Source organism: Zingiber officinale, chromosome 8B, assembly GCF_018446385.1.
Source record: "Zingiber officinale cultivar Zhangliang chromosome 8B, Zo_v1.1, whole genome shotgun sequence".
Classification (NCBI taxonomy): Eukaryota; Viridiplantae; Streptophyta; class Magnoliopsida; order Zingiberales; family Zingiberaceae; genus Zingiber; species Zingiber officinale.
The window spans coordinates 110,759,733-110,831,821 of NC_056001.1; the positions used below are offsets into that span (position 1 = coordinate 110,759,733).

At 36.2% G+C, this 72,089-nt stretch overlaps 2 protein-coding genes across 2 annotated transcripts; both read right to left on the minus strand.

Moving 5' to 3' along the window:
* Positions 1-13,701: 13,701 nt before the first annotated feature.
* LOC122016833 (probable zinc metalloprotease EGY2, chloroplastic) lies at positions 13,702-42,792 on the minus strand. The gene is made up of 12 exons (XM_042574250.1): positions 42,434-42,792; positions 42,281-42,353; positions 37,355-37,447; positions 37,234-37,287; positions 37,043-37,150; positions 34,400-34,474; positions 34,205-34,310; positions 33,894-33,987; positions 33,502-33,655; positions 31,860-32,067; positions 31,111-31,271; positions 13,702-14,043 (listed from the first exon to the last, which is right to left on the minus strand). The coding sequence occupies exons 1-12, from the start codon at positions 42,580-42,582 to the stop codon at positions 13,792-13,794; spliced, it is 1,527 nt and encodes a 508-aa protein (XP_042430184.1). The 5' UTR covers positions 42,583-42,792; the 3' UTR covers positions 13,702-13,791.
* A 20,662-nt stretch (positions 42,793-63,454) lies between these two features.
* Positions 63,455-64,180, minus strand: LOC122016835 (40S ribosomal protein S15-like; the record flags this gene model as incomplete). Its single annotated transcript, XM_042574252.1, has 2 exons — positions 63,455-63,837; positions 63,980-64,180. Coding segments are annotated over 2 exons (315 nt in total), but the record flags the coding sequence as incomplete, so codon positions are not given.
* Positions 64,181-72,089: the final 7,909 nt, after the last annotated feature.

The window sequence follows — 72,089 nt, forward strand, 5'->3', positions numbered from 1 at the left end:
CTGTAGGTGGACTTAGTCCGACATGATAATAAAGTTCAGTGGTACTACTCTTGGAGTCAGATGTTAATTAAATGAGTTGTTAGTAACTTATTTAATTGACGGACATACGATATCTTAAACACAGGGAGATTAACGTACTCATGATAAGTAGAAGCCCATATTGTAATATGGGATTGATGCGGTAGTTCAATAATGACCCTTTAGTGGTATGTGTTATTATTGATGAACTTGAGTTGAGTGTTCGGGTCGAACATAGGAAGCTCAAGTCCATCAGAGGGTCAAAACCAATTCCTCCTCTCGGACCCTATTGTAGCCTCTATATATAAAGACTCGTATCCACCCATCCATAACCGGGTTTGGTTTAACTTAACTTGATTTGATTTAACTTAACTTGGTTTGGTCTAACTTAGCTTGGTTTGGTTTAATTTAACTTGGTTTAGTTTAACTTAACTTGGTTTGGTTTAACATAGTTTGTTTAGATTTTTTTTAAACAAAATTTTGTTAACTTTTCTTTCCTTATAACCGATGGCAAGTCTATAAAAAGGAGTAGGATGTGGCCCCTAAAACCTAACTTTCTATTTCTCCACAATCTTCTTCTCTTCTTGTGGTCGGCGCCCCTCTTCCACCTAGGGTCGGCGCCACATCCACCTCTTCTTCTCCTTGTGGCCGGCGCCACCTTCAACCCCACCTAGGGTCGGCGCCACCTCCACCAAAGGCCGCCCCCTTTCCTCTCCTAGCTAGGGCCAGCGGCACTTCTTGTTCTTGGTGGCCGGTGGCTTGAAGAAAAGGAAGAAGAGGAATGCAAGCAAGAAGAGGAAGGAGAGGAAGAAGAAGAAGAAGAAGATTAGAAGGTGCCCCATCCTAGAGACTCCTTTTGTGGCCGACGGTTTTGGAAGAGAAGAGAAGGAGGGTGGTTTTGTTCTTGGTAGATCGTCGCTCACACGACGTCCAAGAAGAGGAGAGGGATACGACAGAAGATTAAGAGGTTTTTAGCTACAAGAAAAGGTACAACTAGTTCTTTAATTCCGCTGCGTATCTAGTTTTGTTTTTCTTTGTATCAATTTTGCGTATCGATTTTGAATACCAATACAAGAGGCCAGCGATTTGTGCTTCGATCAAGGTGTGCTTTGATCAATTAAGAACTTGCTTGATTGATCAAACACATGTCTGATCCAGCATGTGGGTTGCTAGGAAAGGTTCTGTGCTCGTACAAATTATTTTGTATAGGGGATTAACACAGAATGGAATTCCCAGCGCCAACAGTTAGGTACATCTGTGAAAATCCAAGAAGGTCATGGATGATTGGATTATTGGCAAGGGAGGAAGTCTAGGCAAATCAAAGGTAATTGAATGTTTGACAAGTGTTGAAGTCTTGAAAGAGTGAACTCTAAGTAGGTGTGAAGGATCTAAAAGAGTGAACTCTTGGCAGGTATGAAAGTCCTACAAGAGCGAATGATAGATGGTAGAAGTTTTGGTGTAGATAAGAAAGTGAGAGTCCTAGTAGGTAGGGTTGTAAATGAGTCAAGCCAAGCTTTGTGATATCCAAGCTTGTTTGATAAGATAACTGAGTCAAATCAAGCTTAACATGAACTAAGTCGTTGAAATGGTTGTTCAAGTTTAGTTTGATTTTTTTTTATAAGCTTGAGCTTGGTTTAAGATTGTCTTGAGCTTGGTTCAAACTTAGCTTAACCTTGGTTCGTTTAGATGTTATCGAAATTTTAATTCAAGCTTGTTTAATTGCTTGAAACTTTTATATTTTAAGCTTATTTGGTTGGTTATTGAGCTTAATAATACAAACTTATTTTTTTATTTAAAAAGTTCTTTATTTATTTAGCATGTTGATAAGAGTTTTATTGATGAATATAGTTTATGAATATTATTCACAAACGTTATTCATGAATATTAATGAGCCAAATACATATATATTCAAGTTTATTTGTTTAGTTTAATGAGTTCTTTAAGCTTGCTCATTTAATTGAACTTTTGTGTATTGAATGAACATAAATTACTTTTACCAAGTCGAATACCAAGCTTGTTCACGAATGTTTGGTTCATTTACATCCCAACTACTAGGTCAAGATTAATCGGATACTGGGTAATAGATGAAGTTCCAAGGATAAGGAGTCTCCAAGTGTAGGAAATCTTGGTAGGTTAAGGTCAATCCAATACTAGGTATGGTTCATCTTGGTAAAGTTGGCATGTTCTAGGCAAATAGGAAATCTTAGATGTAGAATCGAAAAGAATTTAGATATCTCCACAATTACATGATATTGTCCACTTTGGGCCTAAGCCCTCATGGTTTTGCTCTTGGGCTCTACCCAAAAGGCCTCATGCCAATGGAGATATCTTTTTCTTATAAACCCATGATCTTTTCCATATGTTTTCAATATGGGACTATGTTTGCAACCTTGCAACCCCAACAATCCCCCCCTCAAACAAAGGACCATGGGCTTCCCACGTCCGATCCTCGACCCACCAAGTCTTCCTGCCCACCCGACCTACTAGGACTTCCTGCCCCTCAGTCTACCCGACCTACTAGGACTTTCTGCCCCTCGGTCCACCTGACCTACTAGGACTTCCTGCCCGGTGTCTGGTCCTCTTGATCCGAACATAGGAGCCCCCACTTTCTTTGTTCGAGGTCAATATTGTACTCACATGGTTCAATCAGACCATAGCTCTTGTGCACAGTCGGCGGTTAAACCTTCTGGCAGTCCGGGCTCTGATACCAATTGTAGGATCGAAAAGGATTTAGATATCTCCACAATTGCATGATATTGTCCACTTTGGGCCTAAGCCCTCATGGTTTTGCTCTTGGGCTCTACCCAAAAGGCCTCATGCCAATGGAGATATCTTTTTCTTATAAACCCATGATCTTTTCTATGTATTTTCAATATGGGACTATGTTTGTAACCTTGCAACCCCAACATTAGAGACATGGGATCTCTTGGTACAATATGAGCTCAGTCTTGGTGTGGCTAAAGTTAGAATGATAGTTGACCAATGAACTCAAAATTATAAAAGTATGGTATGGTTAAATTTAATGTAACAATAGTCAATTAATGAAAATAGTCTAGTCAACTGGTAAATCTAAAGTCATGAAGATGTGATTTGAATGGATTTAGGATTTAAGCAATTGATTAATCAAGTAGTTGACTCAACAGTCAACTCAGGCTGAATGATTAAAAATTAGAATGTTTTTATTTGGGGACTAGTCAGCTGGTGTATAGAAGTTGACTAATATAGTCAATATTGGCTAAATACTTCAAGTTGATCTGTTTAAGGTATTGTAGAGAAGAGAAGTCGACTAATGCATAAAAATTAGTTGATTGATGGCTTAGACTATTTGATAAATGGACAGAAGGTTTGCCAGTTGATTGGCCAAATTGATTGTGGTTCATTTGGTCGAGAACAAAAAGAATTCTGATTGATTGGAGTAGTTGACTCAGTACAAATTAGTCAACTGATGATAGGTCTAGTCAACTAATGTTGTAGTTGTTGATTCAAATGCAACCAAAGATGGAAGGTGCATCAACTTGATTAAAATAAGATATATGGAGTGATATTGAAAAATAATCAACGATGGTCGTTGTATCAACAAAATTATAGGATTCATGGAGAAGACTATAGAAAGTGCTCGAGGAACTACAAAATAGAATAACTATCAAGTGAAAACAATGTCATTACTCGGCTACACTAAAGGGCTTCATTGTAGTTATTTTTCTTTCTCTTTTCTAAATTCTACTTACTGATTTGTAAAATGTTTCTCCATCTTCGATGTTGCTAAAAAGGAGAAAAGATAGAAGTTTTTGAGAGTGATCCACTTGATGGGTTATTGGCCATGGACTTGGAACTTGAGGGTTGTCGAACCATGTTAAACCATTTGTGCACTTTGATTTGCTTTCTATTTTATGCTCCTTATTATTTTCATAGCATTTTCTCGTGTAGATCCCTGACATCACAAGAAGTGGTATTCACCTCCTGTACCACTGCATCAGCGTGATTCAATACTATCATTAGTTGAATGGAAATAATAGGAGTCAATTTTTTCTAGGGAAAGGTATATATACATATATATATATATATAGAGAGAGAGAGAGAGAGAGAGAGAGAGAGAGAGAGTGAGATGTCAAAATAACAAACAATCAAACATACAATCAATGAAGATTCACAAATCGGTAAACATGTATCCGTAGTTTGTAGAACATCTTATCAACATTAGGTACATCACTCTCAAAATGACATATATTGTGGCATTCCCACAAAAGGTAAATCATACATGAAACAACAAGGTATCACGCTTTCATGATGAGTTGGTCACTTCTATAGTAGTGATGGAATACCTGCAGCAGTCTCTCCATGATTCTGACCTTATGTTGAATGTTTAGCCATCTTCTTATCTTGTTCCATAGGTGTCTAGTAATGGAACACTCAAAAAAGATGTGTGCATTTGATTCATTATACCTGCGGCACAAAACATAGCCTTTGTCTCGTACATACAGAAGTCTATCTACCATCCTCAATTTTCCATGAGCAAACAACAAAATAATAAAGCAGTGTTTGGGAAAATTCTTGGCATCCATATCATTGATGTCCAAGAGGCCATTGGCCCCTTTGGTCGAAAGAAATAATATGCATTTGTTATCCCATTTTCCTCCACAACAAACCATTCCAGAGCCTCATATTCGCTACTGCTTGCTTGTTCAGCCCCCGAACCACTTGGTATTAGATGTCAATAAGCCACTTAGCCAATGAGAAATTTAAGGGTTTTGAGTGTCATTATCAAAAATTAACTCCTTTGAGGTAGTGGTGATGAACCCATTACACCCATAAAGAATCAGTCTTATATTGGATGTTTCAAAGTGTCCTGCAAAGTAGAGAATTATTTCATGTTTGTAGATCCCGAAGTCCATATCCTCCTTCTTAGTTAGAAAAATAAATCTTAGTCTAGGAGATTGGAGGATGCTTTAAGGACCAAATAAATGTTCGACATATGCCATATATATCATGAATAAGTCAATAAGGTATGAGAAGTATAGCAAGCTAATAACAATCAACTCCTTGTAGGACTGATCTGACCAGCTCCAAGTGCCCAGCATAGAATAATACGTGCTTTAGCTATGCATTTATGTTATTCGTTATCGCATTAAGTAAAGGTTCATAATTCGTAATTTGCAACTTTTTCATAGCAAGAGGAATAGCCAAATACCGGAAGGGAAATGTGACCTCTTGAGAACCAGTGATCTAAAGTAGATTTACCCTTGTTGTGTCATCCACCTATCATATACATGCTGAACTTCAAAGGATTAGCCCTTAGCCATGTTTCATCTCCAAAGTCCTTTAAGCAATCCGCTATTAATATGATTAAGGTATAATTTGCTATAGCAAAAATCAGAAAGTCATCTGCATACTCTAGATGCGTAATTTGGGTATCTCTACACATGGGATGAAAGTGAAAAGAAAATACTGAAAAAAATACTTTCAACCTCCTTAATAGCATCTCAATGCATAATCCAAATAATAGAGGCGATAGTAGATCACCTTGCCTTAAGCCCTGCCACCCTCTGAAGAAACCATGAAGACCTCCATTTAGACTTAAAGACTACAAAATTATTGTAACAAATTCATGTATCCATTATTGAAACTATTGGGAAAAACCAAAATCATCAAGTGTTAATGGTAGAAAACCCCAATCCACTATGTCAAATGTCTTCCGTATGTCTACCTTGATCATACATTTAGGAGAGATTCTTTTACCGGCATATTTCCTAAGCAGTTCCTGTGCTAAGTTGATGTTGTCTCCTATGGATCACCCCTGCACAAACGTCGCTTGCACTAGATCTGGTAAGCTATTCATAATCATAGCTAACTGCCCAACTAAAATATTAGAGATTGCCTTGTAGAAAACATTGCAATAGGAAATTGGTCGATAGTCTGCCACCCCTGGTGCATGATCCACCTTAGGAACCAAAGAATAAAGGTATGATTCCAATGTTTGAGAAGTTTGCTAGTCCGAAAAAATTCTAGAATAGTAATAATAAAATCCGGCTCAATTGTTTCCCATGAAGAAGTGAAAATTTTCACTCCATACCCATCTGGCTCCGGGGCCTTATCTCTCCAATATCAAAAAGAGTAGCTCTAATTTCCTCCACTATGACTGGCCTAACAATATTTGTTTCCTTGGTCCTATTTAGCAGATATCTAGGTAGTTGCAAGCTATCCATATCTTTGCATTGCACCTTTTAACCCAGCAGCCCATGAAAATACCCCACAAATTCTTTAGCCACCTCCCCTAAACTTGTTTCTTGTTCCTTTATTTGTTTAGTAAGCATGGCAATAGCATTCCTTTTGTTATTCCTCTTGACTAGATTATGAAAAAAAATCTGGTGCACCGGTCAGAATTTTTGAGACATGCATTCTTCGCTCTTTGTTGATAGAATAGCTCTTCTCCAAATAATGTGGCTAGCTTCCTCAAGTCCCCATAACCAACCAGTAGATTCTCACCCGAGAGAATTATATATTGGGCTACCTCCAAACTTTCCTTTCCCCTTCAAGCTTTCTCTGAGATGTGCTTGATAAGTGGCATCTTTTTTCATTCTTTTAACTCTTATATTAAATATTTTCTATCTCCTCATGTGATTAATTCTTGAGTTACCTTATATTTTATGAGTTGAGGTTTATTTAGAGTTTTGATGCATTTTCTTTACATTTTATGGAATTTCATCTAATAATTGCACTTTGTCTTATAGGAAGTTGGTTCATGAAACCAAATGAGGAGACTCAACTTGAATCTTACTAGATCTCAATTGATTCACCCAATTCACAAGGGGATGATCACTCATCGAGCCTAACCCAAGTCCAACTCCACACCTAAAACCCTAATTGTAGTGAACTGGACCAAGCCAATTGAACCTGATTCAATAGGGAGAATAAAAATTGGATTTGGCATGATGAACAATGACTTACTCTACTATTCATTGCGTACCAAATCTCTCCGTAGCCCCCATCTCAACTCCGATCATCTCCTCAGCAACACAACTGGCATGGAAGTGTGCTCAGCTACTAGACATGTCACCAGACCAATTAGTGTTGGCACAGCGGGTCGACAATAGGAAGTGAATTGCCTATAAAATAAAATATCTTTCTCATTCTTTCAACTCAGATTAGTAGCGATATTATAATAATAAAAATTAAATGAAACAACTACAAAATGAAAGAAAAGGCATAAGATTTAATTGGTTACAACATAGATGATTATTAATCTAAGACAAATGAAAAGCTCTTAAAAGTCTCCTTCGATGAAAGCCGAGGAGCCTCTTACACTCGTTGAATGCTCAAATAGTTGCTAGGAAATGAATACCAGAGTTGATACTTAATTTCTAGGTTCATGGGTCTTTTTATAACCCCTGAAAAATCTTATTCGGGGCTGAAAGGCGCCTCCAGCAAGACAAGAAAGGATAAAACTTTATCCTTCACCAACGGTAATCTTTTGCCGAGTCAAAGGCGCCTTTAAGTGATTAAAGGCACCTTCTGTTTAAGGTTGAAGGCGCCTTCAATAGCTATTGAAGGCGCCTTCCACCAGAAAGGAGCGAGGGCGCCTTCAATCCACTTGAAGGTGCCTTCAGCAACTACTACCGAGCTCCAAGTCTTCTCCTTTGGCTCTTCCGCTACTCTCTCGCTTGGGTGATTTTGGCCAATCAGAATAGGACTCACTCGAACCCATTTTTTGACATTCTCCTTGAGCGATCTTTCTCCCCGGCTTCTCATCTCTCGGACCGCCACACACGTCCTTCTCATCTGTCAGTGTACTCTTCCACAGTACTTCGTCCCTCGGATGCACCGAGCCGGTCAACTCTCTTCTCGTGCCATCCTTCTCGCTAGTTGCGTCTTCCACTCGGCTTCTTGTGTTCCTAAGCTCTTGTACACTTAGACACAAGGATCAAATACACATGACCTAACTTAACTTGGTTGATCACATCAAAACTGCCATGGGGTACCAACAATTGGAAGCTCTTCGGAGAGGTTTCGACGGCCAGGTTCCCATTTCCGAGCTTCACTGTCGCCTCTACTCGAGATGATGAGGACAGTAGAGGATTCATTAGCTTTCATTGGGAGCATTTGGAGAGGTTTCTATAGAGGTTTCCGTCATCTTCCCGACCATCTTCCGGTTTGCATTCCAGTCCACAAGTTCAGAATTAGGAATTCCAATTTTTTTGTAGTGAAGAGAGTTGCAGTTTGTTCCTTCATTCTTCATCAGAGAGGTCTCTTCGGTGAGGAATTTCAGCTTCAGATTGTTCTCAAAGTTTCATAGCTAGCCTTCTTCTCCTCCGATTGTCGAAGTTGAGATTTCACTTTCGGATCTTGTGTGATGGCATGAGGGTTATTGAGAGGTTTAGTTGTAGATGAGAACGGATGATTTCAAATTATGCATTTCCGTGTTTCTTTTGAACAGGATTTAGATTGCAATCTTTTTGTTGAGTTTAGCTTAATGTTTTTAGCACTTCTTTAGTTTGATAGAATTCGGATAATTGTTAAGTTGTTTTGTTGTTCATTAAGTGATAATTTAGTGTAGTTTCTTTATAATGTGCAGTTTGGTTTAATTGTTAAGAGTAAGTTGTTAGTTGCAGCTAGATTTTACTTGTTGCATTAGGTTAAGTTTTGAGTTATTGCAATTATCTTTTATAATCTAGGACTAAGCAAAATCCAACAAACCATTTTCAAAGGAAAACCCCAAAAATAGCTTTCGATTGATTTAGTCTAAAATAAACATCCTATTATTAGTTCCACAAAAGAATCGACCTTGGGTCCTATACTATATCATCATTGTGTAGTTAAGGGGTTTTTAATTGAGTATGAATTGTTAATTTGATTTCTACATTTGTGAGCGACAAATGCATCAACCAGTGCTTCTTATTCAGCCCCCTAAACTAGCCCTTTAATCGAGTAAGTTTCGCCTTGAGCTTAAACTGAGCATTTCCGAGCACAGGGGTTGCCCAAGAGTTTTAACCATATCTTGAAACTCTCCATGTAGTGCTCACATATTGAAGAATTTGAAGGGCCATTAGGGACACGATCTCGGACTAGAGTATACACTATACCACAAGAGTAATCCGATAAGCACCCAGAGGCTGTGAACTCTATATAACTATCATAATCCTCTAATAACCATTGTGAATTCATTAAGGCTCTCTCCAATTTTTATGAAATTGTATAATTTTTCCATGTTAATCGACGTCTAATTGAGAGAAGATCCATGAGTCCGCAAGCTTGGACAAATAGTTGGAGGTCCTGCAATTCATAATTTGTAACTGGTAGTCCCCCTTTCTTTTCATGGATGAGCAGCAATGAGTTTTAATCTTCCATAATCAACTAAGGTCTTGGGATACTCTCCCCAAGCTGAGTAAGAGCCTTCACAATAGTCTTCAAGTGACAATTGTATGAAAACTATAGATAGTTGTCACTAAGAAACTCGATACTTGATTTGGCAATGTATGAACTGATCAGTTGATATAATAACTTCCATGACAACCCTCTACATATCCCAAAGAACCAATATATGTCCATGGTTAGAAAAGTTGAAATTATTTGCAGGACTCATACCTGCACATTTGTGCTATAATATTGGATCAAGGGCAGTTTCATCGAATTTAGTTTCTAGTAACACCATTACTTATATACTTTTGTTCTTGAGGAGATGGCCCCCAACCTCCAACAATGTTTGAGGGACTTATAAATACCCCTTATGTTCCAAGCATTAATCTTTATCGAGTGGTTGTTCGGACTACTCGCACTTGTACCCGCTGACTGTAATAGATGTTCCCAACACCTTCCATGGCACCGCTGCTTGTGCCTGATGTTGAGGGTTAAGCATTTCCAAATGTAGAGTAGTTGGCCAAACCCTTAGTGGGCTCTCGACTGTTGTTCGCTAGATTATCAGTGCTCGACGCATTCTGTGTAGCAAGGTTCTGTTCTTCAAGTACCGACCAAGAACTTTGTTTCTACGAGCCCACAGTCTCACTATCGTTTCCTAATTCCTTTTCCATCTCATGTTGTTGTGAATTAGCTGATGATGTTGTGACCACTCTTGCTACTCTTGGCCTAGTTGTAATTGCAAATGATCTAGTTATGCCTCATGTTGCCCAGGTTTTGTTCGCAATGGTTAGGGATGATCATCCATTGCCAATGGATACTCCACAACAACTTGGTCCACCACTTCCACTATTGCAAGTTCATTTACAACATCTTCACCATTTGTTGCTTTATCATATGCCACGGGAGGTGCTTGAGGTCACCATCTATACATTGAATGTCATCTTCCTCTCATAGATTGTAGTGAATGTCCGCTACATTTCTAGCTGACCCTGTCTGGTGTGGTGGATCCTTCCAGTAGCTCTCCTTTCGATGGCCAATTTCTCCAACATTTGTCGCAAAAATCCAAAATGACTTCATATATTATCTCCAAATCAAGATGAACTCCCTTGGCAATGTGATTGGAACCCTCTTAACTTTCTTACCAATTACAGAAACCTCTACCAAAAGACAAGAAAAGGTTAGTCTTTCTCGAGTTTGTGTCAGTTTGTCGGTGTATAATGGTTTCCCAATGTTTGAGCTTATCAAGCTAAGCACCTTTAACATCCAACAGTCCAAAGGAAGATCATGGATCTGAACCCATGCTAGAATGAATCTCCCATCCTCATCGAAAACAAAACAATTAGGTATGTGCTTTAGGAATAGAGGAATTCCAAAAGCAAAACTTTCTCTCGGTCTTCAATCGTATCAAACCTATAAATTATTCAGCCACTCTTGTGCATGAAAAACTTATGGGGCAGCCTCTATCTACAAGTCATAGTCTCCACACCATCCTTTCTCAGATGTCGTCCCATGAAGCAACCTACCAAGCAGTAGCTCATTGATTCCTCCACAAATTCAATGTCATCATATTCAACCTATATTCTTTTCCCCATGGCCTTATGCTATTGTAGGTATGTCGTCATTTTTACCTTTTGATTGTCCTTGAAAAGCCCCACCCAAGACCTTCTGTCCCAGAACTTCCCACCACCAAGGGGTCTATCCTCCACCGGAAGTCCAGTAGCTCTGGCCATACCTTCAGCTAGTCAATGTTTTTATTCTGAATAGGTTCTTCTAGATTCTGGCCATCAACCTCATTCTGTCCTTACCAGTCTACCTTAGCAGTAGGTGGCAGTTGTACAGCATCCTCTATGACATTTTGAGCTTGTTCATCAGCTACATTAGCGTTCTTGAAGCCAACCAGGTCCTCCATAAGAGTATTCTCAGCAGCCACCAACTTTGCCTTGTCACCAAGTGGTTCCAACTCAGTAATATTTTTTGGGATCACAATAGCAGCTTTTACACTTCCCTGCACATTTCCATCTCCTTGGACCTTGGGGACCAAGACAGATTGGTAATTGGGTTTGGACCTTGCTTACAGTAGCCCCTTGTCTCCTCCTTGCCATTTTAGTGCAAGAGCTAAATGGGAGGTTCCTACACAAGCCTGATAAGAACCTGCCACCACCCAAAATAATAATAGCAAACTATTTGGTGACTTGCACCCTCCTGCAGCTGCCCTTGCACATTTAGACCAACCAACAATCCCCTTATCCTGTTGTGGACCAACCACCTCCTCCCTAGGCCAAGAAGAGCTCCGACGATCTCTAGAAAAAACTTAAAAATGGAACCACAATAGCTTGTTTGCACCAGGAAACCAGAAACCCAACAGAACCATAGCAACTTGCTCGCATCGAAAACCCAGAAACCTAACAATTTGCTTATACAAATGTACAATGAAATCCCAGAACAAATCCTTCCATGAACAGCAACCCAACCTAGAAAACTAGGAAACAATGCAACACAAAACCTATGTGGGAGAGGAAGAAACACCGAGGAGAGAGAATGTGAGGGAGATGGGAGGGAAACACACCTCACCTTCACATACCGTCCACCAACCAACAACCTCTCATTCTCTTAACACTTAGAAGAATGTATTATTTGTGACCATATTTTTCATCAATCAAGTAATGACTTCCTTCCCAGTAATAATAGGAGTCAATTGATATTATCACTGAGAGATCAAATTGAATTGATCATCTATAGAATCGATTAAGAATGAGTTTTAGTCAACTGTCACAAGTTAAAATGAGATTTCACCTTGTGGAAATGACCATGGGACTTGGTATTCATGTATAAAATACAATGGGAGATTTTAAATAAAAGGAGGGTGAATATTTGGAGATAATTGGTGCATGTTTTTTATGTATAGAAAAGGAAAGAAGATTAAAAAAAAGTTTAAGTAAGAAACTTTATTCTCCTCTTGGGAATTCTCCTATATTGGGATTAGAAGGAACCTAATTTGAAATTAGAGGGAGATGAGAGAAAACAATGATGATTTTTGAAAATTTCTAACCCTAGGGAAAGCTTAGGTGAAGGGGAGCTAGACTAGGATTATGTCTTGGTGCATAGTATTGCATTCAGTGCATGTGTATGAGCAATTCAATGTTGTTTTGGTTTTTCTAATTTAAATAGATGGTTAAACATCATTTAATGTAATTGTCCCTTAAATAGTCTAGTGTGATCTTAGATTTTGATATTGGGTCAAAATGATTTAAATTAGATCTTGCCTATATTTGATATGTGTATTTGAATATGTAAAGATTTACAAAAATATCATAGAGCTTGGGAGCTTAGGGCTTGAGGAGGTTGAGTGATACATGGATGGTGGCTTGGCATGGCTAAGGTGACATGCTTAGTGGCTTGAAGGTCCGGTAAGATTGGAAAAGGAAGGTGGAGCTTGGGAGCTTATGGCTTGAGGATGTTGAGTGACACATGGATGGTGGCTTGGTATAGCTAAGGTGACATGCTTAGTGGCTTGAAGGTCCAGTAAGATTAGAAAATTGGTTTGGGATATTTGAGAGACCATAAAACAAGGAGCACTAAGGCTGTGTTAAAGTAATTTTGGAACTATCAACTAGTATACTTAATTGCATGAGGCAGAATAAGAGATTATAGGATGAGAAGCAACAAGGATGACAATCGATGGAGGTAGATTACGCTTTTTGATTTATCTAGATGATCAGTGAAAAATTTTCGTAATACTAAATCGATCACACTATAGTCAGCATAAATTGAATACCCAATGCCAATTAAATAATAATAATAATAATAATAATAATAATAAAAAGTATAAGTTAATTTTTATGATTATCCACTCACAAAATATATCATCGATATCCCTGCTAAATTTCATTAATTATAAAACAATACAATAACTATTATTACCAAATGCAAAGGAAACTAGCATTTCCCATGAAATGCTTGGGCACCTTTTATCAGATAATATGAATAAACAATGTTTCTTAGTTTAAATACTTTAGATTTTTATTCAATGAGAAAATATAATCAAACGTATAACTAAGACACATTTTTTTAAAAGAATTAATATTTAAAATAATTTTGAAATTCTTATTTATAACTCGTTTCACTAAATATTTTTTTAAAAAAAAATCAATATTCATAAATATAAATAGTTTTCAGTTGCTCATAACATAAACATTCTTTAGGAATTAAAAAGAATTTTGACTTTTGAGAGCCTTATTCCAATTAAATAAATAAGGCTTGCAATATACAACTTCTGAAGATAAAAATAACAAACTACTTGGGGAAGAAAGCAGCAAGAGTTAGGTGAAGAGCTTAACAAACAACAACACAGCTTTTATTGCTTGAAATCAACTAACTACAATTTTTGTTTACTTAAAACATAAAACTCAAGCGCAAACAGCCCTAGAAATCAAAATTAACCCCTTCGTTGTAGAATGGAAAAGGGTAAGGCAGATACACGAGCAATCCCAGCAGCAGCACTGCAACACCAAGGCCAATGTACTTAGTCTCTGGCTCAGTGATTTCGTCGGCGAGAGGGGCAATAGGCCCTCTCTGCAAGAAGAATACTAAGACCGTCCAGTAGAAAGCCACATCGTTAAAGAGCGATGATATTCCAAGCAGAGCAATAGTAACGCCGGATATGCGAGTGGATGTCTGATTCAACAAACAAGTTCACCAATTAGCTATAAAAATTACAGGAAAAAAAAGTTTTGAAGACTATTATTGAGATATATTCTATACTTAAGTTTCCTCTGTATCTTACATGTTTAAGAGTTGTAGTTGAAGACTCCGAAGAATAAGAATAGGCGCGCAGAGGTAGAACTCGATATTAGGACGAAGGACACTCTTTCTTTTTGTTTGATTTGTCACATTTTGTTTTATAAATCTCAACACTATTAAATGGAATTATGTGAATTTCTAATAGAATGGAAGGACCTTAGCTTCTGGTCACTTAGGCGAATCCAATCAGGACCCGACCAATTTGGGACCTTAGGCGAAGTGAACTAGCCCCCAAGCTACTTTTAGAAGAAATTGAATTCCACTTGGGTGAACTCCACTAGCCCCCATAAAAATATGATAATAAATTTACTGTCGTTTATGGTAAATTGGACTAGACAGGGAGTCAAGAAAACATGTCAATGCTTAGTTCGCCCAACACCCAAGAAGAAGAATGTCCAATGGTGAGAGGCAAGAAGACGAGGACCCACCATCCTCCTCCTGTGCAGGAGAAAGTTGTTCAACTCAGGGGCCACAAGCACTTTGGTTATCGACAAGGAAAACATAATTGCCTAGATGAAGTTGATAATTCAAAGGCTCATACTGGAAAAAGAAAAGGAGAAGGATAGTTCATCTAAGTTAGTAGTATAACGAAGAGTTGAAAGGAAGCTATGAGCCAGTAGAAGACAACGAAGACCCAAAACCACTGTGAAGGAGAAAGAGCATGCCACGGGTTGGAATTTCAAAGTGAGAAAGGGAGTCCCCTAAAAGAAAGAGAGTTCTAAAATAGAGGTGCATCCAATGTTTATGGTTCAAATTCTTTTCATATTCAAATTGTAAGATGAACCAATACCAAAGCATTTCAAGTCCTGACTATGGACACCTCTGGCTGAAGCATAGACGGCGAGAAGTATGCACAGGCATTGAATTCCACAATGTTCTTATATTGAATATCTAATGGGATGATGTGCTGAATTTTCTCAACAACATTCTGATGGGTGGTGCACTAGTGGCTCCCAGAGTTGCCTCTTTAGAACATTGCCACTTTAGAAAAGCTTGGTTGTAACTTTGAGGCCTACTTTGTAGGCAAAACATGGTAGCTTGATGATCTTGAGGTAAGAAGCTACCGAGACTCTTTCTAAATTCCTAAAAAATTTCATTAAAGACAATACATAGGTAGACTCAGAATTTGTTGTATTTTTTTACTGATTTTAAGTTTCCTTTAAAGATCTTAAGTTTCTCAAACTCACTATATGAGAACCCTCCAAGGAACTTCACTAAGATGCTAGAGAGAGTAAAACAATGTGTCATAGTCAACCACATAATCCAAGCGAAATAAAGCCTAATAGAGTCAAAGAATTGAAAAGGATGAGCCAAAAGACAAACAATATAGACACTTCGATAGACAATCGCCTATGTTGAGGCAGATGAAGGGTATAACCCTTAATGGGCCACCATTCAAGCCACTTCTAGTGTTTGAGAAAAATAACTTATCTTTGCTAGAGTTGCATTCCTATTCCACAAGAGGGATGATCTAAGTACTGTCAATACCGTCATGACTATAGGTATGACACCAATAAATGCATGCACTTGAAAAGGTGGCATAAAGAACAAATTCAAAACTAGCACCTCAAAGAGTTATAAGTGATGAAGAAATCCCATGTACTAAGGGGGAAATCCATATCTTTACTAGTGGGCTGACATTAAGAGGAAATAGAACTAAGGCAAAATATGGTGGAAGTCCTATGCTGTTTTAAACATAGAGCCAGAATACAATTGGAGCCACGTGTTCTATAAATACGAAGTTAGATGCATAAGCCAAGAGAATCAAGATGACTTGGTCATTTGAGCCTTAATTAAGTGGAAGTCATTTAAGTTTTGTATTTGTGAGAAAAATACACCTACTCTTCACACACCTAATGCATGAGGGATGCATTTTACTCATTAAAAAAAATCTACCAAAGGGCATAGTAATTAATTAGAGATGGAGAGGAATCACTAGTGCAGCTACTGTTATTGCTATGCCTTTGAGAAGTCATATAAAGATACTAAGATCTGTACTTCACGATACTAAGCAAATTCGCCCTTTTCATCTAGAAGGAAAGATTTGAGATGGTTATCCTTTCTCATAAAGATCAACAAGTGTAAATACCCATGCCAAAGGAGAGAATGGAATGTTAAATTTAATATTGGTTATGACTAGCAAAACTCCGCCCATAGCAAATAAAATTCTGCATGGCTAGTCCCAACATTTGATAAAGGAGGGTTGTATTAGATTGTTAGCCAGCATTAAAACATAAGCAAATGTTTATATAGATCCATCAAACTATTGCACTAATATTAAGTTGTTCCTCGAAAGGAATGCATTGTAGGGTCCAACTGCAACATCTTGACAAGGACCGCTACATCTACACGAGAACTTGACTGTAATGTCAAATATGCAAGAGTTCTCATGCCCTATGTTGGATAAAAATAAATATTGATTGTCTTAGATTTGAAACATGGAATGTAGGAACACTCACCGGCAAAGCAATCAAGGTAGTAGATATGATGATTAGGAGAAAGATTAATATGTGTTTACAAGAGAAAAAATAAATAGGGGAAAAGACAAAGATGATAGAAAACTTAGATTTTAAGTTACGGTAAAGAATAAAATGAGAAATGAAGTAGGTATTATTGTATATAGTTCGTTAAAGAACAAAGTGTTAGAAGCCGCTAGAAGGGGTGAATAGCGTCACACCCAAATCATTCGCTTCCTATAATGTTAGTGGACAGCAGAATACAAAACAAACTAACAAATAGAAAGCTAAACTAAAACAAGAAAAATGAAGACAAGCAAACCACAAAGACACACTCATTTACGTGGTTCGAAGATAAAGCTCCTACTCCACGATTGTCCGTAAGGTAGACGATCCTAATCCGTCGGTGGATGATTCCCCGAAGAACTTCCGACTAGCTCGTGTACCTCCTTGTGAGTGAAGAAACCTCACCACAGCTCACACAAGACCACACTAGATCACTTGAGCATTTATAGATTCTAATCAGGGTTAACCACTACTAATTTCGTCGACCATGCCCAAGCACCCCGAGCTCGGGAGAAAAACACCAAGCTATTTTCCCGCCACCAGTCGACTGGTACAATCACCAGTCGACTAGCACAATCACCAGTCGACTGGCACAATCACCAGTCGACTGGTCCTATGTGGAATTCGACCATTACATGTCAACGACTCGATACCAATCGACTAATGAAAACACCAATCGACTGCTACAGTACTGCTACAGTGCAGTTTACTGCTTTCGTAGCCATCGGGCACACTGACCTAGTCAATTGGTCAAACCCTAACCCTAGGATTTGACCCCCGAGTACATTCACTCAGCACTCGTCCTCGCCCGACCAACCTAGACCTAACCTTCTAGCCTCCTCCATCAGCCTCGCGTCCCTCGGATGCCTCCCTATTCTTCACGCCTTGACTTCTGGAGCTTCCTTCGGCCTTGTCCTTGTTGTCGGATCTTCCTTTACCAAAAGGCTCTTCACATCCAGGACTTCAATTATTGTCAAGTCACACTTGGACTTACGTTGCCAAGACTACATACTTGGACTTACACCGCCAAGACTCCTCTTGGACTTTTCTCCTTTGCCAAGATCACACTTGGACTTTCCTTGTTGTACATGTATCCTGCACACTCACAATGTATATCAAATACAATAATAAATCTAACTTAAACCTTTGCCCAAACATCAAAACCTAAGACACCTAGATTACTCCAACACAAAGTGGTGCAGTTAGAAAGAGAGATAAAATCATAACTCTCAAGATAGTGATAGTAATAGAAACTATTAGTGCAATTCACATAAATATACCTCAAGTAAAATGAAGATACCAAATACAGATTTTGGGAAGACCTAAATGAGATAGTACAAAATATTATTACAAACGAGATGATTTTAATATGAGGAGATTTAAATTAGCATGTAGAAGTAAGAAATCAGGAATGATAGGGTGTGTGGGGGCTATAGTTTTAGAACAAGAAATGAAGAAGGAAAAGTTATACTATATTTTGCGATAGCATATGAACTTATAATAGCCAATACATTTTTCAAAAAGGAAGAAGAACACATGGTTACGTTTAAAAGTAGAATAATAAGTCGCAAATTGACTTTCTTATGGTCAGAAAGAGCGGTAAAAAAATTTATAAAGATTACAAAGTCATCCCTAGAAAAAACTTAACCACCCAACATAGGTTAGTGATATTAGATACGTGCCTCAAGCATAGTATCAATAGAAGAAAATTTTACATGGTTCTTAGGATTAAATGGTGGAAGTTAAAAGATGGGAAGCAAAGTGTATTTAAGAGATGGAGCGTGAGTATTAAGAGAAATAAAGAATTTCAGTGATGGAATGAAGAAGTATAAAAGAAATTGATGGGAAAAAGAACAACTTATAGGATACTATAAACTTGTAAGAACGAAGAAAACTTTTAAAAGTATGCAATAGCCAAGAAAGAAACCAAGAAGGCGGTGAGTGAAGCCAAGGATGAAACCTTCGAATGATTGTATCGACAATTTGATACAAAAGAAGGAGAAAGAGACATCTATAGAATACTTATAACGAGAGGAAAAAAAAAGAGAATCTTACTCAACCAAGATGTATTACAGATAAATTCATTAGGGTACTAGTGAAGGATAAGATTATAAATGAGTGATAGAAGATGTATTTTCATCAACTTTTTAATAAAAATTTAAGTGACCGACTTAACTTAGGAAATTTAAATAAGTCATAGGGGTATATATTTTTATTAGAGAAATTTAAATTCCAGAAGTTAAATAGGCGTTAAATGGAATGTAAAATGGAAAAACAATTGGATAGAATGATATTCTAATGGAGATATTGGAAGTGCCTAAGGAAGAAGGATATTAAATGGCTTATGAAGCTATTCAACCTAATATTGAAAACGAAGAAAATTCCTCGGGTAAATATTTTAGTTTTCCTGTATAAACAAAGGAGATGTACAAAATTATATAAATTATAAGAATATTAAGCTAATGAATCATACCATGAAACTTTGAAAAAGAGTGATTGAAAAAAGATTAAAGGAAACCAAGGTAAAAATCAATTTATATCCATGTTTGAAAGGTCAATGATATAAGCTTTATGCAAATCATTACCTCTTCCCCATCTACGATTCCCTGGCTCCTATGTCCTTGCTCCCTCAGACAACCACTTAAAATTGTGTCTTGCCTTTAAACACTTTTTGGGTTATTTTATGGACTTAAGTTTCTTGTTACATTCTGATTTGCCCTGACCTCTCTTCCCTACCCTTCTAACATTGTGCTTTACCTTGACATGCTTTTCCAAACTTTTCTGAGCTTAACTAGGATGGATTTGACCGTGACTCACAACATTGTACTTTGCCTTGCCTGCTCATCCAAATTGTGCACCATTAATATCCTTCTAATTTTAAAATGCCTAAAATATCTTTAGAATCAACTCAATTATCAAATTAGAAGTTCATTTCATACTTCCATACCAAACCAAACTGGAATAGGTTTATGTACATTCTTACTATAAGGATGGGTCATTCGAGCGTATGTAAAATAGATATAATATACCATGGTTTAAAATTTCTATCCATGCCAAAGTTTCAGTCTGAAACTAGAATGATACAATTTTGGTAACATATCGTACCGTGCCAATATGATTTCAATACTTTTTCTATTTTTGTATTAATTGAACTTTTAATTTTATTAATCTCCATATTTATGAATATTTAAAGTTTTATCTTAAGATAAAAATTCTATTATGTTGTTTAATAGTTATTTAAAAAAAATAAATAATATTCTTTTATGAAAATATTTATTTTATTTATTACTTTTATTAAAATTAGATATTCTTCTTGTAATTTTTTTATCAGATAATTTTCTTACATTAATTTTGTTAATACTGTAATTATGAATTATTTCTTTTTGCTACTCAATTTTTTATAATGCATAGCTAATGACACCAAAGCAATAATTTTAAGATCCAACTTAGAGACACGCACATCAATTAGATAATCGATTTCATCGGCAATGTTTGTATTGCAATGTAATTGAATGCGGCGGTAGCGTCACACGTCTAAAACAATATCTTGCCGATGGATATCTGAATGTTTCTAAATGTCTAAAAGTTTTTAAGAAATTCAGCGTGTAATAAAAGAGAAACTTGATGGTAAAAAAAAATTTAAAGTATAAACAACAACAACGTAAAATTTTTTATAAGCAAAGCACTATAGAATCAGTTTATGATGAATTTGAAGATTGTGATAAAGGTCTAAATAAAATGACAAAGAACTTTTAACAACTGTTGGTGTCTCTCGAACTCAATATGAATATGAGCAACATATGCGATATAGTGGTAATATAGTTGACACTAGTGGAAGTGACTCAGCTGGTGCTAGTGGAAGTGACTCAACTACTGCAGCAACATTGGGGAGGAGTGCAAGTGTTGGTGTTACTTTAACACAAGTTGATATTGATCGTTTCTTTCGTTCTATAGGACGAAGGCGTGCAGTTAATATTGTTAATATTGATGCACCTAGACCAAGCTACCAAACAAACTAGGAGTGATGATGCATATAAAAGGGATAAGAAAAAATCAATCAATCAAAATATTGCTAAATTTTTTTATTTCAATCGAATTTCCCCTAATACAACGAACAACACATACTACCATAGCATTATGTCCAATATCTAAAAATCGAGTCTTGGTTTCAACTTCCGACTGCATATGAATTTGTTGGTTCATATTTAGATGAACAAGTTGAGGAGTTCATGTAACAACCCAAATTTCCTCATTACGAGTCATGATAGTGCTTAAAAATATTTAGAAATGCTTTAAAAATATTCTAGAGATTTTTAGGAATTTTTAGAGTATTTTTATGCAATTTTCGGAGTTCGTTTGATATTTTTACCAAAAGAAAGAAGTTTCAAAAAATAAAGAGGTTCTGCCGAGGTTCGAACCCGCGACCTCCGACCCGATCCGAGACTTAAGCGAAGCGTGATGACCAAGAACCCAGCAGGGCCATGCTGATTAAGGAAAGAGTGAAAATATATTTATGTGGTAATAGATAATAGAATACCTAGGTATATAAAAGAGGATAAGTTAAGAGAGGATTAGGTTTTCTCTTCTCCGAAATTTTCCTCTCTTCTCTCTCGCGTGCGACGGCTGCTTGGGGCGGAACCGAAGAGGGAGCTAGGGCATCGTCTCCGGCGGCCGGCCAAGGAACAATCCGAGGGATTCTCTACATTCTCGAGATCCTCTCGTCGAGGAGAGCTCATGGGCACGAGGAAGAGCCGAAATCTCAAGCTTCTCCGAAACCCTAGGAGCCTTCTTGTTCGGTTGTAAGTCCAAGAACGAGGTAAGTGCTTCTCACCTGCGGTAGGAGTAGCTTTTGGAGTTGTTTCTTCTTGTTTTTCAAAGCATGATGTAGGTAGCAATGTTTTGATGTTGTTGCCGTGAATCTCAGAGAAAGGAAATAGATTTGTATAGATTAGGCATGTAGTTTTGATTTTCCAGCCTTATGATTAGGGTTTCAGATTTAGATTTCTACTTGTTGTTACCTTAATGGGCACGATCAGCTTCTATTGAGCCATGAAAGTTTCGGTTTGATGCCAGGTAAATGACATGGAACGGTTTAGATTTCTTTTTCTTTTTTTTTTCCTCTAAGCAAGTAGTTCATGTTGTGGTCACTGCGATAAACAGAAATGCCTATACACATGTAGTATCTCAGTTTTTGGTTGTTTTCTTCCTTGCTGCCATGTGTGGGAACTACTATCTAAATGAGTATGCAGTAAGGTTGTTTTGTGCCTATTAGGCCATTTTGGAGATTAGAACAATCCCATTCCTCTTGTGTTTTCACGGGCAAGAACATCCCCTGTTGTCATTAATCCTTAAACCAGCAGAATTTTGTTAGCATAGCATGCAGAAATTTTGTTTGCATAGTATGCAAAATTTTGTTAGCATAGTATGCAGAGTTTTGATTAGCATAGTATGCAGAATTTTATTAGCATAGTATGCAGAATTTTGATTAGCATAGTATGTAGATTTTTATTAAGTTTGTATGCAGATTTCTGTTAAGCTTGTATGCAGATTTTTGTTAAGCTTGTATGCAGATTTTTGTATGAGGCATTCTTTTATTAGAAGTATTAACAAGTATAAGTATTTTACTTGAGAAGACTAGTACCCGACTTCCGAGGTTGTCGTTAAATAAATCCAGGTGACCGTTTCTGAGATCTCGGCCCTGGTAATACCAAGGTCTTTACCCTCGTAGGACTGGTGGCTCGCTACCTCAGTTTCTATTAGGGAGCGCGCAATGGTACTAAGCTTGGGCCTAAGAGATTATTATTTTAAAGTATAAAAGTATAAGTTTTGAACAAGTGAAATAAGCTTCACATATGTTTAAAAATCAGCAAGTTTAGTTTCCTTTTATGCTAGCATGTTATTTAAAATTTTCTTGCTGTTATTTGCTATTAGATGTGCAGCTTTACATGTTTAGCATTTCAATATGTTCACATGCATATTCGAGTTTTATGAGTTAGATAGCGCTTACTAAGCATTTTGCTTATAGTTGCATTTCCTCTTACTGCAGATAAAGGAATGGAAAAGCTATAGCGAAGGAAGGCGACAAGGAGGTACGGATGGATGTGTGATGTTTGGACTATGGAAGCCTCGGGACTTAGTTTTAAAGCTTATTAAGAATTTTGTATTCAGAATGTTGGAACTATTCTTTCATGTTGTTAGATTTGCTCATTAGATATTTTATGTTTAGAACTCTTTCTTTTAATTGCTATGCACATTGGTTTATTATCTGAGTTGTATCATTGTTGCATGCTTGTGTAGATTTATATATATAGTTTCAAGCATGTTCAGATTGATGTATAGTTTTAGCTGTGAACATATGCTTGAGTAGTATGTTTTCCGCTGTTACATATTGTATGCTTTGAGTTTTGAGAGTTTTAAGCATAGATATTTTCATGTGAACAACTTTAGTTAAGTATAGTTAGTAGTCCAGTAGCGCTCCACCCTCACAGACTAGTAGGGAGGAGGGTGGGGTGTTACAGTTCAAGACTTGGATCCTATCATGCAAGAAGCAATGAGGCTTATACAGAGCTATATTGATGTGTGATAACTAGACATAACCTATACGGATGAGCATTATCAACTTTTTGTTATATTACAATAAGGTGATATTTCATAAATCTATTGATACAACTATAAACATTCATGATGCATCTTACATATATCGTTTGATGGATAGCATAGTTCAAAAGAAAAGTGTAGAACATATAGTGCAGGTGATTACAATAATGACGTCAACTTCAAGAGGGTTGGAGTTATTAAAGCAAAAGTATCAACTATTATTTTTGACACCATGCGCAGCATACTGGATTGATTTGATAATGGCAGATATTGATAAACTCGATATAGTGAAGAAGATAGTGAAAAGAGATCAATCGTTAATAAAATTCCTCCATAATCATCATTGGGTTCATAGATTAATAAGGAAATTTATTGATGGGGAGATTCTACAACCACTAGATTTGCGACGCACTTTCTCTTGTCAAACTCGTTTCAGAAAAAAGTCAGATTTAAGGTCATGCTCACTTCTAAGGATAGGGAAGTCTCTTGATATTCTAGCATGACTAAAATTATTATATCTACTAGATTTTGGGACTATATTGCATATATTCTTATAACAGTAAAGCTCTTATATGTCATTCTATGTAAGTCAATAAGCACAAAAAATCACAAACGGACAACATTTATCACCTAATTCATGAAGCAAAAGAGGAAATTAAAAGACACCTACAATCACCAAGTATCGACATTATATTGATATAATTACTGTAAGATGAGACAACCAAATGGAAAAATATATTCATTTGGCAAGTACACATTTTTTAATGATAAAGAAATTATAATATTGCTATTAATAATTATATATATTTAATTATTTTAGGTTATTATTCTAATTTGGCATATCAATATTGTTATAATCTTATCACAAATGAAGATTTGTTAGTGACCCTCATAAATATAATATCAAGGCTACAAACAAATAGGTAATTAGTTGTTGAGACTTTTAATGAGTCGATTATTTTGAGAGACATAATTTTTTTAGTGATCCCTTTGCAGTGTCATGTTGACATAAAATGGATGCAAGGTAAATATAGCAAAAATTAATACTAATTATTATCAACAAATATAAATACTATTTTAATTTTGTTTTTATTTATCTTATAGCTGAGTGTAGGGGTGTCAATTCGGGTGGGTCGGGTTGAGTTTTTTTTTTTTTTTTTAACTCAACCCGAACCCGACCCGAACCCGAGTTCAACCCAAAACACCTAAACCCGAACCCAACCAACCCGATCAACCTGAACCCGACCCATATAACCCGAAAATTCGATTCAAAACGACTTTTTTGGGCTATTTTCCCTATAATTCTTCACTTTTATCTTAATACTCCATCATTATCATACAAATATACATAAAAACATCTAAATTTTTAAAATAAAATTTGATTTAACCCAAAAAAAACCTACAAAACCCTATATTTAAGTCAACCCGGGTCAACCCGAACCTGACCCGACCCGACCCAAAAATTTTTTACTCTCCAACCCGAACCCGACCTGAACACGAAAATGCCCAACCCGAACCTGAATTTTTTCGGGTCGACTCGGGTTGGGTCGTCGGGTCGGGTTCATTTTTCACACCCCTAGCTGAGTGGTGGTTACAATATGGAGGATCAACCCTAAATATGAAAAATGTTAAGTATGAATTCTCTCACCGACGTCTTTAAGTGGTTGCAAAAAAAATTGATCAACTTTCTCTCTCATTCATACAAAAGTATGAAATTGTCTTTCTTATGATCACTTAGAGAAGATAGTCTACGTTCATTATAATATGCGTCTTTAACTAAGAGCGATAATAGAAGAGAAGGAAGAACAAGAGTATGGTGATGTAGACCCATTTGATATTGGATTTGCCAAACTGAAGATGATCCGATGATAGATTGGTAGAGCGTTGTTTAGACTAAGAATCCATTACTAGGTGAAACAGGAGATCCATCGTGACCATCTTAATTTCTTACTCGGCATATTGAAAAAGTACAAGCTAGAGGAGCTATCGGTGAGGAAAATGATGATGAAGATTTTGACCAAGAATTTTGATTTTTTAGATCTAGGTCAAGACATTCTCAAACATCCCAATCTCAAACTCAACCAAAGTTCGTAGATAAAGGCAAAACTTTTACAATTTTTACTAAAGAGAAAGGAAAAGGTTAAACTCTTGTGGCAAAAGGCAATTCGCTCACCCTAGCGCCCCCCGCCAACCCGTCCCTAGGCCAATACGGAAAAGGTAAATTATGGGTGACTACTAGCCATTAGTGCAGGTGGCCAAGGATGGGGGAAGGGAAAAGGTAAAACTCTTGCTTTTAAGGGAACGGGTTAATTGAGAATTAATGAAAATCCACTTGATGCAATTAATAAGCAAAAACATGATGATAGTGGTGAAACATCATCACCTTCTGACATTGTAGTCCAACTAGAAGTTCGAAATGATGATAGTGATGTTGATAGCAATGCAAGTACTCATGGAAGTGATAGTTGTAAAACTTATATTTCCCCGATTCCAACACTAGAACCTTGGACATGTGAGAAAGGTTACACACATGCAACCAAAGATGATGATCATGGAGATAGAATTATTAAGAGTTAATGTCAATGTCAATATAAGGGTGACAATCAAAAGAAAACTCATAACTATCGAGATATGCAAGAGAGTTTAGTTGAGATTCTGATCGAAGTTCATCATACTCTAATGCATCATATGGTGATCCATCATATTAGAGCAAGAACGTATGTTTATCCTTATCTTATACTCGTACAAATTCTGATTCTAGTGGTGTTAGTTCAAGCCCAACTTTTAGTGGTGAATTGAGACATGTTGGTGGACATGTGGAAAAATCAATATCGATATTCCATATCATGGGATAATTATTTAATTTAGGTATTAGAGAACTATGGGTTGATCTAACTAAGGGGACGTTTGGTTCAAATTTATCAATCGGAATGGTAATGAGTTTGATTATGGAGTCAATAGGAATGGGAATCATGATTACATTATCAGTGTTTGGTTCAAAATTCAGAATGAATATGATTATAATTGATAATGTTTGTTTCGAATCAACAATAATAATGAGAATCAAATAAATTTCTAGTTTTACCTTTATCTCTTAATGCATTAAAAATTATTAAAAAAAAATAATATCCCTATTTTTTAAAAAAACATACATGTTAAAATTATTACAAAAGATATTTTAATTTTTTTCATTTTAATTATTTATGTATTTTAATTTGGTTCATTTTAATTTGAAATAGAAATACTTAATTTTAAAATGTAAACTTTTAAAGATTTTAAATTTTTTTAAGAGAGGAGAACATCAGGTGATGATGATTCCATCAATCGATCCGGATCCTAAAATCATGTATATCCCTTGACAATAAGTATGGTGTTTCTAGCCCAAGGTAGGCCTTAGTTGACCAAGAATGCCAAACAATTATTTTTCCTAGAAATTCACCTTCTGCTGATATACTTGTTCCTTCATCAGCTTAGCAAGCCACTTCTAGTTTGGTCTTCAGATGAAGGGTTAATGCAATCAGAGAAGAAACCACACTAGTGAATCACGTCGGGGACCAGATTGGTCCAGGGGTTGCTGGTAAACATTCTGATGATACATTTTGTAATGAGGAAGGTGGAGGAGTTCGGGTTCGGGGAGGAAGGGGATCTTCGAATCCCAGGCGAGGTGGCGGTGTTAGGCGTCATTCGAGAGCGGCGTCGGCGTCGTTCGAGAGCAGGCTGCAAACAGATCTGGTAGCGAGAAGGGGACGAGATCTGAGAAGGAGAAGGAAAGTGCTTCCTTCGCCTCGAAGCTTTCACTGGAGGACAAAGGGGGAGAAGAGGGAGGGAATGAAGTCAGGTTGACGTGGTGAGGAGGAAGCAAACTGAAATGGAGAGGAGAGATATGCGATGGGAAATATTAGGTTAAGGGTATTTTTTATATTAAGGGGAAATTTTGATTGCTGCAAATATAGGAATAGATGATTGAAGGGGTGGGGCACGGTAATGAGTCATTACCCATTAATAAAGAATCATTCTCATATTTGTATTCCCATTCCTATAAATCAAACACTAACAATGATTGTTATTTTCATTCCCCACTTATATTCCCCTAAACCAAACGCCCCCTAAGATGTTGCAAGAACCAATACATCTAATTCACGCTGCATCTTTTGGTATTAGGAATGTAACATATTATGATATATCAATTTTAATTCAAGATATAGATATATTAATTTTATTTAAAAATATATATATTTATTTGCTTTTATTAACAATATTAATTTGTTCAATAATTGAGAACGTATATAAAATCAATATACAACTTATTTTTAAATTATTCACATAAATATATTTATCTAATAATTACTATATATATATATATATATAAATATAATATACATTTTATTAATAAGCCGAAACCATTGAACTATCTTCTCTTTATTGGATAATATAAAATTCCATATTATCAATATTTGTAAACTAGATTGATAATTTTAAATATTTTTGAAATACAAAAAATATATTAAAAATTACATTAAATTTCAAGAATAATTTGAAGTTGTGAGAACAATAAACAACGCCTAAAATAAAACCCATAGTAAGCATTTATAACAATCAAATATTAATAACAATAATTTTTTAATTAATACATACTAATTTTTAAAAAAAATAAAAAAAGTATCGAACCATATCAGCATGACACGATACGGTATTGAAGCCTTATCAATCCAGTATTAGATCGAAACCTCGGCATAAGTCAAAGTTTTAAACCATGATTTCACCACAGATTTTTATCAATCTATCCTTATGTGATTCCTCTTGAATCATATACTTGATGCGTGGGTAGGGTCAGATGATTTCTTAACGGACTCCTCATTCATTAGATGGAGAAGATCGCCAAGATTTTGTAATCCCCGATCGAACCTTTGCATAAAATAAGATCGATAGCATGACATTTTATGGGCTTAAGGTACAAATGTCAAGATAGGCAATCAGACTTGTTCAAGTTACATATGTAAAAGTCGACCCATTGTAGTGTGAAACAAATTTAGAGGTAGGATAGAAACCCCTTTCTTTAAATGTGATTTAGGGTAAAAGTGTCATAATTTGAAAGAAAAAATGGCAAAAAAAATATAAAAACTTTTGGGAATACATATAATATAATAGGTGTCAAGTACATATAACATAAGAGATTCAAAGATCAGGCCCGTTTAAATTAAGGCAAGTATCAATGTGGTGGAGTAGGTAGATAAGGCAAGTACCAATGTCGGTTAGGTTATGCGTAACAAAAAATAAGTAATGTGGGCAATCAGTTAGTCTATTAGTGCCATCTTTAGTTTTGTCATCCTCAACGCCCTATCCCTAACCCTCCAAGGCACCTAATAGATTTTATAATCAGAGTACATTCAAGGTGGGAGAAAATCCATATTGGGGATTACGCCTTGGGTTTGGTAGTAGGAAATCGTAAAAAAAAATTATGATAGAATTTTAAGAGAAATTATGTGGAAAATTCTAAAAAAGAAAGGTGTTAGTATAGTGCATATTGAAACAATTCAAGATATATATGAGAATATAATGACAAAAATGAAGGCTCCAAGCAAATTAACTGAAACCTATAAAAATTGAATCACATCAAAGATCAATGTAAGCCATCATTTTACATTAGTTACGTATGAAATCACTGGGCACATCTTACATACATTGTCATGGTACATATTGTTTATAGATGATATTGTTTTTAGCGATCAAATATATGGAGTAAATGCTAAATTCAAATCTTAAAAGAAAACATTGGAGAATAAATGTTTTAGTCTTAGAAGAATAAGATAGAATATATGAAACTTAAGTTTAGGAGATAACGAGTTACTTAAAACCAAAACTTTTAAGTATCTAAGATCGTTTTTTTTTGTAAAAGGATGGAGGATGGAGGAGTTGATAGAGATATTTTACATAGGATACAAGTAGGATTGTTGAAGTGGAGGGCATTCTTTGTGATGATAAAGTACCCCCAAAACTTAAAGGAAATTTTACAAAACAATAATTATATATGTTATGTTATATGGAGCTGAATATTGGGTTATAAAGTAAATACACGAGCAGAAGATGAGTCATAGAGAAAAGAATGTTAAGGTGGATATGTGAACATACGAGGATGCACAAGATAAGAAATGAGAGCATTAGAGAAAAAGTTGAAATTGCACTTATTGAGAAAAAACGCTAAGTGGCATATACTTAGGCGGCCAATAAATATCCTAGTTAGGCGATGAGACCATGACAAATATACACACTAATCGAGGAAAAGAGAAACAAAGGAGACTTGGTTAGCAATGATAAAATAGTTAATTTAAATATAGATAAGAATATAGTAGTAAATTAAGCTCAATGGTGTAGGAGGATTCATATAGCTTACCACACTTAGTGTGATAAAGGCTTGGTTGTTGTTATTGTTATGAGTAGCAAGGATAACTTAATGCTCGAAAAGCGACAAGGAGAATAAAATGAACACTAGATTTAGATACGCATATACAATAATATCCACGAGAGATAATCTAGCACACATGATGTAATGGTTCAAGATGGAAAGTCCTACTTGTAAGATAGAGTGTTAGAAGTGAAAGGAGGAGAGTGAGGTAAAGGGGTAGGTGACAAATGTGGGATGAATAAAGAGAAAGGAGGAGCATGGCAAGATGAGTGGTGAGAAATGGCACAAAATAGGTAGGAGGGTACAAGAACAATTAGAGGAGGGGAGGGATAATAGTGGAAAGTGAGGGGAGGCAAGATGGGTAGGGGAGGCACAATGACAGGAGGGGTAAAGGATAGTGGCATGAAGTATCGGGGCAATTTGGGTGGTGGTAAGTGATGAGAGAAGGAAGGGGGGCAGGGCGGCACAATGACATGATCTATTACTGAGAGGGAGGGAACAAGTAGGAGGCACAAATCTTGAATCGAACGAATTTCCAAATCTAGATGCAGAAGTCAACATAGATGCAAGGGAGGGGGAGCAAGATTTATAGAGGGGGCAATTTTGAGAGTAGCAGAAGCACACTGGACTTGCAGAGATGAGATGATGGGATATTAAAGGAGGTTGCAACATGGATAAGGAGAATAAGGACGCACTAATACCAAGTTGAAAAATAAAATAACTAAGCTTATAACAATTTACATATATCGAGGTTTACAACTCATGTCTATAGTCTAGAGGCATAACAAATTTTACCTAAGTATTAGGCTTATGAGTAGGTTATTTGTTCCTATTTCATACAACAATGAGAAAGCAAATGCATAGAAAAACATGGAATTTTTTTAAAAAACCATACGAAGAATATATAGAAAAACCTGTGCTCTTCTGTGTAGAAAAGAGGTAAATCTTTGGATTAGAAAAGAAGCAATAATTGTCATATAAATGTAGAAGTTCATACAAGTGAAACCTCTAGAAAATAAGGTAATAGGCGATCTCACCCATATGATTAGCGGAAAGTTGATAAGAAATATATATTGGATAAGTTTCTTGCTGCAGTTATACCCTAACAGTTTCATGACCATGCACACAATTAGTTTCCATGAATGTGCTGATTGAAACATCAAGATGATCCACCACTCGTCATGTGTATTTCACAAACAACTCTGCCGTGAAATGAAATACTAATAGTCCAATAAACATGATCTTGTAACATGCATACGTCAATTTATAGGTATTTCAAAAGGAATGGTGTAAACCCTATTTTTTGTCCAAAGCTCTTGAAATGCAGCATGTCTCATGACTCATTTTCTCAAAAACTAAAACACAAAAAAGCTTAAGCCAGATACATATGAATTTATTTCATGCACAGAAACTGATTACCTTTCTTCCCCAAATGGCAAATGAGATGCGACCACCATCAAGCTCTCCTGTAGGAATACTATTGATGGCATTAATGATAAGTCCAGTCCATGCCCATAACACAAGTGGATTGATTGACAATGGAGATCCTTCTTTCAGAACATCACCAAGAAGAAGTTTTGCTATCCATATGCGACAGAGAAAATATTTTGTCAATGAGTCCGCATACAAGAGAAAATACATATTTCTACCTATAGTCTTTTGAGCAGTGTGGAATAAAACATATCTTAGACTAATAAAGGCACGGGTATAATACTAAGTTTACAACAAACACAAACCATTTATTTGCATATTAATGCTTAATCTCAAAAAGTTGATTGTTGTTACTTTGGCAGAGTAAACAGAAATTACAGCTTATATCCTGTGCTACTGCATATTCTATAGCTAACTCCATTTTGAAAACCAACAAAAAGATGAAAAAGGACTTTAACATGTGAAGGATATGAAAAGCAAAGTCCTTGTTGAATATTTTCCATGCATATATTTGTTCTTGGAGGAGGCCTCAATGAAGAGGGAAGATATCTTAAACTAATTACTCTTATTGGTCTTTGTTCTTGTGCACTGAAAGTAATTCATACAAGCATACAGAAAATTATGATAGCCTTTGCATGAAGGTGCAGATGCCCACTAGCAAGGCAAGAGCAGTTTTACATATGGATATGGAATTTATGGATGAGAGCACATTAAACATGGGATAATTGATTACTCACCGATACCACCAGCAAGAAAGGATTCATGAAAGACTGCTGGATCAACCACAATGCCGATGCCATCAATGGGAGGCAAGATAAATCCTAAAATCAAAAGAAGTGCCCCTGCTGCAAACCCAGCCAATGGCCCTGCAGCTGACAACTTGAGGAGATCCTCGCGGCTTGGTACAATACTTAAGATCCTTGTAATAGCACCGAAAGATCCAATCTGTAAGTAATTAATTCATGCATCAGTTTCAGAAAACAATGAGAACAGGAAACCAGAAATGTGATCATTTGATCACATTAATTGCACTTAGTTGCTTAATATAATAAGAACAAAGAGGTTTGATCATTTGATTGCATTTATTGGGATTAGGTGATTTTAACCTATAATTTTCTCAAGAAATAAAGCATAACAAGCACGCAATAGGCAAGACATCTATCACACAGAATTGATAAGTAGAGATTATATGCAAATAATCTTTTTATCATGACTATGGCGATGTTTCCATCTGGCACTGCTATTAGATTCATTAATCTGCAAGAGCTGCATTGTTCAAATAGAAATACAGTGCAGTGTGGGTCTGCAAATGTAGTGTTTCCATAACTTGACTGGACCAGTGCTTCAGCTGGGAGTTCATGCCAAAGGTTGAAGATTATGAAAAGTGTTCATACCCCATACTGGTGAAAACAAGCCACAAGAGATGAGCTTGGCCATGTATTGAGCTTGGTAGTGTTTAAACTTGTTGATTTTCTTATCAAGTTTGTTCAAGATTATTTATTTAATGTTACTGAGCACACTAGAGCTTTTTATCAAGCTCAACTTGAGGCATTTGTATTCTTATAATTTAGTTAAAATATTGATCTACTAAATGAAATTTGTATAATTTTCTCATTTTTAACATAATATATATAATTTAAAATTAAAAATGTTAAATTTTATATATTTAATAAAAACAAGATTGATCGATTTAGAAAGTTATTTATAAATTGTTCATGGGCTCTCTTTATGGACGTTACTGAGCCAAACTGATTAGTGTTTGAGTTTGTTTGTTTTATATTAACATAATGAGCTCTTATTGAGTCTCGTACCAAAAGCTTGTTCGTAAACATTTGTTCATTTACAACTCTAAAAAACCCTATGACCTAGACAATTTACCTGGGTTTTTATTCTTTAAATATAATTTAGTACCACTTTAGTTGAGCAGTCGAACCATTGACAAATATGAATGTTTTTAGGCAAGTTCCAATTTACAATAAAACCATTGATCAAAATGACAGTTCGTGACTAGTCTGAGTTTACAATCAGTCTATGTACTCCAAAGTACTCACTTCAGGATCCTTTTTAACTGGAAAGTAGATGTAAAATTGTTTGAGTAAACCGATAAATTGTGCACATTCATAAGGTGTACAATTCACATTTACAATGCAGTCAATATCATAACCTCAAAGTGAGAGAATGCCTAAGCCATGAATCATATAACAGTTAACTACATCGATATACAACATGTTACTGTCTTTGATTTGCAGAAAACCATTAGTTTAGGATCAAAATGCATGTGGAAAATAAGGTTTTATCAATGAAAACTCTTTTATCATTCAGGAAAACCAGTGTAGTTATGATAAAAGTATAAGCCAAAAGTTAGGTAGCAGATCTTACCTGCCAACTAGGAACAAAAAAAGGCACTCCAAGCTTGATGCCAGTATCTCTGGCAATTAAAATATGACCAAACTCATGAACACCTATAATTAGTGCAGTTATAAAGGCTCCAGGAAGGCCATTTTTCAACAGTTCCAGATTATCAAATGTTGATCTGAAAGAAAGTCTAAATGTAAGTAATTTATATCTAAAAGAACATTAGAGATTTCAAGAGACTAACAAAAACAAAATCCAGCTGACTAATATACAGTATACACAAAGGGTATAAAAAAATCTAATCATCCATTGATTGAATGGTTTCTGAGTACTGTTCACAACAGCTTGCATGAGAGAAAAGAATTGTTGAAGTGTATCATAAAGAATAGAAAAAAGCAGGTGAGAAAAACTCATACAGCAAGTTTGACTGCAGAAAAGGGACATTTCGAAGAAGTAATGTGAAGATGGTAACCAAGCCAAATGCCCCTGCAGCAAACCATTCTGGAACAGCTGCAAATGAAATTTATCTGAAGCACATCAAAATCAGATATATACAAGCTCTTATACATCGTATCCTGCTCCAATATATCACTCTAATGCATCTAGAGTCATCTGAACCAATAAAGTGATATCAGCAATGAAAATCATTATGTCAAAATTAAGACAGCCACTTTCTCATAAATAGAAAATGTCCTGCGGCATAAGGCAACCTGAAATTTCTAATTACCAGTAGTTTCTGGCTGCAAGGTTTGCTTTGGCACCACTACTGCAACCGGCTTGTCATCCTCTGGATTGATAAGGAGGAAAAGCTTATACTGATCTCCAAACTTGCCCTGTCAAGATAAGTTAGCTGGAAACTCTGTAGGTTGCTATGTTTTATACGTTCTTAACAGTCACATGAAATAAAATACATTGAACCCACCTGCATTCTATTTGTTATCTTTTCATAACTTTTTGCTGGTTTTCCTCGAAGATTACCCTTAAATAACACTCCTCCCTATTATGAAAGACAATGGATGGTATAACTCAGTGAAACCAACCTAGGAGATTGAAGATTGAACAATTATCAATTCAAAAGTTGCACAATTCAACAACTTCAGTTTCTAATAACATATGAACCTAGTATTTTTTTATAAAAAAATATCATAAACAACCTGTACATTGAGCTTTCAGACAATCTAAAATCAGTTCAAGAAAACATTTGTTCACCATATTGAAACTATGCAATTTGGAAAGAAAAGAAACTAGTTTGTATATGTAAAGATTGGCATTTTCCTCAAAAATCAAAATTATATCTACAACCTCGTGAAAAGATCCATATAACCAATTCCACAATATGGGCCTTATGGTTAATCTGTGGTTGTTGCAACTTCCCTCGAAAATATTTACTGTGAGACTGACATCAATAAATAGCAGTTTTCACACACATATTCAATAAAAGAACAATTAAACTTACTTTTTCAAAGTTGGCCTGTGCATGAAGAACAAAGATAAAAGGGTGACTACTATACCACCCTTCTAAATATGATCAACTGACTACAGACGTCCTTAGCTTGTGTTGAGATGCTATTGTTTCCTAGCAGAAGTTGCTTTTTACCAACATGCAGTCATGCCTTTTACCTATTGAATAAAATCCTAGCAAGCATTAATTGACTAAATAAAAACTACAATTATCCTAAACTAGGTATATAAAATTTATTATTAACTCATTTGACAAGGAACCATAACTGGGATAAGGAATATGTAAGTTGAGGGATATAAATAAGTTTTGACTATAATAACAGTGTTATAACTTATAAGAATCACTTAAAACTAGGGGTACAAATGAGGGTACAAATGAGCCGAGCCGAGCTCAAGCTCGAGAAAATTAAAGAGGCTCGGCTTGAGCTCGAGCTCAACTGAGTTTGTGAATTTGAGATCAAGCTTGGCTCGGCCATTTAATCATGGGCTCGAGACTCGAAACAATGAATTTAAATGAAAAAATAAGCTGCGCAGGCTAGGATTCAAACCTTCAACCTCTAGCAAACCCAATGAAACACTCTAACCACAAACACCTCCTCAACTTATTATTTAATTTTAAAGTCGTAATTATTTTAAATATTAGAATATTGAATTAGCCTAGCTCGAACAGGCACAACGAGCCATCGAGCCAGTATTAAATGGGCTCGAGATCGGCTCGAATATTAAACGAGCCGGCTCGAGCTTGGTCAACTCCGAGCTCGAGTCGAGCTTTCACCGAGCCGCTCGTGAGCGGCTTGCCTCATTTGCACCCCTACTTAGAACCAATGAGGAGCTGAGGGATATTAATAAGTTTTGATCATAATAATAGTGTTATAACTTATAAGAATCACTTTAAACCAACAAGGACAAAAAAAAACAAGAATTTAAGATCTTTGCTAACAAACCATGTCAACCAGGAATGTGGAAAGCCATTTCCTTTAATATAAAATGGCAAAATTATTCGATGCTTTGATAGACAAAAGTGTAAATTGGACTTCCATGGTCCTATTGACACTAAGGAACATGGGCATTATTTTACAGAGGTGGGGTCGCAATGTTCTTTATTTTGCATAAATACGAAGTATGAGAATCATGTTTATCATATTACAACTGTTTTATAATTGATGCCAACAACATATCAGTCCTATAAAGAAGAAAGATTCAAATGGCAGGAACAAATTTCTGTAAGCAAGCATTTTCTTGGATGACCAAACAACAAATTAACTCACTTAGCTATCCAATCTGATTATAACTATGGCAGAAAAGTCTTATCCTCGAACTTCTTTCTTTTCCATTGTCATTGCGTATAATTTCCCATTCTTCAAATCAAGAAAATTTCATTTCCCCTCCTCACTTTACTATTCTTCCTTTTGTAGATACAAATGAGCTATCGAATCCTAAACAATCCTAAAGTCTGAAGTATAAATGCACTTACCAAATAGTATATCTCATCAACGAGGGACAACCAGAATTAAACATCTATCCATATAGCCCAAAATGGGTGATTCAATTCCGTTAGAGAGAGGTTTAGCACTAAAATGGCGATCAACAGAGGAAAATCAACACAATCCTTTGAGGACATGGTGGAATCGCATCAGAGGGTGATCACATGGGGATGATCTTTGCATAGGAGCTGACAAAGATCTTAAATGTGGTGAGAAGAGACGTAAAGCAAATCTCCAATGAACAGTGTAAGCTTAGATTTTGGAAGGTAATAGATGGATTAGACAAGTCTCTTTTCTTTACTTCTTCCCCATGTTCTCCCTCCTCTTTTTCTTCTTCCTCTTCCACTCCCTCCTCCATCCTTCCTGGTCAATGCCATTGGCACCACGATATGCTGGTCAGCACTAAAAGTCTATCAAACACCAAAACCCCAACATGGAACAAGATTTTAAACCTTGAAGACAATACATTTATATTTGGGTGATTGAGCAAACCTTAGCTGGAAGTATGACAAATGATGTTTTTTGAATAGTTAGCAAAGCAACATCAGACTAAACCACATATAAGTTAAAAGTTAAATCCTTAATAGACCAATTTCTAGTTACAAAAACAGAAGCTTCACCTCATAAGTTTCCTGGCTGGTTACAAAAAATGTGTCAAAACCAAAAACTTGATCTTTAAGGATGTCAATAATTGCCTTCGAGATCTTCATAGTTTCATCAAATTGTTGCTGTAAAGAAGAATATTTCAGCCAAAAAATTACAAAAAACACTATAACAAAAGCAAGTAAGCATAATTGTCCCAAAATATCACCTTCATTCCGGGCAAAGGTGAACCAATAGCAAACTCCAACTCATCATCCTTGACCTACAATGGAATTAGTACTGACAAAGCCATTCGAACCTATGCAACAAGGAAACAAATCTTAAAATACCGTGTCACTATTTTGAGTCACAAATTCTTCCTCGTTATTTTCAACTTTTACTTCCTGATCCAACAGTTTGTTGCTAGAAGCCACATCCTTATCCTGGGGATACATGACAACAACCATGAAGGAACTTCTCATAGTAAGGACACAAATCTTCTGCATCATTAAACAATTTTCAGAACATTTATCATGCGGTCTTGTATATATATATATATATATATATATATATATATAATACTACTTTTCAGTCTTAATCATTGTTTATGCTGTGTTTCCTTGGAGGAGGATCAGATATTTTTCCCATCTATCTCCATGAATAAGAGCCCATGCCCTTCATAGTTATTGGACATCTTTGTTGGTTATATTTCACTTTTTTAACATTTAGTAATGCATAACCTTATTGTTCCAATGGAAAGAAGAAACTGGAATTAGCTTTTTGAAAATTTCCAAACAAATCATTTCAGCTAAATCTTTCAATTTTTATTTTACCATGTTCAGATTTATGTAATCATCCATCTGTCAACCACTCGGTATACATTGAAAGGATAGAAATTGGCAATAATTGAGCTTGTGATGTGCTCCAATAGTCGATAAAAGGATGTTGGTAAGGAGAAATAGTCAAACCAACTTCTCACAAACTTGGAGGACTTCATGATTGAGAACAAGGAGAAAAGGAAGGTGCTGCAGTGTAAGCAATGTACGCCAACATCCTCATACTACACAGTGTTGAGGTTTTCAGAATGAAAGCATTGAGGGCATTACAAGCACCTGATTCAATCCCATTTGATGTGGTTCAAAACATTTCTCCCTTTCTCTTCCTCTTTTTTCTAAAACAACCTTTTTTTAAGATGGATGTTTTCTTCAAGATTGAAGAGAAGTCTTAGCGCAACGGTAAAGTTATTACTTTGTGACCTAAAGGTCATGGGTTCGAAACCTGGAAACAACCTCTTGCAAAAAGTAGGGTAAGGTTGCGTACAATGGATCCTTCCCCGGGACCCCACATGGCGGGAGCTTCGTACACCGGGCTACTTTTTTTTGTGTCTTCTTCAAGATCGGAGTCTTCTTCAAGATCAGTACCTACTCCTTCAAGAGACCGTACCTATTCCTTCAAGATAAATGTCTTCCCTTCACTGTGGATGCCTATTCTAATGAGTTGAAGCCCTTCCCATCTGGCCAATGCCTCATGAGTTGGAGTTTATTTGAAATCAACACCCACCAAGCACTTATTGTGCTACGAGATTAATCAAGGGATAACAGCAAATCACTGCCCACTTTGAGCATTGACTCCAAACCGCACTACCCGTCACATAAGTAGCAATGTGTCTCTTGAGGTATAGAAATAATTTCTCTTCATTTGAAACATCTTCAACTTATTGTGAGATGCCTTGGGCCTAATCTAATTGAAGATTCATTAATAGGGTAAGTGAGAGGTTGCAAGACACACATTGTGTTTTTCTCAAAGAGTCGCGACCAACTATGGACATGTGATGTCAAATCTTTTTAAGGTGAACTTTCAACATATTGATCCTAAGGTAAAAGAAGGTTCTAATTTCGCAACCTAATAAATAGTTTGTATTACTTGAATTAAAAAATAGAGTAAGCTCCATACTAGTTCACGATCATTAGAATTTGACTTTATAGTATTTTAGTGCCCATTTTAATTAGTGACTTATGACTGAAAATAATGAGTAATGGTGTAATCTTGTAATAGATATTCTAGCATATAGAAGCATTAAAAGAGTTCATGGAGTTCGAGGCATGAGTTAGGAATCTACTTAGAGGTGGGTAACCCTTTGCTGCCTTCCTTGAGTTTTCTTTTATGCATGATAGCTTAAGTAGGGATGAGAAAATGAAATGAGAAATAATGAATATTTTCCATTCAATTTAAGAATTAATTGCTTTACTAACAATAAAATGAGCAAAAGAATATAGTTATGTGGGGCTTATTAATTAAGTTTCTTTGCAATATTACATGAGATGTTATGAGTTATGACAGATATCTTTGTTTTGTTTTATGTTACTGCATGAGATGTCATGGTAGATACTTTTGTTCTCTTCATTTGAGCATGAGATACTGTGATAATTCTCTTGTCGTTTTTAAGTTATTGCAAGAGAAATCTTGATTTATTTATCTTTTGCTAATACCATGATAACCCTATGTTGGAAATGAAATACTTTAATAATGTGTGCAAATAATATATTTTTGAAGAAATCACAGATTAATGGCTCACATAGGGTTGTCCCCTAAAAAAATATGTTGCATATTAAATCTACTAAAATTTGATGAAATACAAAAGAGGTCGATGACAAAAATAAGGCACTACGTCAAACTAATCCTTAATAATAGTAAAAGGAGAATAAATAATGTATGATAATGCAACCTCAACCAACCATCCAAGTGCAAGTCACTATGTGTGAGTTGCATACTTCAAGTAACATATATCATATATACCCTTACATTATTGAGTAGTGCATGAGATGCCTTTGCCCACATGTGTGATTGTTGTAGCCAAAGATAATATATTAGATGCTACTTTAGATAGTTGGAGATTATGACACAAATATGAAGTTGAAATGTCCAAGTTGGAGAAGAAAATTTTAAATTAAAGATCAAATAGATAAAACTTGACATAACCAAAGAGAGCTCAATTATAGGCATTAATTTCTTGAGTTATTATTGCTCTTTTACATTTGAGCTTATTATATCATGCAGAACTTTATATGCATTGAGTGCATTATTTTGTATATTGTCCCTCTACCTTCGCCCTTTTGAATGTATAGGTAGGGTGGCTCAAACTAGAAGTTAAGTCAAATTTATAGGTATAATGTTAATTGTTTATGTTATTCTATGATGTGATGGAGTTAATTGTTCATTTATATGTTTATGTTATTCTATGATGTAATCATATTATTTTGTGTGTATATACTATAGCTTTTGAATCATGGAATTATCCCAATTAACATGGCTTTACTTTTATTGGGTAAAGTAGCCTCTAATTTGTGACAGTCGAAATGAACATAATCATAAAAGTATTAAATGTATGGTTGTAAAAAGCCCTACTTGACCACCTAGGCACATTTGTTTTAAGGGACCAATCAATGATCGCATATGACTGCATACATTATTTGTATACTATATCTGTAGCAATAGAATCTTATTTAGTTCATTTACTAAACCAAATAGACTTAAAATTCTAAGCTTCCTAAATAGTTTATAACTTTTAGGTATTTCCTTAATAGCTATTTTGCAAGTATTTGATATAATATTTTTTTAATATTTTAGTACTGACAAAATATGCCTTCACATTTATTCTTGCATGCTATATATATATGTGATACAATATACTGCCTATATGCACTTTTTGAAATCTTGAGTAAATATTTTAAACTATTGTATAATGGACAACCACAGCAAATATATAATTCATTTTGACACTAATACAATAATATAGCGCGATAATAATATGAAGTTACTTGGTTGATGATAGAATCCACGGTCATTATCTTAGAAAAGGTCATTAATGGATGGTGTGGTTGCTTTTCATTTAGATGTCAACTGCTTTGTTCAACCCTCAATACACAGAAAACACACCAATTTAGCTTTATTCAAAGTAGAAATAACCACATTTTCTAAGGCTTCTCTAACTATCAAACAATTTGCAACATAACAACAATGAAGAACATAAAACCCGCACTGGAGACCAATAGATATTTGGAACTTCAATAGTCAATTTGACCTTATTGACTATATGTTAAATCAAAATCAAGAAGGTTTATGATCCCACAAAGAAAAATAAAACAAAAGTTCCATATATAAATAGGAATATAGGAGTATCTAAAAGTGAGCACTAGCACGTAAGCTAATTATGTTATGAATGTTATATTGATTTTGTTGGAGAAACAAAGATTCTGTATTTTAAATGAGGAAAGGACTGGAGGACTAGGGTAACTTATGAAGCCAATTGCAAATTGAAAGCATAGAAGTCAACAATTCCAACATCGCTGTGAGTCTAACCAATAATACCCTTAGCTTCCAACCCCACCTCACCCTCCCTTGTGTCCTCCCCTGACAACAAGCAAAGCATTAATTTCCTATTATCTTTCTTCTCGTCTCCCATTCTCTCTGCCTTTAAGTAAACACTGCTGAAGGAGAACCATTTTCAAACAACATTAAACAAATGAAAAGAAAAGTCTAAAACACAGCATAAATGAATATGAACATTAAAATGCAACTCATCAATAATATTAAAATTTTGAAGTATCATGTAATGGAGCATTGCAACAAATATATAATTGAATTTTCACATAGTGCTGTAATATAGTGTGACAAAAATGCAAAGCTAATCGTTGCTGATAAAATCCACATAGCCATTATTTTGGACAAGGCCATCAATCGATGATGGTGGGGCTCCTTGTCTCGGTGCCAAGTTCTCCTGCCGAAATGGTTCAACCCTCAGTACATGGAAAAGTCGTCAATTTAGGCTCATCTAAACTAAAGAAAATAACCACATTTTCTAAAAGTTCTCAAATGCCAACGCAATTTGAAACGTAACAAAAATGAAGGAAGTAAAATTTGAACTCTCCACAAAACGTTTGGAGGGGTTTATGATCTCACGGAGAAAGAAAAACAGAAGTTCTATGTAGCAAGTAGAAATGCAGTGTATTGTAAAAGAGAGGACTAGCACTCAATCCAACCAACAATGAATGCCCCATAAAATATCTGGTAGAAACAAAGATTCTGCAGTTTAAATGAAGGCAGGAGAAGGACTGAACGATTAGGGTAACACATGAAGCCAATTGCAGTTAGGTAGCACAGAAGTCAACAACTACAACTTCACTATACCGAAATAATGAAAATGAAACAGTGACGACAAGCAAGAGATAGTCCATTTCAACAATAAATAAATAAATAAGACATTAAAAAAAACGCACTTTTTCCTCGTCGTTATCTGGCTCAGTCTCCGTCATGCCCTGGCACGCTATCCAATATCTTCTCGACTTCAACCTGAATCGAGGAAATGGAATCCATTCAACGAAGAGGGAGAAGAGGTGAAAATGCACCATTTTGCTGTCACGCCAGCAGACCTGAGGAGGGTGGGAGGTTTGGAATAGAAGCTCCGGAAGGGCAGCGCATTCGTGGAAGAAAACGCAGGCGTGCAGAGGTAATCCCAGGAGCGGAGAGCGCTGCAATTGAAGCATTGGGAGGCGCAGGAGAGATCGGCCGTGAAGCTCATGTGTATTTGCGAATGGCAGCCTGAGAAAGATGTGATTTGCTACTATCAGTTCCCGGTGGCAGATTGCGTTCGCCGGAGGAAGAAGGCGGAGAGCATGCGAAATCTTATCCGTTGCCGAGCGGACGAGAGAGCGAGGGAGCGAAGCAGATTTTTTTACTTTTTTTTTATTTTTTTTTTATTTGTTCTCTCTGCCTCCAATTCCAACGAAGAAGTGGAAGTGGAAGTGGAAGTGTCCGACCCGCATCCATCCACCTTCACATTCATATTATTGTCGGGTATGGATCGGATTTTGGATAGCTAATGGATCCAAGTTTTCCGACCCGCATCCACATTTATCTTCCATTCACATTATTAACCGGTATGGATTGGATTTTGAAAATCGAATGTGATTTAAATTGTAATTAATTTGCATTCTATTAAATTCCTGTTTTAATATTATTGCATCGGATCTCACCCATCCCATTCCTAGGGTTCAGACTTCAGACCCTCGGTAATGTTTCTGGGGTTTTAATTTATGATTTGAAATTCATTTTGTGTCAGACTAAATAATAGTTGAAATATATCATTTCAATAAAATTTCAAAACTCAATATTATTCGTCGTTGGAACAATAGTATCATTGTATCCATCATTTCAATGAGTTTCTCCGGGAGGTGTAATATGAAAATTATCCGGGAGATCATTCATTTTAGTACTATTTTTATCCAAACACGCTTAACTTTTGAGTTATGATGGGATCTAATACATTAAGACTTGATCGCAAGAGGGATGGATAGAAGAAGTAATGGAGAGGTTCTTGATATTTGATCTTATTATAGTAAAGATGATTCTACTCACTCCAGATGTCCCTCATAATCTATCCCCAATTATATGAAAAGAGATCAATTATGAAGTCAATTTATAGTCAATCGTTAAATTAGCTAGGGGATATACGCACCTCCAATGTTTGATCTTAGACCCAATAGCAGAATATACAGGAGATAAATATTGACTCGATTAAGAGAGAAATATTTTTTTTTACTTTTTTAAGAATTTGATTGACTTAAATGGTTTAAGAAATGTAATAACTAATTGTTTTCCAGTTAATTTTAATAGTGTGTTTAGTATAAAAAAATTGATTTTTGGAGTAACGGCTATATAAACCAAATTGTTTCCGATAATTTACCAAAGGGTACATGTAGAGATCTAAATTTATCAAAAGGTGTATGCTACTTTAGTATTTACCAAAGAACGCACCTTTTTAAGTGCATTTCCTATTTTATCCTTTTGACAAATCTGACTTTTTTTCTTTTTACTGTCGTTTCTCACTCTCTCTTCTATTTACTTTCTCCTATGCATGCAACCAATCTAATTTTTCCTCTCCGCTCTTCTCTTTCCTCTCTTTTTTTCCATGCGTGCATGCATAACATAGGTCTGATATATAAATCATATCAGGACCACAATGTTTAGAGTTTAGTTGATTTTTTTATAACATTTGAATACATTTGGAGTAATCAATAGATGACATATTTGAATTCTTTGCAACTCCATAAATCAACAGAGACTGATCCATTATTTATTTCAGCTTCTACGAAGGTGTAAAATTATAACAATGATGAATTGGCAAAAATTCTCATGTGTGGGTCTAATATGAATCATATCAGGCCCACGTTAGGCCTGATATGGAATCATATCAGGCACAACATAGGCCTGATATGATTCATATCAAGCCCAACGTATGGAGATTATTTTGCTGATTCTTTTTTTATTATATTTTAATATATTTTAGAAGTTGAAATAAATAATAGATAGCATATTTGAACTCCTTGCAACATAAAAAATCCACAGGAACTAAAATGGGTGCAATCGGAGCTCTCTAGGTCCATAAGTGAATTTTGACCGAAACCCACTGATCAACCTAGAGACCTCAGATTGCAGTCATTTTAGGTCCTGTGGATTTCTAAAATTGCAAGAAGTCTAAATATGCTCTCCATTGTTATTTTTGACATTCCTAGTGGTGGACCAGAGGGTTTGAAAAACTTAAATCTCTCTTTCTTTCTTTTTTTTTTCTTTTTTTCTGTTGGTAGGCTTGATATCTCTTCATATATGACCCAATAACAAAAAGAAAAAGGAAAAAAAAAAATTTAGGATTTTTAAAACTTCTGGTCTACCACTAGAAATGCCGAAAATAACAATAGAGAGCATATTTGGACTCTTTGTAATTTTAAAAATCCAAAGGACCTGAAATGGATGCAATCTGAGGTCTTTAGGTCGATTAATGGGTTTTGATCAAAATTCACTGATAGACCTAGAGAGCTCCGATTGCACTCATTTCAGTTCCTGTGGATTTCTGATGTTACAAGAAGTTCAAATATGCTCTCCATTATTATTTTCGGCATTCCTAGTGGTGGACCAGAGATTTTGAAAAACCTAAAACGTATGAGGATTGTTTTGCTGACTCTTTCTTATTATATTTTAACATCTTTTAGAAGTCAAAATAAATAATAAATAGCATATTTTAACTCCTTACAATATCAGAAATTCACAGAAACTAAAATGGGTGCAATCGAAGCTCTCTAGGTCCATCAGTGGATTTTGACCGAAATCCACTGATCGACCTAGAGACCTCAGATTCCAGCCATTTCAGGTTCTATGGATTTTTATAATTGCAAGAAGTCTAACTATGCTCTCCATTGTTATTTTTGACATTCCTAATGGTGGACCAGAGGTTTTAAAAAACTTAAATATCTCTCTCTTTCCTTTTTTTTTTTCTTTTTTTCTGTTGTTAGACCTGATATTTCCCTATATCGGGCCCAATAAAAAAATAAAAAAGGAAAAAAAGAAAGAAATAGAGATTTAGGTTTTTCAAAACCTCTGGTCCACCACTAAGAATGTCGAAAATAACAATAGAGAATATATTTAAACTCTTTGTAATTTTAGAAATCCACAAGACCTGAAATGGCTGCAATCTGAGGTCTCTAGGTCGATCAGTGGATTTCGGTCAAAATCCACTGATGGACCTAGAGAGCTCCAATTGCACCCATTTTCAGTTCCTGTGAATTTCTGATATTGCAAGGAGTTAAAATATGCTCTCTATTATTATTTTCGGCATTCCTAGTGGTGGACCAAAGATTTTGAAAAACTTAAATCCCTCTTTCTTTCTTTTTTCCTTTTTTTCTTTTTTTTTCTATTGTTGGGTCTGATATCTCCCCATATCAGGCCCATCGTGGGTCTGATATCTCTTTATATCAGACCCAACGTGGGCTTGATATCTCTTCATATCAGGCCCAACAAAAAAAAAAGGAAAAGAAAAAAAAAAAAAAGAGATTTAGTTTTTTCAAAGTCTTTTATCTGCTATTAGGATTTCCAAAAATAACAATGGAAAGTATATTTGAACTCCTTTCAATTTTAGAGATACATATTAGGAATGCTATTAGTTTTTTGTCAAATTGTGATCAAAATTGATACCATAGTATGTGTGATTATTGAGAGCAATCTTTTTTATGGTATCAAAGGGGGAGAAATGGGAAGGTTTAAGTTAGAAACTTTTATTTCTCCATATTTGTATAAGAAACTTAAAAATTAAATTGATAGAGCATATGCTAAGGGGGAGCTTGGATTTTATACTTTATGTTTGTACTATGCTTGTAATTTTTAAAGTTATTATTTATGCCCGACTTAAATATATTGATACACATCAAAAAAGGAGAGATTATGAGTACAATCGACCTAGGTTTGATCAAGTAGGATCATGTTTTTGATGTGTGTGTCAAAGGGTTTAAGTTAGGTTTTCATAATATTTTGATATGTGTTTGAGTCATGCAGGATTTGGTGAAACACATGAGAAAAATCTCATCTTATGGCTCGGGTCCTTGAGATCGGTAAAGGATGGTGCATTCGAGGGACTGTCGGGCAAGGAGCAATAGTGTCACGCCCCGAGAGTAAGGTTATCCGACAAAAATTGGATAGCACCTTCCCTATTGCAGTGACAAATGAAACCAGTATACATTGCCACAAGGCTACTCACAAGTTATCAACAACAGCCCACACAGCTAGAACATACACAACCACGTAGTTATATACACAACCCACATGGCTGGAACAAAACATAGTGGAAGTCACAAAATAACGAACGTAAAACCACAATACAACTAACTGTGAGTCGGCTCGGCTTGACACCACAACATCAAACCAAATAAAAGAAACCACAAAGCTAAACTCCATACAAAAGATATATATACACAAACAAGTCCAAAGCCAATAATGTGAACGGAAGCAATAACAAAAAAGTCAATCGATGTGACATGAGACTGGCGAATAGGATCTCTAGGCACTCCATAAATCCTTTACCTACTTCCTGGCAAAAGAAAACCAGTTTATGGGGTGGTGAGTGCTAGGACTCAGCGGGTAATAGATAGATAGTGTATGAACATAATAAAAACTAGAGATACAAAGGTATATAGTCTCATAGGAAAAATAGCAGATACTACAGTGATATCATAGTAAATATTTATACTTGAAACTATATTGTTGATGCAATCGACCTCCAAGGTTTTAATGTCCGACAAATATGTTTAAGTATGTTTAATGGAGCTTGATCATGGGAAGTCCTAGTTATGGCTAGGCAAGGGTGAGAAGTCAATTGAGTCTTAGAAAGTCCTAGTTGAAGGCTAGGCAAGGAAAATCTCGGCATATCGTAGAAGTCAGGTGGATAGGTCTGGAGGACCTGATCCCTGGATAGCCGAATACTGAGGCAAGGGGGAAATCTCGGTATATCGTGGAAGCCAGGTAGATAAGTTTGGAAGACCTTTGTTGGAGTGTATACTGAAAGCCTAAGCTTTGTAAACATTCATTATGAATAAAGAATCACATTTGGTCTAATTATCTATATTTGTTTGTAGTTGTTCATTTAATTTATATTGTAGATAACATAGTATGTGGTGTCATATACAGAAGATGATGTTATCAGTACCTTATAAATTATAAACAGTAGCTCACGACCAGAATGGAAAGGAACAAACCATTAGAAGGTCGTAGTGTAATTAGGTATTAGTTTATCTTGACTATATAATTACACTAGTACACTCAGAGTGTATTGAGTAGGACCATTTGAGGTCGTTTCTTTTATACTGACTTTATAAAGGAACAAAGACCTCGGTTATTATGGAAGTGTGTGCTCTTAATCCTAATATAATAACAAGCACATATATTTGATATTTATTTCTTTAATTTATCAATGGGTGAGATTTAGTTCGATGAATCAATAAGCCCGATAAATTGGGAAATGATATCACTTATAGTGTGTTGTTGATTATAGAAGGAAACTGTGTCCTAGAGATACTAGGTCGATAATGTCCCCAAGAGGAGCTCATAAGGATTGTCATGTTAAACCCTGCAGGTGGACATGACGATAAGGTTGAGTGGTACTACTCTTGGACTTAGACATTAATTAAATGAGTTGTCAGTAACTCACTTAATTAGTGGACATTCGATATCTTAAACACGGAGACTAACACACTCATAATAAGAAGGAGCCCAAAATGTAATTTGGGATTGGTGCGGTAGTTCAATGATAGTTCTCTAGTGGAATGAATTATCATTGATAAAATTAAGTTGTGTGTTCGGGCGAACACGGATGCTTAATTTTATCGGGAGACCAAACCAATTCCTCCTCTCGGTCCCTATCGTAGCCTCTTATTTATAGAGTTCTATACCCACCTATACCCACCTTCTATACCCACTCAATAGGGGCCGGCCAAGCTAGCTTGGGATCAAGCTAGGGCCGGCCTAGGTATGAGATTTGGGCCCTAGCTTGAACCCAAGCTAGTAGGGCCGGCCAAATAAAATTAAAAAGAAATTTAATTTTAAATTTTATTATTATGTGGAAGATATATTTTAAAGAGAATTAAAATTAAAATATCTCTCTTGTAAAAGATCTACAAAAATTAAAGAAAGAGATTAGATCTCTTTCCTTATAGATTGGAGAGATGTTTTATTTTTCTTTAAAATTATTCACATGTTGATAAAATTAAAATTATAGAAATTTCCTTTATCAACCATGAAGAGATTTTAAAGAGAAATTTTATTTTTTAAAATTTCCGGAAACAAATTAGGAAGTTTTAATTGTTGATTAAAACTTGTCCTCTTTTGTTTTCCAATGATGTGGCCGGCCACTTGAAATTAATTGGGAAATTTTATTTTATTTCTCTCAATTAAATCATGTCAAGGAAATTAAGGAAAATTTATTGTAATTAAATTTCCTAATTTACCTAGGCCAAGGAATATAAAAGAAGGGTGAGGTGCCTTCACAAGACACAACATCTATTATTCCTCTCCTCTTTTGTTCCTTGGTGTGGCGGCCAACCTCTCCTCTCTTCCTCTTGTGGTGGCGAACCCTACCCTTCTATTGGAGCTCTTGTGGTGGCGGATACTACTGGAGAAGAAGAAGAAGAATGAGAGAAAGCTAGCATCTCTGGAGCTTGGTTAGTATTTTGTTTTTCTTCCTGGTGAAGCTTCCTCTTTGTTGGCGAACCTAGCTAGGAGGAGAAGAAGGTGATTGGTGGTTTCTCGTCTCGGAAGATCGTTGCCCACACAACGTCCGAGGTTAGAAGAGGAATACGGTAGAAGATCAAGAGGTTTTTCTACAAGGTATAACTAGTAAATTTTATTTCCGCATCATGCTAGTTATTTATGGAAATAATACCAAATACAAGAGGCTTACGCTCTAGAATTTCAAATATGTTTTTTCGAAGTTGTGTTCTTTGTTTCTTTCTTTTCCTTGTGATTTGATTGTTCTCTTTGGTTAACCTAAAGTTATTTTAGGAAATTAAATATTAGCTTTCTATTAAAGGTTTTGTCTAGTCGGTGGTGGTTGCTCCCATATCCAAGAAGGTCATGTGCCTCGCCACGCCAAGATCGGGAACCTTTTATGGAAATTAATATTTAATGGAATTAATAACTTAAGGAGACTTGGGTCGAACGTGTTAAGTTCCGCAGAGATCCAAGTCAAAACCTAAAAGAACAAATAGATTAAGTTTTGGATCAAACGTGTTAAGTTCCGCAGCGATCCAAAATTTAATTTAAAAGAACACATGGTAGCTAGAAAAGGTTCGACCTTTGTACAAAATTTTCAGACAGTGGAACTTATAGGTTTTCCGAGTAGCAACCAACAATTGGTATCGAGCTAGGGTTTTGCCTCTGTATTTGGTATTTAGTTTAATTATGCATGTCATACATAATTTAGGCGTGATAATAGTAGGATGTGCTAACTTTGTGATACAGGATCCAACTATTATGGCTTTTAGTTAATTATGTGTGTGATGGACCCTGGACATGTCAAGGGCAATTTATATGTGTGTGCATGATTGTATTAAAATACAACAGAGTCGATTTAGTTTTATTATTAGATTTTTTTTGATCTAGATACACGTACATTCCTTTTATGGAATATAGGATCAAAATGTAAAATTTATTTATGTCATGGATCGAATCTTGCAAAGCGTGGAACCTTCTAAGGACCAGAGGCGCAGCGGAACCCGGAGCAAGATTAGACCCGGTGGCGGTGGCCAAATATGGCAGAAGCTTTGGATGACAACACACGGAGGATAATTAAAGATAAAAGCCATAATAGTTGAAAATTAGATTTTCTATTTATTGCTTTTATATCTGGGTGTGCATGTTAGTTTACAAGTTTAGTAGGCTAGCATAGTTAAAATTCCTCATTTATAAATAACTAAGTGGGAGAGGATTTTAAGTAAATCCCATGGTCTCCATTACTGGTTTGTAAGTGATGCAAACAAGCTTGGCGTTGGCTCGAGTGCCTTCCTCCATAACGGATGAGCTTGTTTGCGGATCACTAGAACGGACTTCCATTTTGGATGACTATAGGAAGTTAATTAAGAGCGTGTGATCTTCCCCAACGGAAGGGCATAATCTTATTAATGGACTTAGTGTCAAGTAATGGTGTACACTTAGACACATCTAATAGTATCCTCCCCAACGGCACCGCTATTATTTGTGTGACCAAATAATACCAACTATTAATTTTATTTGTCAAAAGTTAGGTTGACAAGATAATAAAATTAATGGGTTAAAATCCTCCTTTACAAATGTTGAATTTGTATCGTCCACACTAACGTGGCATACAAAATTCACGGTGTTTTAAGGTGTTGGTTAATTTAAAATAGTATTGTTTGAGGAATCAATATTATTCTAAATTTAGAGTTCGACCAAAAGTTATTTGTGATTCTTAGGATGTCTTTCAACCCATCGCCCATCATACTTCAACAAAATAGACTTACTGGACCTAACTACATAGATTGGAAAAGAAACCGGACATTGTTTTAACTACTGAAAACTATAAATTTGTCCGAGCATTGCCCTGATGCACCCATCGGTGAATCTACCCAAGAGGAGATTGAATATCATAGGAAATGGGTAAAAGCGATGAGATGGCACGGTGTTACATTTTGGCTTCAATGTCAAATGTATTGCAACATCAAGATTTACCAAATACCTGTGATATCATGAACAATCTCAAGGAACTCTTTGGTCATCGGATAGGGCTTCTAGGCAAGAAGCCATGAGAAAGATAATGACACCACCATGCAAGAGGGTACTCTGTAAGGGATCATATCCTAAAGACGATGGCTTATCCGAACGAAATACGGATCCTTGGAGGAGAAATTGATGGGAAACCAGATCGATATGATCCTCCAAACCCTACCTAGAAGTTTTTGCCGGAACTATAATATGAATAAAAGGATTTATTCGTTAGGGGAACTACTGACAGAACCAGAAGGGTTATTTCGTCACAATGCTCAAATTCACTAGGAAATGGTTCTACTTCTAAACCGAAAGGAAAGAAGAAGAAGAAACAAACCGGTTCAAGAAAGAAAGTGAATAAATCTCAGTGTACGTGATTTAAGGAATGAAGAAGTCAAGGGCAAGTGCTTCATCTACAAGCAGGCAGGACGGACTGTCCTCGTAAGAACCAAAACAAAGGTATATCTCATACTCTAGTTGTTGAAACATGTTTAGCGGTGTTATCTACCAAGACCTGTGTGTAGATACGGAGCCACTGATAATTCCTTGCAGGGGTTCCAGGAAACCCGACGACTATCTCAAGGAGAGATTACCGTCTACATGGGCAATGCTACTAAGGTGGCAGCTGTTGCAGTGGGAGACGTCTACTTGTCTTTTAGTAGAAATAGAAATTTGGTTTTAAGAAATTGTCTTTATGTACCCAGTTTTAGAAAGAATTTAATTTCAGTTTCTAAACTGTTTTTAGATGGATATTCAGTTTCTTTCAGTAACGATGTAGTTATTAAAAGAAATAAAGTGATTATCTTCCGGTGCATTAGTTGGCAATTTGTATATTTTAAATCCAAATTCTTCCACAAAGCAAAACATGGAAATTTATAATTCATCTTCTAATTCTAATAAGAGAAAAGAACCTTCAGAAATGAACCAAGCATATCTTTGGCATCTAAGGCTTGGTCATATTAACTTAAGTAGGATTCAGAGGCTTATAGCCGATGGACTTTTAAGTTCATTAGAGTTGGAAAATTTTCCAACTTGTGAATCTTGCTTAGAAGGTAAAATGACCAAGAGGTCGTTCAAGGCCAAGGGGTATAGAGCCAAAGAAGTGTTAGAGTTGGTTCACTCTGATTTGTGTGGTCCTATGTCTGTCCAGGCAAGAGGAGGTTTTGAATATTTTGTCTCTTTCATAGACGATTATTCAAGATATGGATACATTTACCTAATGCGCCGCAAGTCCGAATGCTTTGATAAGTTCAAAGAATACAAGGCTGATGTGGAGAAACGACTAGGTAAAAGTATCAAGACACTACGGTCAGATCGTGGTGGCGAATACCTCTTAGGAGAGTTTAGGAATTACTTATCAGAGGCCGGGATTCAATCCCAATTGTCTGCACCTAGAACACCCCAACAGAATGGTGTAGCAGAACGAAGGAATAGGACTCTTATGGAGATGGTTAGATCGATGATGAGTTATTCAGAATTACCAAATTGCTTTGGGATATGTGCTCCAAGCAAAGCACATTCCGAACTTAGTACCTTCTAAATCGTTTCTTCTACTCCCATAGAATTGTGGAATGGGCGAAACCCGCCTAAGACATATTCGATTGGGGTAGTCCGACATGTCAAACCTTGATAAGTTAGAATCTCGATGAAGTTCGTGTGTTTGTAGGATATCCCAAAGGAACGAAGGTGGTTTATTTTATAGTCCTAAAGACCGGAAGGTCATTGTTAGCACCAATGCCCGCTTTTAGAAGAAGACTATATAATGGATCACAAGCCCAGAGTAAAGTCGTTTTAGAAGAACTTAGAGAGACATGTCTACTTACCAACAAGACAAGATGAAGTACCACAAGAGACGCAACACGTGTCACACATGATACACAACCACGATCGTGCCTCGTCGTAGTGGGAGGGTTGTGAGGCACCGAAGATTCATGTTTTGGGAGAGTCTTGGACTTGATCCTTGGTAAACATGCCCCGGATATAATATGAAGCACTCCAAGATATAGATGCAAGATCTTGGCAAAATGAATACTGAAATAGAGTCCATGTACTCTAATAAGGTTTGGGAGCTTGTAGAACCACCGATGGTGTAAAAGCCGTTGGATGCAAGTGGATCTACAAAGGAAAAGAGGGATGACGGAAGGTAGAAACCTTCAAAGCTAGGCTTGTTGCAAAAGGGTACACTCAAAAGAGGGAATCGATTATGAGGAGACCTTTTCACCGGTAGCATGCTTAAGTCTATCCGGATACTCTTATCCATTATCGCTCATATGGATTATGAGATTTGGCAAATGGATGTCAAGACTTTCCTTAATGGAAGTCTTGAAGAGAACATCCATATGAAGCAACCAAGGGTTCATTGAAAAGGCAAAGAGCATCTAGTGTGCAAGATCAATCGGTCCATTTATGGATCAAGCAAGCTTCAAGTCTTGGAACATCCGGTTTAATGAAGTAATCCAGTCATATGGATTTATTCAAAGTCCGGATGAGTCTTGTGTATATAAGAAGTGCAACGGAAACGTGGTGGTATTTCTTGTACTATACGTAGATGATATTTTGTTAATTGGCAACAATGTCAAGGTATTATCAGACGTAAGGGTATGGTTGTCCAAACAATTTGATATGAAGGACATAGGAGAATGTGCACACATTCTTGGGATCAAAGTTATAAGGGATCGCAAGAAAAGAATGTTGTGTCTATCCCAAGCTTCATATATAGATACAATCCTTGCTCGTTTTAGCATGCAAGATTCCAAGAAAGGTTTCTTACCTTTTAGACATGGAGTAGCTTTATCTAAAGAGATGTCTCCAAAGACATCAAAAGAGATAGAGGACATGAAAGCAGTTCCTTATGCTTCGGCTGTAGGAAGCCTAATGTATGCAATGCTATGTACGAGACCTGATATCTGTTTTGTCGTGGGCATGGTTAGCAGATATCAGAGTAACCTTGGACAAGGATATTGGACTGTGGTAAAGCATATATTAAAGTACCTGAGAAGGACTAGAGATTATATGCTAGTTTACCAAGCATGATCTCGGTTCCTGTTACTCAATGATTCCAATCGATAGGGATAATAGTAAGTCTACATCGGCTATGTGTTTACTTTAGAGGTGGAGCCATTTCATGGAGGAGTGTTAGCAGAAAGCGTTTTGGACTCAACCATGGAAGTCGAGTATGTAGCACCTCCGAGGCGGCTAAAGAAGCAGATGGCTCAGAACTTTCTAATGGACTTAGATGTGATTCCCGGTTTGCCCAAAATCATCACAATTTATTGTGATAATAGCGGTCTTGCAAACTCGAAGGAACCACGAGCCCATAAGGCAAGTAAACATATAGAGCGCAAGTACCACCGATACGAGATATCGCGAAGCGAGGAGAAGTTGTCATCGCCAAGATCGCATCAGCGGATACCCGGCATCCTTTCACTAAGGCCCTTCCCCAAAGCTTTCGATCGGCATGTGGAGGAATGGGAATCAGATGTATGGTAGAAGATATGGCACTTAGTCATTAGTATAAGTGGGAGATTGTTGAGTGTATCGAAAGCCTAAGCTTTGTAAACATTCATTATGAATAAAGAATCACATTCGTCTAATTATCTACATTTGTTTGTAGTTGTTCATTTAATTTATATCAGATAACATAGTATGTGGTGTCATATATAGAAGATGATGTTATCAGTACTTTATAAATTATAAACGGTAGCTCACGACCCGAATGGAAAGGAACAAACCATTAGAAGGTCGTAGTGTAATTAGGTATTAGTTTATCTTGACTATATAATTACACTAGTACACTCAGAGTGTATTGAGTAGGACCAGGTCGTTTCTTTTATACCGACTTTATAAAGGAACAAAGACCTCGGTTATTATGGAAGTGTGTGCTCTTAATCCTAATATAATAACAAGCACATATATTTGATATTTATTTCTTTAATTTATCAATGGGTGAGATTTAGTTCGATGAATCAATAAGCCCGATAAATTGGGAAATGATATCACTTATAGTGTGTGTTGTTGATTATAGAAGGAACCGTGTCCTAGAGATACTAGGTCGATAATGTCCCCAAGAGGAGCTCATAAGGATTGTCATGTTAAACCCTGCAGTGGACTTAGTCCGACACGACGATAAGGTTGAGTGGTACTACTCTTGGACTTAGACATTAATTAAATGAGTTGTCGTAACTCACTTAATTAGTGGACATTCGATATCTTAAACACAGGAGACTAACACACTCATAATAAGAAGGAGCCCAAAATGTAATTTGGGATTGGTGCGGTAGTTCAATGATAGTTCTCTAGTGGAATGAATTATCATCGATAAAATTAAGTTGTGTTCGGAACACGGATGCTTAATTTTATCGGAGACCAAAACCAATTCCTCCTCTCGGTCCCTATCGTAGCCTCTTATTTATAGAGTTCTATACCCACCTATACCCACCTTCTATACCCACCAATAAGGGGCCGGCCAAGCTAGGTATGAGATTGGGTGGTCGGCCCTAGCTTGAACCCAAGCTAGTAGGGCCGCCAAAATAAATTTAAAAGAAATTTAATTTTAAATTTTATTATTATGTGGAAGATATATTTTAAAGAGAATTAAAATTAAAATATCTCTCTTGTAAAAGATCTACAAAAATTAAAGAAAGAGATTAGATCTCTTTCCTTATTTGTAGATTGGAGAGATGTTTTATTTTTCTTTAAAATTATTCACATGTTGATAAAATTAAAATTATAGAAATTTCCTTTATCAACCATGAAGAGATTTTAAAGAGAAATTTTATTTTTAAAATTTCCGGAAACAAATTAGGAAGTTTTAATTGTTGATTAAAACTTGTCCTCTTTGTTTTCCAATGATGTGGCCACTTGAAATTAATTGGGAAATTTTATTTTATTTCTCTCAATTAAATCATGTCAAGGAAATTAAGGAAAATTTATTGTAATTAAATTTCCTAATTTACCTAGGCCAAGGAATATAAAAGAAGGGTGAAGGTGCCTTCACAAGACACAACATCTATTATTCCTCTCCTCTTTGTTCCTTGGTGTGGCCAACCTCTCCCTCTCTTCCTCTTGTGGTGGCCGAACCCTACCCTTCTATTGGAGCTCTTGTGGTGGCTTGATACTACTCGGAGAAGAAGAAGAAGAAGGAGAGAAAGCTAGCATCTCTTGGAGCTTGGTTAGTATTTTGTTTTTCTTCCTGGGTGAAGCTTCCTCTTTGTTGGCCGAACCTAGCTAGGAGGAGAAGAAGGTGATTGGTGGTTTCTCGTCTCGGAAGATCGTTGCCCACACAACGTCCAAGGTTAGAAGAGGAATATGGTAGAAGATCAAGAGGTTTTTCTACAAGGTATAACTAGTAAATTTTATTTCCGCATCATGCTAGTTATTTATGGAAATAATACCAAATACAAGAGGCTTACGCTCTAGAATTTCGAATATGTTTTTCGAAGTTGTGTTCTTTTGTGTTCTTTCTTTTCCTTGTGATTTGATTGTTCTCTTTGGTTAACCTAAAGTTATTTTAGGAAATTAAATATTAGCTTTCTATTAAAGGTTTTGTCTAGTCGGTGGTGGTTGCTCCCATATCCAAGAAGGCCATGTGCCTCGCCACGTCAGTACTGGGAACCTTTTATGGAAATTAATATTTAATGGAATTAATAACTTAAGGAGACTTGGGTCGAACGTGTTAAGTTCCGCAGGAGATCCAAGTCAAAACCTAAAAGAACAAATAGATTAAGTTTTGGATCAAACGTGTTAAGTTCCGCAGGCGATCCAAAATTTAATTTAAAAAGAACACATGGTAGCTAGGAAAAGGTTCAGACCTTTGTACAAAATTTTTGTACAGTGGAACCTATAGGTTTTCCGAGTAGCAACCAACAACCTTATCCCTGGGTAGCCGAATACTGAGTCTTGATGAGTGAAGTCAGGTGGAGAAAACCCTAAGGGGAGATAACCTTAGGTAATAAGAAGTCTTGGAGGAGTGAACTCCAAGCAAGGTTGTCGGACCAGCGGATCTCGGTAAATCTAGGTTTAGGTTTACCATTATATTCTGTATTACTATTATTACTGTTGGCTAATATAGTATTGCAGGAAAGGTCTTAGTGGATCAGGGGATCAGACACTGAGCAGGCAAAGTCCAAACATGTTTGGAGGACCATGTTTGGCAGGTAAGTTGAGGTAAACAACTGGAGGAGCGACAATGAGGTCGGGTTTTTGAAGGAAACAACCTGAGGTCGCTGATCTAACTGAATAAATCGGGAAGGTTTCCAAGTTGAGATCAAGACTTTTACTGTCTAATATTACTCATGCATTATATATATTACTATGCTAACCTTTTTGTTGCAAGGATACTTTGTTTAATTATGTGTTGCAGGTTCGGTCGGATCAGTCGATCGAACGTAGGGATCGATCGACTGAACCAAGTTGACTCAGCGCAGGCCAGTTCGTCAGCATCAATCAGAAGCAAAAGGAAATAGAGATGATCAGTCGACCGGACCCTTGGATCGGTCGACCGAACCAATCAACATTAATGCACAGTAAATGTGAATCTCGACAAATCTCGAAGAACAGGGAAGAAGTCTGTTCGATCGACCGAAAAATGGGATCAGTTGACTGAACCCTTAATGAGCAATTAATGCTAGAGATCGAGCCAGCGTCAGATTCCAGCCAGGAAGGAAGGGAGCTGGTTCGGTCAACCGAGCAGAGGGATCGGTCAATCGAACGTTCATTACACCTATAAAAAGAGGCTCGAGGTTTGAGGCTATAATAACACTTTATGATCGACTGAAGTTCTCTTCTGCAAGCTACTCGTGCTACAAGTCTTTATCAGCTCTGCAAGTCACTCCGTCCGATAGTGCCGACCAAAGCTTCAACTCTATTACTTGTCGGTATATTTTATTAGCTTGCATTGTAATTAACTTAAGCAAGATAGTAGGTTGTTGCTATCTTGCTCATTTTGTACGTTTTTCTTCTTTCCGAGGATTTCAGAAAGAAGGGTTATAGTGGATTACTCATCGGTGCGATCAAGGATCGTGGGCCTTCGAGTAGGAGTTGACCTAGACTCCGAACGAAGTAAACAAGCTTATCTTTCTTTTTATTTTCCGTTGTGCACGACTCTGCTTTCAAAGAAAAAGAGAAGTTTTAAAAAGGCACGATATTCAACCCCCCCCTCTCTATCGCACTCATTCGATCTAACACATATCCTAGGCTAGTAATAGAATGTCAAGAGTAGTACAGATCTACTACAGTACTATTCATATCTACAAGGGTAACATGCAAGGTATATATATACTACTAACAAGTAAGTCAATGTCTAAGCACATGTAACAAGTATATAACTCAACGTATGTAATCATATCACATAAATATAATAAAACAACTACACAAATAAGCAATCAACAGCATTAACGGGTATAATAATAACAGTGTATGCACGGATGGTCACCTCTCTACACCACGACCCCTGTATGGTCGAGAGGTTGGATCGATGACAACTGTACAACACTCAAAGGCCGCCACTACTCTTGAGTGACCGAGTGGGCAGGTACTGAATAGCTATCTAGCTACATAGCGAAGGGGGTTCCTGCTGCTCACAACTTCAGCTACCATTATCCATGAGTGGTCGAGTGTGGCACGACAGGACAAGCGACATTTGCTCAAACGCCACTACCCATGAGTGGCCGAGCGTGCGACTCTAGCCAACGACCCTCTCAACCACAAGGGAGACATGGTCGTCGGCATGCATGCAATGACATGAAGTGCAAGATGCAACAGTAATCACATATATAAACAGAAATCAAGTATGCTACATGAAGCCAGCATGCTCAACAAGGTATATGAATAAATAGCAATCAAAGCAAGTAAGCATGATATCTAGGATATACTAAATATCATAGATAGCAACATGAGACTGTATAGATATGGAAATGAGTATCTCACAGATCGAGTGGATAAGTATCAAGCACAGAAAAAATACGAGTGGAGTTAAGGTAAATACAGTAACTATCTGAATATATAGCTCATGTACTGAGGTCAGAGTACTAAAGAGACAAAGCAGGAAGTACTCGCCTTTATTGGTTGATCGTGCTAAATAAACTCACGTCAAGACGCTCATCTCAAATCAACATCCTGCAAACCATATGATATATAGTTTAGCTAATTACATATACAACAACTAGCTAAACCCAAAACTCAATTTTAATTCAACTAGGTAACCATGTTTAATTCCACCTAATGATCCAAATCAAATTAGATAATAAGTCCTTCCTTAATCCACCAATCAATTCCTTAATTTTCACCAATCAATCACTAATCAAATCTCATCATAAATCCTTCTAAATCCACTAATCACTAATTATCCAAGCAACAACATATTATAAAATCTCCAACATAATTTGATACAAACTCATATCCATTACAACAATGCAACTAAATCTCCATACATAGCTTGCCTTAATCTAGTTGTTGCCCTGTTATCTCACGGCTAAAGATCTTGCTGCCAGAAATGGTGGCCCAAGCTATGGATTGCCCACAAACAAGGATGGCCAGAGCTACAAATCGCTCTAAATCTGTGTTGGTTGGAGCTATAAAGGCAAGGAAATCAATTAAGCATACAATCCCAACAACTCACACAAATCTCAAATGCTCCCTATTAGTTCATTGTCGGAGGAGCTGGCTGCCAAGAAATGTAGTAAATTCTAAGTTGGACACTATTGATTGGGCATTTGACAATGAGTGAAGTTCTAACATGTCATAGGGAATCAAATGTTAGTTATAAGAAAGAAATTTCATCATGGAGGCCCGAATGTTAAGCACGTGGAGTGGAAATACTAACAAGTTATAGAATTGTTGCTAGGCATGATAGTGAAAGTCTTAATAGATCATGGAGGACTAGATATCGGGCACATGAGTGAAGTTTTAATAAGTCAATATTAATCAAATGTCAAGTAGTGTGGAAGTCCTAGAGGAGTGAACTTTAGGCGAGTGCAGAAGTCTTGGTGTCCAAATATTAGGCAAAGAAAGTCCTGACAGATTGAAGTTATTAGATACTAGATAAGGTGTGGGTTTAACTTTGGCATAGCCAGAACTAAGGTATAGTTGATTAATATGGAGTATTAATCTACTAACGAACTTGAAACCAAAAATTTGAGATTTAAATAGATTCGTAGCATGATCAGTAAATTGATAGGAGTTGTTTAGTCACCTTAATGTGTAGTCAACTATTGCAATCGATTGGAACCAATATTATGTTGGTGCAAATTTCACTAATGGTCTAACTCAGGTTTTGATGAATGATAAATGATTTAAGTTTAGGTGTTGTCATGATCTAATGCATTTACTAAGTGTGCAGATTTTGGCATGTTCGATTCTCGATTGGCAATCGAGATGTTTGATTCCCGATTGGAAGAACATCCAGTCGGGATATTTGATTCCAAATTGGAAGAAAGTCCAGTCAGGATGTTCGATTCTCGATTAGTAGTCGGGATATCCGATTCTCGATGGGCGAAGTCCGGATGTACGATTCTGGCAAGTCGGGATGTGTGATTCCCGACAGGAGAGGACCAGATGTGCGATTCCAGTAGGTCGGGATGTTTAGCTTTGTGGTTTCTTTTATTTGGTTTGATGTTGTGGTGTCAAGCCAAGCCGACTCGCAATTAGTTGTATTGTGGTTTTACATTCGTTATTTTGTGATTTTCGCTATATTTTGTTCCAGCCGTGTGGGGTGTATATATAACTGCGTGGTTGTGTAAGTTCTAGCCGTGTGGGCTGTTGTTGATAACTTGCGAGTAGCCTTGTGACAATGTATACTAGTTTCATTTGTCACTGCTATAGGGAAGGTACTGTCCAATTTTTGTCGAATAACGTTACTCTCGGGGTGTGACACCATTGCTCCTTGTCCGATAGTCCCTTGAATGCACCATCCTTCACCAATCTCAAGGACCTGAGCCATAAGATGAGATTTTTCTCATGTGTTTCACCAAGTCCTGCATGCCTCAAACACATATCAAAATATTATGAAAATCTAACTTAAACTCTTTGATACACACATCAAAACCATGATCGTACTTGATCAAACCTAGGTCAATTGTACTCATAATCTCTCCTTTTTTGATGTGTAACAATATGTTTAAGTTGGACATAAATAATAACTTTAAAAATTACAAACATAAAGTATAAAATCCAAGCTCCTCCTTAGCATATGCTCTATCAATTTAATTTTCAAGTTTCTTACACAAATATGGAGAAATAAAAGTTTCTAACTTAAACCTTCCCATTTCTCCCCCTTTGACACCATAAAAAAGATTGCTACCAATAATCACACATACTATGGTATCAATTTTGATCAAATTTGACAAAAAAATGAATTTTGAATTCATAATCAGAATATTGAAAACACAGCCACCAGTCGACTGCCCTCTGATGCAGTCGACTGGCACAAAGGCAGTCCAAAATTTGATTTCTGAAGCCAACTTCAGAAATGTATAAAAAATTTCAAAAAAAAAAAAAATCATGAAATTTTAAAAACATATTTCTTTTAAATTCTTTAACTAGGAAAAATATATTTTCATGAAAAGTCAATGTATTTTTGAAGTTTTGACAAAAACTCAAAAACTTTGAAAACCACTCAACTTTGTATCGACTTTAAAACTTGTTTTGAATTCATATGTTTTTAAAAAACTAAACCACTATTTATAAAACATTAAATTATTTTCAAAATATTTAAAATGTTCAACTATGATCTATGGGAAAGATGTTCATTAATTAAACATTTATTTTTCTCATAGTTGGTATTTCGATTGCTAAAATTTGATACAATTCATAATTCATTAAAATGCCATAAGCATAAGTGAATTAAAAGTAGCATCCTATCATCTCACATCTATGTCTACAAATATGTAAAGCAAGTCATGCTTATAGTGTATTGTGAGATGTAATGACGGTAATGGTCTTAGTTTTCCCCCTTAGGTCTTAAGCCAACCATTTTTCAAAAATTTGAATTATAAAATTTATGGTTGACTAAACCCTAAATCTTCTAACCCTTAAGGATTAATTTTGGCATCAAATAGAAGTTATTTCTAATGGAGTTAACCAAATATTCCTTGGGAATTCATTTTCTATCTATGGTATTTATCTTGGATTGCCCCTAGCAAGTAAACAATGGTAAGTTTTCTTATTGTTGGATTCATTGTATCCTAATCCTCTTTTATTAAAGCTAGCCCTTTAACTTCCAATGATCATGTCTAGGGTTTTAGAGCCAATTTTAAATTTTTCAAGGGATTTGATATGATATTCTATCTTTACCCTTAAATTCTTAATTTTTTTTTCTAAACATGAATCATTTAAACTAGAAGAAGCATGCATACTAGAAGCATTGTTATCCTTAAAAGACATGGATTCTAATTTTTGTTCAAGGCAAATGATATCATTTTTCAAGGATTTGTTTTTTCCTTTTTTCCTTGAATAAATCCCTATTTGTACTTGTAATGATCTTCACTAAAGTTTGAGTAGGAGATTGTATACCTCACTTACCGAGAAGTCTAAATATGATGTTTGCCCTCCCCCTTCACTTGAGCTCCTTTCTTTTTCACTTGAGCTTCCTCCTTTTTCATTTTCGAATGAGGTGGAAGCTAAGTCATCAACTCCCATTAAGGCAAAATGGGAGACATGATGTTCTTCTTCCTCTGATGATGATGAATCATCTCATGTTGCTATAAGATTTTGGGTCTTCTTCCCTTTTTCTTTTTATTTTTCTTTTCTTCTTTCTTCTTTCCTTCCTTTTTCTTCAAAAGAGGGCATTTATCCCTCATGTATCCTTCTTTTTAGCAATTGTAGAAAATGACCCTTCTAGTTCTACTCTTGCTTCTTGAACTTTTCTTATCCATTCACTACAAGAAAAAAGCTAATAGACAACGCTTTTAAAGCGTTGTCTTTTTGCCTGAAAAAACGTTGTTAAAGGCACTGTTGTAAAAAGTCTGCTCAACGACAACGCTTTTAAAACGTTGTCGTTTGTAACAAAGACAACGCTTTTGCAACGCTTTAAAAGCGTTGTCGTTTTATGCAGAGGCAACGTTTTGCAACGCTTTTAAAGCGTTGTTGTTTTTTACAAAGACAACACTTTTTGCAACGCTTTAAAAGCGTTGTCGTTTTAAAGAAAAAAATAAATAAAAATTATTTAAAAATCATTATTTTTATATTTACGAAACTATTATTTTTCTTTTACCATGTCTAGATTCGAATTTTACATATAATCAACTCAGTTAATGATTTCAAACTCATAAAAATAATAGAAATCTGACGTTGAAGTAATATTAAAAATTAATTACATGAAAAACTAGTAAATATCAAAATTTACACTAATTCTGTTTTAGTGATATTCACATATAAAACAAAAGAGCACAAAAAATCTGTTTTGAACAGCTACAATCTGTTTAGCCAACAATCTGTTTACTGAATACTGAATACTTAATACTGAAGTAGCCAACAATCTGTTTATCAAAATAGTACAGTAGTTACTGAATCCATACGCTTAGTGTTCAGAAATCAAACTGGCCTAGAATAAGAAATACCCAAGTGGAATAGCAACTCCAATAGGATCTTGGTCACACATTTCTTAACTCAACTGATGCAAGTTTTACTTGAGGGGGATGAACCTGGAGGAGTGGGTAGCACCAATACCCGGTCTTCCGTGCTTCACAGGCTTGTATGAGATGGAGAACTCAGCCAAGTAATGGCCAATCATCTCGGGCTGTAATGCCACGTAAATAAATCAATATACGATGAGAAATATGATGGTTTTTATTAAAGATATGGAATGCAGAAAAGTAAAATTAAAGATATCCCTAGCAATATGCCACATGAATGTTATGTCAAAAAATAAAAAAGGTTACCTTGATTTCAACCTGGTTGAATGTTTTTCCATTGTAGACCCCAACGATGCTCCCAATCATCTCGGGAACTATAATCATGTTCCTAAGATGGGTCCTCACTGGCTCAGGCTTTTCACCTGGAGGTGCATCTCGATTCTGGGTATAGTTAATACATAACAAATGATAAGAGGATTCTATTTTAACAGAATTGCCGTTGAAATTTTAACCGAAGAAGAATGACAATCCTTGGATTGGCTCAGTTATTTAGCACAAAAGATGAAATGATACCAGGACATTATAAAAAAATGGCTGGATGGTATATACATGAATGTCTTAACATTCACCAATCAAAGAATCGGTCAACTTAGAGGCGATAAAAGATTCTTACAAATTCTATTAGTTTTTTTTATTTCTGAACACTTATTACTACAATTTGAATCTAATAGCATTGCAATGTTTCAGAAGGATCTAAACACCAGTAAATTTTGAGTAAATTTTGAGTAGATACAAATTTACTGGACTTTTCAATTTTCTTTTTCTCAGGTAATAAAATCAACTTTTTAAACACCAGCCACAAGTTGATCTTAACTGGAACAATTTACGAAGTTATATTCCATAGTGAAAACATGCTTTACAAGCATCAAACTCATAATTCCTAATTCTGATATTGAACCCTTTTTAAAAAAAAAAACAAAATTTAACTTGATTAACTTTTTCAATCCCTAGCTTAATCTCTTCACATGGAGTTGTAAATCCCTCTACATACTCTATTATTAATATTAACTTTCTTTTTGTAAATGTCCACTCTCTTCTTAACTTCCTGTTTGCATGTCTATTCAAAGCAATTTCATATTCTTACTTATATCAAAGTTACAAAATTATAAATGCAAATGGTTCTTCAAATAACTACTTTGTCCAATAATGCATGTGAGACCAACACAACATATCAATTTCAAACAAATGTAACGAATAATGCAAGATGTAAACTGCTAAACTTCCATCTGAAATTTGAGGAGAAGGAAAAAAATTCTAGCACATCAGCTGTCATACACTTGCTGCTGTGAACATACCAGCAATTAAATGAGATAAAACTTTTAGGCAAATTATAAGCTCAAGCAGAAAACAACTCATTAGCAGTCAGACAATCAAATTTTACTAGGATCTAGTTTTCAGATGATAACATGGAAACAAAACCAAATTCGTGTCTTAACTTATTGCCACATTAATTCCTTTAGCTATAACAGTAGAGATTTATTGAAGGCCTCACATTGCGGAGGATGCTACTTAGGGTAGGGACATAGTAGTAGGGGAGAGCATCGGCCAGCAGTGCTCCAAGCGCATGGTGATCAGATCATTCTACTTGATCAATTTTGAATGACTTGCTCCTTGTGCATGGTGATCTACTACTAGATCAGGTTGTGCGCCTCCTTGTGCAAAATAGGGCAATGTAAGATTTTCCCAACTAAGATATGTAATTGAATCAATTTGATTTCTGGGGAAGGGGGTTGGTCTGATTTGTGAACCTCTATATGGAATAAATGAGCCATATATCTTGTGGGCTAGAGTTGTGGCATTTCAAGGGATGAGATCATGAGCAGCACACCATGGTGAGGGACCATGATGCGCAACAGAATGTATTGAGGAGGAGATGACAAGACTGAGGGAGGTCTGGTGAGAGGAACCAACGTCGAAGAGCACCATTGGAGGACGAACTGTAGTCTTTAGAGTTGCGAGAATGGAGAAGCGAATGGGAAAATCAGTATCAAGCCCGGCAGTGGCTGGCCTCGCTCGCGCAGGCCCGCGGCGGCGAGCAGAGGAGGGGAGGGACAGGGGAGGGGAAAGGAGGGAAAGAATTCGTCGTGCTTCGTGAGTTGGAGAGAACCGCCGGTGGCGCAGGATTTTCGTGCGAGAGGGAGAGAGTGAATCTAGGGCTAGGAGAGGGATTTAGATCTCTTAATCAGGGACGAATTCACGATTTGGCTGAATTCGGAGAAGGGAAAGCGGACGACGGAGTAAGGGGCGGAAGCGAGGCCAAATTATGGAGCCCTCGGGGGGAAGAGGAAGGGAAGGGGAAGGGAGGGCGCGGGGAAGGGAGCAGCCCTGGGGAGGGAAGCGGCGGGCGGGGGTGGCGGGAGGTGTCGGAGCTGAGGAGGGAGCTTTCGAGGTAGCGCATGTAGGCGGAGACGGGGGACTCCGCCCAGCTGGGGCCGGAGAGGAGTTTGCTGGAGAGGAGAGAGTTTGCTGGAGAGGAGTTTGCCGGAGAGGAGTTGGATGGAGAAGGTCGCGCGAGATGAGGAGTACTTGGGAGAAGGGTTCGGGACTTGAAAATGATAGGAAGATAGAAGTTGAGAGAAGGGTTTGGGTTTTCTACTCCTTACCTAGATCCAACGGTTTGTATTAATCAAGATTTAGATCCAACGATTTGTATTAATGAAGATTTAGATGAGATTTTAAACATAGACAATACTTTTTAAAAAGCATTGTCGTAGACACTAAAAATCAATCTAATAGACAACGCTTTTTACAAAGCGTTGTCTTTGACCCGTAAAAATCACTAATAGACAACGGTTTTTAGAAAAGCGCTGTCTATTAATAAGAAAATAATGAAATAGACAACGCTTTTCACTAAAAGCGTTGTTAAAACAAAATAGACAACGCTTTTTATAAAAAGCGTTGTCGTTTAAGTGTTGTAGAATCCCAATTTTCTTGTAGTGATTGAGGCACTTGATTCTTTGGAGTTGGAGGATGGTGGGGAAAAAGACTTCTTCTTCTTACCATTTTCCTTGTTTGCCACAAGAGTCACTCTTGATCCATGGGATTCTCTATTAAACCCTTCAATTCGAGTCTCATGAAGCTCCATGGTTGAAAAGAATTCATCTAGAGAGTTCTTTTCTAGATCCTTTGAAATGTAGAATGAATCTACAATTGAACTTCAAGTTGTAGTTCTTGGGAAAGCATTGATGACTTTCATCATTATGTCATGGTTGAAGAGTTTATCACCTACACTTGTTAGTCCACTTAATATTTCTTTAATTTTAGCATGAAGTGAAGATACTTTTTCTCCTTTTTCAAGTTTGATGTTATTGAGTTGAGTTCGAAGAAAGTCTCTGTAGGTCCCCGGGCGACCGACAAGAAGGGTGAATTGCCTCAAATTAAAGGAATATCCATTCTCGATCTTTGGACTAAGTTAGACAAACACTTATTTAAAAAATAGAAAGTTAAATGCGTAAAAGTAATGAAAGGGACAAGAATATTTACTTAGTTTACAATCAGAAGATTGTTAATCCAAAGTAAATATGGCTTACTAAAATCTCCATCTCACAAAGGTGGAGTAGCCTCTTATAACGTTGAAAACTTAGAAAAGTAAAGGATAGAACTAGAAGTTGAAGTACAGAATTCGTTTACAAGTGTTATTCTAAACTACTAAGACCATAACTTTATTTATAGTCTACTAGTCAAATCTGACTGTTTGTTGATGTGACAGCTCTGGGCGCTTGGAATGACTTTCAATGCCAAAGCATTGATAAAACTTTGTCCATGTCGTAACAATTCACAACGGATTAATAAGGATAAAACTTATCAGGTCCAGGTGATCGAACTGCTCTAAGCGCCCGAACTGTACTGACATGACTTTGAAAAGAGGCACGTCGAGGAGGCACCCTGGGCTGCCCCCAGGGGGCCCGGGCTCTCGGACAATCAACATAGTGTTAATTGTCTGATTTCTCTTCCGTTCCAACTCCGTTCGCTTGGGTGATTTCCATCATCCAAAATAAGGCTCATCCGAACCCATTTTCCAGCCTTCTCCTTGAGGAAACTTCCTCTCCGGCTTCTTGCCCCTCAGAAACGTCACGCGCTTCCTTCTCATATGCCAGTGTACTCTTCGGCAGCACCTCATCTCTTAGACGCACTGAGTCCGTCGACTCTCTCCCGTGTCGTCCTTCTCGCTAGCTGCGTCTTTCGTTCGACTTCCTGTGCTCCTAAATTTCTGCCCACTTAGACACAAGACATCAAATATACATAGAACCTAACTTGACTTTGTTGATCATACCAAAATCACAGCGAGGTACTTACAATCTCCCCCTTCTTGATGTGGATCAACCAAAATTAAGCTAGGGTAAAATAAAATATTAAAGTAAAAAATGCAAGTTAAAATGTATCTCCCCCTAGACTTAATCTATAATTCTTCCCCATTAATCACATTAAAAATAGGGGTTAAAAGACCTAAAGGTTACAAAATTAGTGATTAACACTTAAAAAAAAAGTTGGTAAGTATTTTTTTTAAAATTAAATTTTGTGATTTATAAAGTAATTTTGGAAAAAGTAATTTTAAATTATTTATATTTGTTGGAAAATTTTGAAATTTTTTATAACGATTAAAAAAATATATCCAAGACGGTGATAAAATTTTCATAAAATAATGAAATTAATTTAAGCAGTAATAAATTATTTTCAACAAAAAAAGATATTTTCTTAAAAAATGCTTAAAAATATTTTCTAAGTTAAAAAAGATCTAGGAAATTTTTTTAAGAATGTAATAGAGTAAGTATTTTTATATAAAAAATAATTTTTAAAAATTGAATCTTTGAGAATTTTTAATATTTAAAAATTAACATTTGGATAAATAATTCATAGAAAATTTAATAACTGTAAAAAAAATTCAAAAATATTTTATTTGACAAAGAACATGATATTTTATCACATAAAAATAAAATTTACAAAAAAAAAATCTATAAAATATTTTTAAATTAAAAATATGATTTTTGTTAGAAAAATCATAAAAAGTAATACAATAGTCAAAAAAATTGAAATTTTTTCTACAAATAAGTAATGAAATCCCCTTTCTCAAAAAATTAATATTTAATTAATTTTAAATAAAAATTATACGAAACAATTTATTTAAAAATGTTAGATAATTCAAAAAAATATTAAATCAAATTAAAATTAGAAATATGCATAAAAAATTTATTCTAAGCATGATTTTGAAACCCAATATAGTTTCATTTCTACTGAATTGATCAAGTACTTGTAGTAATATACTTGTTTATTACTTTTTTATTTGACCCTTGTGAAATCAATAATACTAATTTAGTCCTTGATAATTTCTGACATTTGAAGTAGTAAAATTTGAACATGTAGAATTTTTTAAATTTTCTATTTGTTCTTTCAACTTAGCATTTTAAATTTTTAATTTATCAAAATCTTCTATTAAACATGATTTTGCTAAGATTTTTTTTTCTAAATTCTCCTTTTTCAATTTTTTTTTAAAATTTATACATTAATTTAGACATCGATTTAATGTCAAAATACAATTGATCAAGAGGTGAGAGATATACCTCACTTACCATGTCGGATCTGAAGTTAGATTCTCCCCCTGCATTGCTGCATTCATCTGATGTCACTCCCCCTTTAGCGATGTTAGCTTCTGAGTTACTTTATTATTCGTGACTAGCCATCAACGCTAGTCCAGCATATACTTCTATTTCGGACTCGAATGATGAACTTTAATCCCAAGTGGTCTTGGGATTTTTGTGCTTGTTTCGCTTTGGTCCATTTTCTTTCTCCTTCTTGAGATCTGGACAGTCTTCCTTTATATGTCTTTCTTTTGGCAATGGTGTGAGTGCAATCGACCTAAGTTTGATTGAGTACGATCATAGTTTTGATGTGTGTGTCAAAGAGTTTAAGTTAGGTTTTCATATTGCTTTGATATATGTTTGAGTCATGCATGACTTAGTGAAGCACATGAGCAAAATCTTATCCTATGGCTCAGGTCCTTGAGATCGATGAAGGATGGTGCATCCGAATGACCTCCGAACACGAAGCAAAGGAGTGGGTTGAAGGAAGTGGACTTCAAGGCAATGTGAAGGATGACACGGAAAGGAGCCGCAGGCTCAAGTACATTTGAGGGACGAAGGCCGAGGAAGAGGGCTTCAAGGGCGACTCCGGAGAGGATGAGTGTGAGTGAATGTAAGGTATCAGTCAATTGATCCAAATTCACAAAAGCACGGAATGGTTCGGTACCCGACGGTTATGAAGACCAGTCGACTGGTAATGACACTAGTCGACTGGTAGGAAGTCGTTGGCAACTATTGGCAAAATCTCGAATTTTACGGAGTGCCATTAGCTGTGTCTAACGGCTACACCAGTCGATTGGTGTATGGACCAATCGACTGGTACCGAAAATGAATTGTCTTGTGATCAACTCTTTCCACTCTATTTAAGAAAGCTTTAAGGGATGAAGGATACTACTGATTCTTACTATAATACTCCTAAGTCATTCCCTCAAGCCTTCAAGACAATTCTCTTCCTCCTAAACCTAAGTCTCCATCTTGTAAAGAGGAAGAGAACCTTGTGAAAGGTTTACTCCACTGAGAAGGAGAAAGCATTAGCCGGAGATTATCGGGGACTAATCCACGGACAGATTGAGGGATCGTTGTAACGACCTAAATTTCCTCATTTAGAGTTCTAATAGTGGTTAAAAATATTTAGAAATACTATAGAAAAATTCTAGAGATTTTTAGAAATTTTTAGAGTATTTTTATACAATTTTTGGAGGTCGTTTGATATTTTTACTAAACAAAAGAGGTTTCGATAAAAAAATGTCAAAGCCAAGACTCGAACCAGCGACCTTTGACTCGGTCAAAACCCGGCTGACCAATTGTTCCAGCGGATGGATCTATTTAGAAAAGGTAGTAAATATAATTGAGATAGTTAACAGAAATATGGGAGTTATAAAGGGAAAAGTTGAGGTTATATCTCACGTGCCCTAAAATTTCCTCTCTCGAAGCCTTCCTCTCCTCTGCTTCACGCGTGCGCGGTGCCGGCTCCTCTCGGGCGGAAGTGGAGAACGAAGCTAGGGCTTCGTCTCGGTGGCCGGCCAAGGGTTCAATCCAAGGAACTCTTCCCAGCTTCACGAACCCTCGTCGAAGAGAGCACGGAAGTGCAAGGAGTCACCGGAATTGGAGCTGTCGAAAACCCTAGAAGCCTCCTTCTCGGCCGTAAGTCCAAGAAACTCAAGGGTAAGTCGCTACTCACCTGCAGTAGGATAGTTTTCGGATTCTTGTTCCTTCTTTGTTTCCGGAGCACACATGAAACTCTAGAAGTTTTGTTTCAGCAAGTTTTGGATTTAGAACACCCTCAATGATTCGTCTAGATCTTTCTTTTGTTGATCATGGGGCAAGATCAGCCCTGATATTAAGCACTTTAGGTTCTTTAGTTTCAGTTGATTATCTTGCTGTATTACTCTAAGCTTGCTGATGTATCTATCGTGTTTGGGCCCTTTAACAAGCCAGAATAGCCTTATTTCGAGTGTACAGATTAGAAGTTTACTATTCCCTTGATGAGCAAGAATAGCCTTTGTTTAAAATATGTAGTATTAGTTTCCTTGCGTTTCATGAGTATGAACAACCTTAAGTTCCAGCATGTAAACATTAGCATTTTCGTCACTTTCGTGTCATTTAACAAGAACAAACGGCCATTTACCTTAATCTAAAGTGTGCAGTTTTAGAACCATTTAGTTACTGTCGTGCATGAATAGCCCTCATCTCAAGCTTACTGTTTAGATCTTGGGCAGCATCTTTTTGATTTCTCCTTGCTAATTACTATACATGAACAACCCCTTATTTTGAGTAGATAGTTTAAGAAGTTTGCTAGTTTAACAAGCGTGAATATTTTCTTATTATGTTAGTATGAATAGCAATTTAGTTAGATGTTCCTTTGCAATTAACTAGCATGAACAGCCAGATTGTACATTACAAGTTTGACTTTCTTGCTGATTTACTAAGCATGAACAGTCATTTACCTTAAGTATGTAGTGTTGGATCTTCCTTGCTGTGCAACGAACAGGAACAGTTCCTTATTTCTGCCCTCTGAATGCAGCCATAGCAGTAGTTCGTATAGGTTTAGTTATTCTGCAGTTCAGCATTTTTGTTCAGTTTTGGTGCTATTTCTTAAACATGAATAGCCCTTTAATTCCAGCAAGTCTTAGTGTGATTAGCGCTATGAAAGGGGCACGAACAGCCCGTTTCTTTTGCGCTTGTAGCAAGCATGAGCAGCTCTATTGGAGCTTAGAATAGTCTACCTCTTTTATATTTGTATAGTAGGCGTGTACAATATTTTATAGCAGTGCAGGATT

Bases quoted from the DNA above. Each gene is read 5' to 3' on its own strand.
- LOC122016833 (XM_042574250.1), bottom strand. From the start codon at position 42,582: ATGAGCTTCACGGCCGATCTCTCCTGCGCCTCCCAATGCTTCAATTGC. The intron at 34,311-34,399 runs GTGGGTTCAATG...TTATCTTGACAG, and splicing joins AGATAACAAATAGAATGCAG to GGCAAGTTTGGAGATCAGTA. The intron at 32,068-33,501 runs GTAAGATCTGCT...AATTACTTACAG, and splicing joins TTTTTGTTCCTAGTTGGCAG to ATTGGATCTTTCGGTGCTAT.